The sequence below is a fragment of the Polypterus senegalus genome, chromosome 4, assembly GCF_016835505.1.
Source record: "Polypterus senegalus isolate Bchr_013 chromosome 4, ASM1683550v1, whole genome shotgun sequence".
Classification (NCBI taxonomy): domain Eukaryota; kingdom Metazoa; phylum Chordata; class Cladistia; order Polypteriformes; family Polypteridae; genus Polypterus; species Polypterus senegalus.
The window spans coordinates 136,736,857-136,790,041 of NC_053157.1; the positions used below are offsets into that span (position 1 = coordinate 136,736,857).

Genomic DNA, 53,185 nt, shown 5'->3' on the forward strand with positions numbered 1-53,185 from the left:
TGATCATCTTTACTGCATAACAATTCTGGAGTGCTAGGCTCAAATCTCAATCTCCTTTCCATCTGTCTGGAGTCTGCCAACTCTCCCTAATGTCTCCGATGGGCTTCCTTTGGGCGCACTCGCACTCCTCCACATCACAAAACATGAAGGTTAGGAGACTCTGAGTGGTGCCCCTGTGGGTAAATGTGGGAATGTGTGTTTCTGTGTACGTGTCTATGCATGTTCTGGAATAGAATGGTAAATCCTTGCCTTGCACCAAATGCTGCAGCCTTGGCTTCAGCAATCCTGACCAGGAGTATACGGGTTTGACAATGGATGGACAGATAAACTGGTCCCTTATGAATGAATATGGAATGGCAGATGGTGTTTTATAGTATGGGACTCCTTTATCTCCACAGCAATACATCTTTATAATGCATCACTGTGTCACCTCTTTTTATCTTCAGCCAAGTCAGAAATGTCATTTTTTTAAGTGACTCTGGTATGTATTTGAAGGGGGTTGTTGCTGTTCGTTACACTAAAGCTGCATTTCACTTTTTGGACATGTTTGCCCCATCTATGGGCGTGCAAGCCCAAGGCCTGCAAAGGACTGCAAGAAGATCCAACACAAGGTTATTTTCTTATTTGAGTCTAATACTACCTAAGTAACAGTATGGCTGCACAAACCTGATTTAAGAGGGATGAAAAACATTAATACATGAATATACATTTACCATCTGTATAACTAGCAAGTGAAATACCAACTGACCATTCTTGATCTCAAAATAATAATTTCATCTCCACTCCATATTGAACTTGCTGCCTGTCATGGGCAGTTTCCTACACTGGGCCAAAACTACCAGAATAACTACTAGCTTCTGGAAAAGCTGATCTAAATAAGCAAGTTACAAAGTGGTTGGATGGATTAACCTGACAGGTTTGCTTCAAAGGAAGTGACATATTTAGGGCATACCATTTTCAAACATAAACAAACCTTAGAGCCAGCATTTCCATTTGTACGTGTCTTCTTCTTTTCCTCATTTTCCTTTGATTTACCACTTGTTGCTGGTTCACTTGTGGATTTTTTTGGCTGCACCCCAAAGAATTTTCTTATGTCCTGCATGGAGAAATCATTATATACTTAACATAACAGAAAGAGCAGCAGTTTTCATTTGTACCTGGAGCCTATAAACTACATTATTATATCGATTTCTGAGAAAAACAGATAACCAGTACAGTCATTAGATGGCCTTCACGTTCGCTTTGTATCATAATAACATTCTACATCTAATAAAAATAAACAATAAAAAAAACTATGTTACAAAAACAAACTCCTGATAAAATGGTCTGACGCAGGAATTCTTGTGGCTTTATGTGTGATGAGGTGAACAGTACAGCACAAGTCTGCTGCAAGGGTGCAATGCGTGCGTCCGTGCGTTGCGCAACCAACACGCATGAGAAGGTAACTGTCAGTTCGGGCTCTCATCGCAACCTATCAACACCGAGAAACACACTCTCGTTTCCGTTCATATTCACCGCTTAAGTGTATTACAACTCGGTGTAAATAATTCTACTGTAAATATGAGGGCTGTGCACACAAGATAAAAGTGCAGAGATGCACATGGTATTACAAAACTGCAATACTTATTAGGTCCTATGTGCCACAGTCTAATTAACTATTCTGTATTGTATTTATAAAGCACTTCTGCGCATGCTGATGAAAAATACTAAATTATGGCGGCGTTGAAGAGTTTGCATAACAATCTGCGTATATAAGGAAGCATGTCTCCCCATCGGTTATATTAAACGCTATCACGCGTAAATGCCAGACAACTTTGGCAGTGCTGTAAACATGACTATTACTCACCATCGTTACTTTAGAACTCTTAAATTTTGCTCTCCAGCTTTCCCATATGAACTCGCCCCCTCTCTCTCTCTCTCTCTAGGTTGGCGCCAACCTTGTTTGGGCGCCTCTAAATGACGTCAAGACGCAGGCAGTTTCAGTAGAGGATGCGATGCTTGGTCAAGTTAAGGCTGAGGCTCTACAACTCCTCTTGGATTCCCTTTAAACACAGGCATTCCCGCGATGTTGCTGTGTGGGATGCGCTATATATATTCGAGCAGCACAAGACGTAATTGAACTGTGTGTGTATTTCCTATCAAGACGTTATTTTATTAATTATAAAGAATGCGCGCCTCTTATGGAATTCATCGACGGTGCACGCTCATTTATTTTATTTTTTTGTAATCATTTTTAGTGATGTCAAAAACAAATAAGGCAACAAAAAGGAAAGATATTTTCATGAAGTCTGGGAAATACGTCAGGGTCTGAGGCATATTTTCTCAATTATTTGCGATAAAATAGTTTTAACATTTTAAACATTCTTTTGTAATATAGCGGCCATTTTATCCTTCTGTCCATCTATTTTTTTAAACCCACCTATTAAAACTGGAGGTCACCACGTACGGCGGGTGCAAGGCAGTTCAATGTTGTTGCTGTAGGCGGATACGCAGTGGAGATGCGGGCTCCATGAAGACAATGACTGGGGTTTATTCTGAAGGGAGTACTTCAGCACTTTAGAATATGTGCCAAGAACGTTAATTTCATATTTAATTACAAAATAAATATTTGGGTAAATTTCAATTTAACTTATATATTGTGTTCTAAAGTTTTTAAATCGCCTATTATGTATTGAATAGATGCAGCATTATCGATGTGTAGTTTGCATATTCTTCACATTCTGTGTGGCCGTATTCTCTGAATTCACATAACGTGTCTTTTGAGCTCACTGGTGAATCTGAATTGATGCAGTCTATGTGAGTCTTTTGTGTGTGCCTCTGTGCTCCTGGATACACCCGCACCTCCCTTAGCATCGATTCCTGCCTTTCAGCCAGTTTTACTGGTAATTGTAAAAGTGGATTCAGTGGGTACAATAAGTGGACAAATAGATGGACTACTTGATCAATGATAACATGAATACTGTGTGCGCCTATCTGTCTATCTATACTGTATGTATATATATATATATATATATATTCACACACAAAGAGTAAAGAGGCAAATCCTTTCCCCATGAAGATATAATTGCTAATTGGAAAAGCTAGTTTGGGCAATAGATTTGGAGCATAGTTTCATATCATTAAAGGTGAAGAGTTGAGTTTTAAAAATATTAGGAAATGTACAGAAAGATAATATAGGTTAGCCAGACAAATGGAAAGCTGTTATGCCATCTGATATAGGACTATAGCTGCAACATTATGAACTGTAGGGAGTGCAATCCAACGTTTAACAGGGTTTGAATCCCATGCCCAGTCATTTTGTGCAATTTACACATTTTGCCTCTGTCTTTGATGTTTCTTTTCAACTGTATTACAGTTTTCCTCTCCTGCAATAAACTGGCTCCCAAACTTGCACTTATTCATGGCTGGCATCCAATATAACCTGGAAAGACTCCATTCCCCCCAACCCATGAATTTTGTTAATTAGAACATTAGAAAGATATAGAGGTCTGAGGAATGTATTTTATGTAATACCCTATCAAATGTATTAGTGACACTTTGTTGCATACAACTGCACCAAAATAAATACAAATCCTGAAAGCAAAAATGAATAGGTGTATTTCAAATTAATGACAACACATGATTGTATATTATTTAAGTGGATTTATGGCATTTATGTATACATATATATACAGTGTATATTTAATTTATGTGGCATGACTAAAAGGACAACGTGATTAACTGTGCTTAAATGGAGCTAAATGGAGCTAAAGTTCCAGTCTGGTCACTTTCTATGTGGAGCTTGCATGTTCTCCCTTTGGTATGTACATTTTACTCTGGATACTCCAGTTCTCCACCCACATTTCAAAAATATGCATATTATATTAATTTATGACTCCAAACTGGTCCTGTGTGAGTGAATGTGGGTATCAGTGTTCTTTGTGATAGATTTGTAACCCATCTGTGTTTAGTATCCTCATGATACTGAGTTGCATTAGGAAAGTTAAAAAGTAACTAGAGGGGTGGCATCTAGAAATATATTGTATTAATGTCTTTCTTTAAAGTACAAAGTGCAATATGTGACTAAGGAGAATTAGCCTATCTACTTACTGGACCTGCTAAATGTAAATGTTTAGAACCCACCACAGCAGAACCAGTTGCAAGGCAGAAACCAAAGCCAATAAGAACAAAGATACTGTTTGAAAATTATTTATGATTTTGCATTTTTAACATAATGTTTTAAATTTAATTCACACATACATATTTGAAATGTAGTATTTTAAAATCATACAGACTTAGCCTAGTTTGTTTTTTATAGCATAATTAACACTAGGCACCATTATTTATATTTGTTTCCACAAAAACTTGTAATCTGAATGAAATCATAATTAAATCAAGCATCTCTGTTGTTATATAGTAATAAAATTGCTTGTTGCAATATGTTTGATATCTTCTAAATTAGTAACTTGACAGTGTACCTTAAAGTTTACAATGAAAACACTCAGTGCACGCCTGAAATTGCTGTTTAAATTAATTAGTTTTTTTACATTAGGAAACAAAATCTAATGGTGTTCCTTTCTCATTATTGTCACAGAGTTAAACAGTCCACAGTAGGAAGGCGTGAATACAGATGCAAAGTTGCCTCCCCAGAGCGGTGCTCCCCTTGTGACCCGTGCCTGAGCTCACAGTTCAGGCTAATCATTGACAGGGAGCCTGTCTGGCTTTTCCCTAATGCAGTGACCAGGCAGTCCAGCCATTCATTGTACAGATGCAAGCCAGCCTACTGGTTGGGCACTGTAGCTCACCACTGAAACAGAATATAGGCAAGTGCTATATTTTTCTTAATTCCTCAGTATCCAAAATTTCTCTTAATGTATTGCATCATCTGTCATCATGCACCTGAGAAAATGTTTCTGTGTTATATTATTACTTTATGAAGGATTTGTAGCATGTGAAATAGGAGATGGAAGAAACGTTTGGAACAAATTTTCAGGATCCAGTCTTCCAAATGAAACGCAATATTTCCAGGCAAACCAATTCCCTAAATCTTTCCTCTGGGGTGTTGGTACAGCAGCTTTTCAGACAGAAGGAGCTTTGGACTGGAATGGTAAAGGACCTTCTATCTGGGACCATTTCATTCATTCTCCAGACTTCAGATATAATGATGCGAGTTCAAACAGTTATACATTGTGGGATAAGGACTTGGAAGCACTTAAGTACCTGGGAGTAAAATTCTATCACTTCTCCATTTCATGGCCAAGACTTTTTTCTGATGGAATAGCAAATGTTGTGAACGTAAAAGGTTTGACTTACTACAACCACCTGATTGACTCCTTGAGAGAGGAAAAGATTGAACCAGTTGTTACATTGTACCATTGGGACCTACCCTTAGCACTCCAGCTCAATTATGGGGGATGGAAAAATGAGTCCCTAATTGACATTTTTAATGACTATGCAGCCTTTTGTTTTCAGGCATTTGGGAATCGTGTCAAGTACTGGCTTACAATTCACAATCCCTATCTGATTGCATGGCATGGCTATGAAACAGGTATACATGCCCCTGGGGAGACTGCAGACTCTTCGGCTGTCTTCAAAGCAGCGCACAATCTAATCAAGGTGAGCCTATTGTCCTAATACTATATCACGGGATATGTTTGTGTTTGGTCTTGTAATAATTTCAAAATAACAACAGTAGCATTTATTTATATATCAGATTTTCATACAAGCAATGTAGGTAAAAATGCTTTACAAGGGAAAGTTACATAAAAAAAAAACAATTAATTAATATGTGTTGTAATCTGTTTAGAATATAACAAGTGAGTATTTACTGGTGCCAAATTATGCCCTGTTGAAAGGCAGCAAATGTGTTAATGTTCTTCTCTTTGTCTTATACAATTTTTATACATGTTTGTATTTTTTTACATGGCAGATTTCCCCCTGGGGACAAATACAGTTGTATCTATATATTTGTTTAATGTGACACAATTAGTTGAAGCAATAACTCATTTTTCATGAACAAGAAGTTTCAAAGCTTAATATACAGAATACAGACTGTACCTAGATTTGCAGAAGTCAGTTTCATTTCTTAGATTTTGAGGTATTTGTGTAATTTATGTTCTAGTCCATAGAAATCTGCTGATCTTTAACGTTGCTTCTCCTCATCAATAGACTAAACTTTTACAGCTGTATACACAGTTTGACGTGTAGAAATATGGTCATCTTTGTTTTAGTTGTTTTCACTCCAGCAAAATAAACATGATATTTCACTGAAAGCAGAAATCAACAATATTATCAGACAAATCAGCTTGTTTGCCTGTCTTAAGAAAGAAAAAGTCCAGTGTCATAAATATTGAAAGCAAAGTGTCCAGTCCATGTGTGAGATAGTTACAAACATAATCTAGAAGTCCAAATAATGCAAACAAATTAAATAACAACTTATATAAATGTATATAAAATACCATAATATTTTGAACTTTGAAAAAATACATACCAACAAACATTGTATTTTTTCTAGTGCAGTGGTATCATAAATATTCTTGCAGATGTTCAGTTTGGCCTGATTAATCCCAGCATTTGTGTTAATAAATATGAATAAATGTCAATTTTAATGAAGTGTTATCTATCTATTGTATTAGACATGATTTTCATATAAACAATGTGCTATACTGTATATATATATATATATATATATATATATATATATATACATATATTGTAAAGGACCGAGAGAGACAGTAGCAAGGGTTGGGGTTTTCCGGCCCGTATATTGTACAGATAAACAAAAACTGGTCAAAATCATAAACTAAACAGTTCATAATGCGCGCGCGACTCCTGGCGTCGCGCCATTATTGGGGAGGAGCGGAAGTGGAGGAATGTCGGGAAGGACCGCAAGGGAGGATGGGAAGGATGACGTCAGGGCAAGATGGCGGAGGAAGGGCGGAAGTATCGCACTGCGGTCATCCATGCCTATGGTGCAGGGCGGTCTTTTTTCCTATGAGGAAGCAGAGGGAGAAAGTTAATACCCCACCATTCCCTGGCGAGTGGTTTCCCAGGTGCTGTCGAATCAATCCGCGGCCTCCTACTCGGCGTGCGTGACACGATCCCCCTTAGCCCAGGACCGTCAGGTGGGCGGACCTAACCGAGAGGTCGTGAATACGAGAGAGGGCATCGGCATTGGCCTGAAGGGTGCCCGCCGATAAGTGACAGTGAACTTATACGGCTGTAAGTCCAGGAACCACCTGGTGACCCAGCGGATTCGACTCTTTGTGCAGGGACATCCACTGAAGTGCAGCGTGATCAGTCACCAGAGCGAACTTCGCGACCCAGCAGGTAGTACGGAGGTGGGTCACTGCCCACTTAATGGCCAAGGCCTCCCTCTCCACTGCCGCGTACCGGGTCTCCCGGTCCATCAGTTTCCGGCTAAGGTACATCACAGGGTGCTCGACACCATCGGCGCTTTGGCTCAGCACGGCACCCAGGCCTGTGTCCGGCGTCGGTCTGGAGAATAAGCGGAGCCCAAAATCGGGCGTCCGTAACACAGGTGCCGGCGTTAGGGCCTTCTTTAGGTCACTGAGCGCGTGTTCTGCTTTGTCGGTCCACACCACGCATATAGGGGAGCCCTTTTGTCAGGTCAGTCAAGGGTGCTGCTCTTTCGGAGAAGCGGGAACAAACCGGCGGTAGTAACCCGCAAGCCCCAAGAAAGCCTGCACCTGTTTCTTGGTACTCGGACGGGGCCATTCTAAGATGTCTTTCACTTTGGAGCTCTGTGGCCGCACCTGTCCTTGTCCCACGAGGTAGCCTAAATATTTGGCCTCCTTTAATCCAAAAACACTTCCGGGGTTTATGCGGAGGCGGCTTTAGCCAGTGTTAGGAGGACAGCTGCGACCTGCAGTAGATGCTCCTCCCAGGTGCGGAATAGATGACAACGTCATCCAGGTAAGCGGCACTATAGGACTGGTGGGCGTCAGCACTCTATCTACCAGGCGTTGGAAGTCGCGGGCCCGTGCAGCCCAAATGGGAGGACCTTGTACTGCCAGTGCCCGCTAGGGGTGCTAAAGGCCGTTTTCTCCTTTGCGGATGCCGTTAAAGGAATTTGCCAATACCCTTTTGTCATGTCAAGGGTAGTCAGATATCGAGCCGTACCCAGCCGCTCAAGGAGGTCGTCAATGCGGGGCATGGGGTAGGCATCGAACTTGGAGATCTGATTCAGGCGTCTAAAGTCATTACAGAACCTCCAGGAGCCGTCTGGCTTGGAGGCGAGGACAATAGGGCTGGACCAGGGACTATGGCTCTCTTCAATTATGTCCATGTCCAACATACGTTTCACCTCCAGTTCGACCTCTGCGCGTTTTGCCTCCGGGAGTCGGTAGGGCCTCTCCCGGACGATTACCCCGGGCTCCGTGACTATATCGTGCTCAATCAGCGCGGTCCGGCCGGGTGACTCGCTCACTACCTCGGGGATGGCTCGGAGTGTTTGGGCTAACTCCTGCCGCTGCTTGGGGGTCAGCTCTTCACGAGGTTAAGGGCAGTTGTGCTTGCGAAAGGGAGAGTGACCTACGGGAGCTGGGAGCTCCTCTCTATCTCCAGGGCTTTAACAGGTTGACATGATAGATCCTCTCACTTTCGGTCGACGTTGGGCTGTTTTACCAAATAGTCGGCGAGTCCTTTCTCTCCTTAACCTCGTAAGGCCCTTGCCAGTGGCGAGCAGCTTCGAGTGGGAGGTCGGGGCGAGCACCATAACTTCGGTCCCAGGCGGAACTCCCTGAGGGCGGAGTTGCGGTTGTAACACCGGGCCTGCGCTGCTTGCGCACGAGTCACGTGCTCTTTTAGGAGGGGCCTGATCTTTGTGAGTCGGTCGGCGCGGTTGCTCACGTACTCAAAATATTAGAGGAGGGAAGAGCCTCGGCCTCCCAGCCTTCTTTTAGGATGTCGAGGATTCCCGGGGTTGTCGCCCGTATAGTAATTCAAAGGGGAGAAGCCGTAGAGGCCTGGGGTACCTCCCGGTAGGCAAAAGCACGGCGGGAGGAGCTGGTCCCAGTTCCTGCCGTCCGCGCTGACTACCTTGCGGAGCATCTGCTTAAGCGTCTGGTTAAATCGCTCAACCAACCCGTCAGTTTGCGGGTGATAGACTGACGCTTTCAGGTGCTTTATCTGCAGTAATTTGGCCACCTCCTTGAGCGTATCCGAAGTGAAGGCGTACCCTGGTCCGTGAGGACCTCCTTGGGTATGCCCACGCGTGAAAACAAGTTAACCAGTTCCGTGCGATGCTTTTAGTATTAGCGGGCGCGGGGAACCGCCTCTGGGTACCGGGTGGCATAGTCCACCATGACTAGGATATACTTGTGGCCACGGGTTGAGGGCTCCAGGGTCCCACCAAATCGACCCCTATCCTTTCAAAGGGGATGTCCACGAGGGAATAGGGACTAGAGGAGCACGGTCCCTCCTAGGAATCTGGCGGGTCTGGCACTCCGGACAGGATTGACAGAACCGCCGGACCTCCTCATTGATCCCAGGCCAGTAAAAGCGGGCTTAATCCTCTCCAGTGTTTTTCGCCCGAGGTGGGCCTAGGAGGTGAGCATGTGCCAACTCGCATATCTCCGCCCGGAAGGTGCGCGGAATTAGCAACAACTTCCGCACCTCGCCCTCATGGGTAGCCACTCGGTACAACAGATCATTTCAAGGACAAAGAAGGGTTCCGCGGTGTGGATCCGTCCGCTGTCGAGCTGTTAGGCAGAACAATCGCGTTCCGGGCAAAGCGCAGGGAGTCATCATTCCACTGCTCCCTCTTAAAGGAGGCGGCGTGGACCGAAATTGATGGTCCAGGCGCGAGAGGGTCTTGGGGCCTGGGCCGGGAGAGTTCCTGGCTAGTCCCTTCTCCGGCGGAATCTTCGGGTCAAGGTCCGTAGCCACGGAAAGGTCCCCGAGACACCAGCGCCCATAGGGCCTGCCCTTGTGCGGCGTGGAGGCGCGGGAGGGTGCCTTTTCCCCTCATGACAAGATCCAACGAGGCCCGGGGGCGGCGAATGGCTTACCGCTGATTCTTTTAGACCAGTCTTGTCCCAGGATCACTGGGAAGGGGGTCAGGTAACACAGCGACCGTCATTTGGATTGGTTCCCCTTCCAGGTAAGATAGCAGTGGCGGAGCGATATGACCTAGTCCCCCATGTACACAGGTAACCAACAAATGTTGCTTTAACCACTGTTGCGGTAAGGCAAGCGGCGAGCAACAATGGTAATGTTGCTGCGGAATCAAACAAAGCCACCACGGCGTGCCCATTTAGCAACACCACTCCCGATCCGGACTCGCCAAGGGATGCGGCGGGTACAATACCTCTCCGTGATGTCCAGCTGCAGTCCATAGGCTCCGGGCGATGTGATGGGGCAGTTTGGCAGCAGGTGGCGGTCTCGCCACACTTGAAACAGCGGCGGACCCGGCCTCTCTTGGCTCTGGCTGGCGCTTCTGCAGCGTCGAGGGCTCGGGGTGGCCGCCCGTCCCTGCGGTTCCCGCGAGCAGGCTTTTCTGACCCCCAAGTCGGAGGACCGCCAACTGGCGCTCCAGGGCGTCGAGGAGGCCCGACATGTTTGATAGGCGTGCCCGGACCTGCTGGGCGAGGGAACTGGGCATTGCATTGACCAGGCCTTCACAGGCCACCCGCTCGACGACTTTCCGCCCGTCGGGGCTCTCTGGCGTAGCCAGCGGCCCATCTTGCCCCAGAACTTCGAGCGCCTGGGCGGCGGCTTTTCGGGTCAAAGACCCAGTTCCGCCATTCGACGCCTGCTGGCCGGGCTAATGCCGTAGCGGGCCAATATTTCGGGCTTGAGGAGGTCGTAATTAGCGGCCTCCTCCTCAGGGAGGTCATAATAGGCCGCAGCGAGTCCCTTTAGGTATGGCGCCAAGATGGCGCGCCACTCGGACCGCTGCCACTCGTTCGGGTGGCGTCCTCTCAAACATGCCCAGGTAGGCATCGGCGTCCTCGAAGGGCCCATCGGTACCATAGGAGGCGGCTGCCTGGCGGTCTGGTCTCGCCCGTTGGGCTTCCACTAACCTGGCCTCGTGGCCTCCAGCTCCCGGTTGGTAGCGGCTTGCGCTTGCTGCAGGGCCTGGAGCTGGGCGTTCATTCCTGCAGCACGGTGTTCAGGTCCTGTCCCTCCGTCATTCCGGGATCTCTATCCTGCCGCTCGCCACTTGTAAAGGACCGAGAGACAGTAGCAAGGGTTGGGGTTTTCCGGCCCGTATATTGTACAGATAAACAAAAACTGGTCAAAATCATAAACTAAACAGTTCATAATGCGCGCGCCGACTCCTGGCGTCGCCATTTTATTGGGGAGGAGCGGAAGTGGAGGAATGTCGGGAAGGACGCAAGGGAGGATGGGAAGGATGGCGTCAGGGCAAGATGGCGGAGGAAGGGCGGAAGTATCGCACTGCGGTCATCCATGCCTATGGTGCAGGGCGTCTTTTTCCTATGAGGAAGCAGAGGGAGAAAGTTAATACCCACCATTCCCTGGCGCGAGTGGTTTCCCAGGTGCTGTCGAATCAATCCATGACCTCCTACTCGGGCGTGCGTGACAATATATATATATATACACACTATAGTTTATAGTTCTAGTACCATGGTAGAACTGCAGTTCAGGCTACTGCCCCACCGTCCTGATATATGCATTCAAATCCTACCCAGGTGACTATCTGTTGTAGAGATAGTAAGTTCTGTGTGGGTTGCTCCTATGTACTTAATTTCCTCCCACAACCCAAAAATATAAATGTCTGGCTGACTATCAGCTCTATACGCCTGATGTGAGTGTGTGTCCTTGAGTGTGTTCAACAATGGACTTGCGTCATGTTATTGAGATAGCCTCAGGGTTCACATGACCTTTTAATGGAAAAGGTGATTCTAAAAAATCCATCTTTAAAAGTTATTTCATTTATTTCAATTAATGTTTTCCCCAAATATAATAAATGGCAGTGTGACATTATGGCTAAGGAATTAGGCCCTAAACCACAAGGTTGCCCTTTCAATTCCTTCCTCCCTTAACTCAGCTAATTTGCCTGTGGTATAAGTTATATATTTAAACAGTTGCACTATGCATTTATTTTTGTAAAGAGCCATAGAATGGCATTTGTAATAGAAAGACACTATATTAGGTCAACTTTATTTGCATTATACTTATAATTTAAAATATATATAATCACTTATTCTGGTAGAGTATATTTCTCTAATATGATATAGTACATTTTTGTATTGATTATGCAACATGTATGCCCAAAATATGTACTATCAAAGGAATAGTTTTCACAAAATATATACCACATTTATATTTAAATACTTGTGAATATACACTATAAAATAAATATACGAATGGAGTAGATGCAGTATTTCACACATGTATTTCTTCAGAAGTAAAATATGGAAAGAAAAATTGTTGCTACTAGGATCATGCTTTTTTTGCAATATGAATTTCTTCTCACAATGCCATAGAAACTAAACTGAAAGGGTCCTTTTCATTTAGTCAATAGGTACTGTAAGTTTTTTTGGAATTTGGCAGGCTTCCCAGTATGGGAGTATGTTAACTTGTAATTGTTGATTTCAGCTTACAATCTAAATTTATTTAAATAGCTGTAGCCAGTCATGTGCTACTTTGTTAATGACCATATTTGCTTAAGGTCACCTTAAAAAATTATGAGGCAAACTTTTTATGGAAAAGCAAGCAGTATACTTTTTAGTCCAGAGAATGGAGGTGGTCTGGTTAAACAAATGTTTAACATAATTGTTTATGGTACTGTCGATTAAAAAACCAATTAGTTAATTCTGCTCTATTACAGATTTTGTGAGTAAAACATAAAAGCAATGTAAGACTTCTGATGTTATCATACTAATCTATTTTATTTGATCATCTTTAATCAGCTGGTTATGATCATAGGCATCAGCTTCACCTGACCCTGAATTGGATAAGAGAGTTTGAAATTGGATGAATGGATATCAAAATTGTGATGATGCTTCATTTTTTCATATTCATTTGTACTGTGGCAGCATCAATGCTACACATTTGCTGCCATGCTTTTCCAAGTTATGTACAGTTGTCCTTTAGCTAACTTCTCATGAGGGCAAAGGCACAAATTGTAATCAAATTTAAGGAATATGCTAGTGTGGTATGAATACTTAACTTTCAGGTATAAACAAACACTACGCACCACAAAAACTTTTTATTTGTCACTAGTGTAAGATTTTTCTTTTGTTTTCTAAAAATTAGCCTGTGCTATATTCAATAAAACATGTATCTTCTAAGGGCTGCCTCGCAGTAAGGAGACCTGGGTTAAGCTTCCCGGGTCCATTCTGCATGGAGTTTGCATGTTCTCTCCATGTCTGCGTGTGTTTCCTCCCACAGTCGAAAGACGTGCAGGTTAGGTGCATTGACGATCCTAAGTTGTCCTTAGTGTGTGCTTGGTGTGTGTGTGTACACGCCCTGTGGTGGGCTGGCACACTGCCCAGGGATTTGTTCCTGCCTTTTGACCTGTGCTGACTGGGATTGGCTTCAGCAGACCCCTGTGTTAGGATATAGCGGTTTGGATAATCATTGACTGACTGTTTTCTATATTAGGATTCTGTAAAACACTAAAGCAAATTAACAGCATGACATCACTTTAGTGTTGTTTTTTGTGTGCTCCAAGATTCTTTACTTAAAAAAAAACCTGATCATACACTACTATTTCCAGTTACTTCAAAATAGTATCTGTTCATTTACTAATTTTTCTGAAACAACATTTTCTGTGTTATGTTGTGTGGAGCCAAACATATCATCCTGAATTATTCATGTAATGAGAAATTCAGTTTTAGAGGGTTTTCTCCAGGTACTCAAGTTCTATTACTGCATACTTGAAAACTGGTCATGTTCAGGTAACTGGTTACTCTAAAGCAGAAGTGTCTGTGGGTGTGTGAGTATGTCCTTTGATGGACTGGATAGCTTCCTGCCTTGCACACAGCGCTACCAAGGTATACTCCACCTCCTTATCACCTTGAAATAAAGTTGGTTTAGTAGTAAATGGATGAGCACTAAAAAGCATCATGTTTTCATGACATTTCAGAGTGAATAAATATATTTAAAGTAACACTCTATGGAGTTTTTATTGTTCAAGTGTTTAATCAAGGAAGAAAACAAACCTCTGATTTGCTTATAAGGAGTTTAAATATATGTGTAACTAAAGAATGGCAGTAGCCTAAAGTCAAACTATATGTAAATTTACAAGTTTTGTAAACTAAATGCCACTATTAACATATTAACACAAATGCATGTTAAATAACTGTTGTCTGTGATGTTGAAAGAGTTGAAAGAAATCCCCATGTAAGCCTTTTGCAGCTTTTATGGGTTTTCTTATTGATTGCCATTTCTGACCTACAACAAGCAGACTGTAGTGCTCTTTGAGTCAGAATTAAAGTTCAAAGGACTTCCATATCTACTTGTGCTGTTGTCAGGTACTTTCATGGTATTGAGAACTAAGCATAAATATTTCCTTTTCTTATGCTGAGAAATATAGAATGTTTAAATTGTGGTCTCTGGTAATTATTTGTATTCTAGACAGTGTATTGCATATGTCACAATGGGATTTTAAAAAATATTTTATAATATTGTTACATGTGTACATGTTGGAAATTACAATACTTATTTTATGAAGTCTGCCTGACACTCACTAAGAAAGGCAGAGTGCAAACAAATGAATGAATGTCTTAAAATGCTTTTAAGCAAAAACTTTTTAGTGGATATTAAAGCAGATAATTGAATTGATCATCCTTCAATTATCTTTATTTGCTTTGTGTCTCAGAGCACAAAGATCACAGGTCACAACAGTATCAGATGTTAATCGATCATAGGTTACTTTAACACACACACACACACACACACACACACAATGTGCCAATTTATATTTCCCTTTTACCTTACTACTTGTATTTTATGGAGGTGGTATGAAAAAGTCTCTGGATTGGAGTGCAGTCTTCTGGAGATGTAAGTGCGCCATGCATCAAATGTAAATATGAGTTGAATGCACACCTGTTCTTCATTTTTTGGTGACTATCCCTTAAACCACTGGTTCCCAAACTCGGTCCTGGGGACCCACTGTGGCTGCAGGTTTTTGTTTCCACCAGATTCATAATCAGTGATAATTATCGATTACAACTGATCTCATTTAATTAGCTGGTCTTTTTTATTCTTCTCTTATTCTGAATTCAGAAAAACACAACAGTATGGTTTTTACATTTATAAGACACTTTTGTTGAAGCACATTACCTGCATTTTGAGGGAGTGTCAGTTGTGGCACTATAGTACTTTTGTTGTTTTCCTATTTTTTTCCCCTTTTCCTGTGTAGTTTGCTCCTTTCTTTTAACCCTAATAGTGACAATTAACAACCAGCATAGCAGACACCTGGGATGATGAAAGCTGCAACGACCCACTAATTAGAAAATAATCAATTAAATAACCAGAGCACCTGGAAAAGCGGAATGAAAATTAGGTTGAAAATACTGTTAACAACTTTAAAAAATTACATATTCCCCATATAACTGCGTAGTCCATTTTAATAAAAAAAATCTACCAAGCTTAGTTTTGTAATCTCTACATTGATTCCAAAACACAGAAACTGGGAAATAACGACTCACTTAATTAGGCTAAGAGTCCAATTAAAACGGATGTTGGTTGGAACAAAAACCAGCAGCCACAGTGGGTCCCCAGGACCGAGTTTGGGAACCACTGCCTTAAACAATATGCAGACAAACTCTAGAAACAGTTCAAAGAATCTGAAATGCATCAGAATCATTAGTTCTTCATTCATTGATTGTATTTTAACACTAACAGGAATAGGTTTTAAAATAAAATGTTCACATGTTGTTGAAACTGACCTGATAACCTCATGATGTAAAGAAAGTGGATTCAAGATGGAAACCGGAAGCACTTCTTTACACCAAGGTTCATGACAACCTGAAACTACCTGACTGTTTTTTTTTTTAAAAAAAGGCGTGGATGAGACATTTGGAAAGATTATCAAACACAACAAACTTGATAGCCTGAATGGCTGCTGATTATTTAAACATTCCTACTTTCTAAGTTAATAATCCATCAGAAGGCAAACCTTATAGATCTCAGTATAAATAAATATAATGAGAAACCACATACTGCTTCAAAGTCTCAGACTCATGGTAAATTTGTAAAATGAGAGACCCCTGTTGAATGTTTTATGAGACAGGCATTGGGCAAGTGTTTACAGCTTTGGTTCTTTCTTTTTGTTGATAATAAAGGCTGTACATATTGATTCCAGTTTGAACTTTAAGTTTAAATGATATACTCAGAGACAATTCAAAGAGTACAATCTGACAACGCCCAAGACAAAACTACCCAACACTTACGCAATTCTTTGAACAACATGATCCTCATGTATTGACAAGTAATATGCAAAAAATATGTATCTGCTGATCTTCTTTGTTCTCTTTTATTTCCAGGCCCATGCAAAAGTATGGCACACTTACGATCGTCACTTTCGTCACACACAACATGGTTTTGTGTCTCTCACTTTAGGCTCACACTGGGCTGAGCCGAAGAAAGGAAATCTTAATGATTTCACTATTGAAAGCTGCCACCAGTCGGTGCAAGCAGTACTGGGATGGTTTGGAAAACCAGTCTTCGGGGATGGTGACTACCCTACTGTGATAAAACAGAAGATTAAGCATTGGATGCCATCCTTCACAGCAAGTGAGAAAAAATACATTAGGGGAACTGCTGACTTCTTTGCTTTTTCATTTGGACCTAACAACTTTCGTCCAGCAAGTACTTTTGTAAAATATGGTCAGCCAGATTCTCTAAGCATAAGGCAGGCTCTGAACTGGATAAAATTGGAATACAACAATCCCAGAATTCTTATTGCGGAAAATGGATGGTTTACAAACAGTAATATTAAGACCGAAGATACAAGCTCTATCTTTTTGATTAAATGGTTTCTTAATGAGATTTTGCAAGGTGAGTCAAGGAATTGCATGGTGAAGTCTATGCATGGTTCTTTTAGAAAATGATGAGGGTAAACAAGTAACTCCTGATTACTTTTCATTATAGTTCCTAAAGTCTTGTTTTTGCCTTTTGTCTTATGGTCATAGCATGCCTTCTGGCTGTTGTACCAAAGCTTACTATTTATTTACTTTATTGAATACTTTATATTTCTTACATTTGTTTCACATGCAGTGCCTATTCTCTCCCATTTTTACAAATATTTTGAAAGGAGGTATTGTTTCAAGAGTGAAAGCAAATATTTAAACTGATCTTGAGGTAACTGGTCTCATCAACAAAGTCAAGTGGCAAATATGTATTATAATTCATTGATGAGTTCTAGTTTAGCCTGTTGTTAGATTGACGTCCCATCCATAGTTAATATTGTGTTGTGTACTGCTATACGTTCTGGCTTTCCACACACACCACTCTGTTTTTGTAAGTGTCCCATTGTTTTATTTAACCTGTTGAGTTTTGTGGAGTTTTTGACCATTTGCAGCACCTGCAAATTACAAATGATTAAATGAACTCACCAGACACCATACTCTGACAAAATATTACCTACACATTGCTCTAAAATTTCCTAAAAATCAATAACATTCACACATAAGAGTTTCATACCAGAAAAGGGATAAAGATCCTGAAATGTTCCAAACAAAGTACCTTGACCACCAACTGCTTTATTTATTTGAATATTAGTTTGCACAACATACTCATATCAAAAAGAACACTCCAGGCCTGACTATATGATTTTTCATCCCTCTTTACCAAGTAAAGATGGTTTCTATGCCTGCCCACCGAACAAGTACTCTAAAGAATGCATTTTTTCACATTCTGCTTCTCTCATTTCATTGACACACCAGATGACCAGATGGGCTATTGCTCAAACTGTACTTCCAGTTCTAGTAACATAGGAACGTAGGCCATCAGGTAGTTTTAAATACCCTCTTAGGGTCACTTGCAGTCAATCACCTCCGGGGATGGGTTGTCCTAATACTAGTAAGTACAACAGAATAAGAGAATAAAATGACTCTTCGATTGCCCTTAAGAGTCAAGTTTCCAAGGTAATTTTTCAGCTGTTCATTATTTTAACTATGTTGTCTCCTAGCTAATGAGTGCAAGAGTAATGGCCTCCTATCAGTCCCCAGCAAGCTTGTTCTTAATTGGGCAACCCATCCTCAGCTTTACCAACTAGTAGCCACAGCCTCCCACCTGCTCTTCCTAGTAATTTCTAAGTCACCTGCATTTTAACATCACAGGGGAATATTGCATACTTCTGTCCTGACCAAATCTTGCTCTATCACATATTAGTGTACCAGCGTATTGCCACTACTGCTCAGCACACATTCAGATATACAAGCTCTTAGTACCTCTATATTCCCACACTGGCATTTGCAGGAACACTCCTGCTGCTATTGTGGCTCTATCTTGGAGGTTCAATGTGGAAATTTGGCTTCCCTGTATCATCCTGTAAACCTAACAATCTCTTGTCAGTTGGTTACCTACAGTATAGTGAAAAAATTATACAGTACCATCCAGTAGTATTAGCATGAAGGTGTCCTTATGCATACTTTATTGTGGCTAAATCAAAGGCTCCAGAAATATCTGCCCCAAAGTATTTGAAGCAGACAAACACCTCCACCAATTTTTCAACATTGACAGTCAAGCTACAGGTCTGGGCGGTTTCCATAACATAAAAAGACTTCCATGCTGGGCCACAAAGCACCCATCTTTCCTTATGTTTTTGCTTATTTTACTTCTTCCATCTATACAACAATGAAACAACACTAATCACAATATAGTAAACATTGTTGAGTTGAATGTACCTTTGGTCATTCAGTACAAAAAGTGAAACACAACGATTCAGGAAGCAATATACAAGATGTCTTCATGGATTAGTGCCACTTTGAAAGAAGCAGTAATTCAGCACTGGTGAGAACCACAAGACATTTTATTAAGTCATGTGCAGGTGTTTTAAATAATGATTACAGGTTATTATATTAACAGTATATAGCTTAATTAGACTTGAATGTGACCATTTTTATCAGGTATCATATTTTTCTATTTAAAAAATGGTGATTTTTTTTAGCATGATTGAGCTGTTTTTAATAAAAGAAAGAAAATGTATGCTTGTAAATGAGATGATGAAAGACACATAAAAAGTAAAGAGAGGGGCAAAGAGCAGCTGATACTTTGTAAAAACCGTGGCCTTTCTTAGATATGGCCATTGGCATCTATCATAGTAAGCACAAACACCTGGTGTTATGTAAGGTTAATTGTTTTGTTCTTCCAATGAGCTGATAGTGCACATTGTAAACGTTGTGCTTTGCTGCACTTTGTCATATTGTGCCACTTCTCAGCTTGTCTATTGCATATGTTTAAAGAAATATGATTTATCTTCCTGGTACTGATTACTTGCATAGAGAGTTGACTAGTGATGATCACTGAGGTGCAAGTAATCTGCTTTGACCTCAAACCTACTCAAACTGCTACACGTGCAATGATTTTAATAAGCAATGCAAATGACCTGAAAAATGAAATTTTCACAGCGAAAATATTATGAAGGAAGTTTATAATGAAGGTGGTTGAAATGATGTTGTCAGGCAACATAATTGTTAGGAATCTGGCTTGCTATTAGGAGCTTACAGTAAAATATATGACAACCCCATAAGCCTGAATTAAATCAAGCAGGTCAGAGAATGTTGTGTTATATACAGTCACTGAGCCAGTTACAGTATTAAGAACTCTACACTAATACCTGGTACGGATTTCTTTTGTTCTCAAAATAACCTTAGTTCTTTCTGCCATGGATTCCACAGTATATTGGAAACATTCTTGTGAGGTTCTGGTCCATTGCTGTGTTCACGTGGTCTTGGACTATTTGGAGCTCCGACTTGTGACATTTCACCTTCCCATTTCAGTGTATTCATGCTACTTGACTTTTTAGAGAAAAACAAGGTCACCGTTGATTTGTTATTTTGTCTTCAAAAAAAAACAATTAAAGATAAGTGGAATTTTTGTGAAAATAAATAGCAAAATAAATGTATTAAATGTATATCACTTCACTCCAAGCACAATTTGACCAAAAATTGCAATTCAGGCTGACCAGGTTATATATTTTATTTTAAACAAGAAAAGTCAGAATTACTTCCTAAGTTGGACGATTCAGATAGATTTATTTTGTCCGAATTGTCTGACTTTGTATTGTATTTCCAATATGGTAGGACATTCATGAAATTTCTGACTTAGCAACTTAATGCAATTTCTACAGATTTATTAGTTACACATGCATGCTGTTAATCTTCCGTTCTGTCACAACCCAAAGGTCTTCTACTGGATTCAGATCTGGTGACTGAGAAGGCCACAGAAGAACACTGAACTTGTTGTCATGTTCATTAAACTTGTTTGAGATCCCATTTGGTTTGTGACATGCAGGACGTATCCTTTAGAAGATGGATAAGTGGTGTCCGTGAAGGGATACACATAGTTGGCAACAATACTCAAAAAAGCTGTGGAATTAAAGCAATGATTGATTGGTATTAACAGGCCCATAGTGTCATGTCAGGTCAGGTTGGGGAGCATGCACTGGTACAGTGCGTTGCCACACCCACCACAGGACTAAACAGCTCAGGATCCCTATTGGCAATCCCCCAGGGAGACACACAATCTAGTCCTACCCTCTGGAAATTACCATCTATTTGCTACAGCCAGGTGTTACATGGGTGTGACCTTGCCCTGGTCCAGCCCCTTGAGTCCTCAGCAATGAGGATCCTGCAAGATAGATTACCCTCGGGGAATCGCGCCACATGGAGTGGTGACGTGACTGATGCTCCCTCACAATGCAGGTAATGTGCCTCAATCGGGACTCTATGAGCAGCCTCTCGTTTGACACAAAGCCAAATCAGCAATACCCAAGGACTCTAAGAAGAGACACAGCACCGAATGAGTCCAGTCTTTGTCTCAGATCACTGGATAGTGTTCATATCTTGCAACCATATAGCAAAACAGGAAACACCAGGACTCTAAAGACTTGAATCTTCGTCCTTTTGCAAAGATATCGGGAGCTCCACAAACCCCTTTCCGGCAACTTCTTGACCCCCATGTTCTCTCAATCCATCTACATACTTCGTAGTAAGAACCACCAGAGTCACCCATAGTGTACCAAGAAAAAACATTTGTATTATTTAAGAGCTCAGCAATCCCACTCATTTACTTTTCTCCCTTGTCTATTTTTGTAAACAATACGAGGAATACTAGCACTTGCATTATTAGATCAGGGACAATTGTTGTCCTCAGGGTCATAAGACTACTCATCAGCATTTTGGGCGAACATTATATGAGTGCACCTGATGTGTATTTTTTATAAATCTTATCTGGCTTTGTTTGGTGTTGTAGTAGTTGTTTGTTGTTGGTAATTTGCTACAGTAAATTAGTCTACGGGAGAGATGCAAGTAAGAACTGCATTCTATTATGCATAATACAGAAGACAATAAATGTAGACTTGAACTTGAATACCAGGACAGCTCTACTGTTTGAGCCACTGTGCAATCTCCATTAGTTATTAATATAGTATTTAAACATGGGTAATCAATGAGTTCATGTTGATTTTGACCTTGGTTGCTGCTGGTTTCATGAAATCAAAAATTTGTTTTTCTGAAAGATTTATATTCCCTTTCTTTTTTAATTATTCACAGCTATCATTCATGATGATGTGAAGGTGTTTGCCTATACTGCCTGGTCCTTGGTGGATGGCTATGAATGGTCATATGCTTACAGTATCAGAAGAGGACTATTTTACGTAGACCTCGACAGCAAGGAAAAAGTCAGAGTTCCCAAAACATCAGCAATATTTTACAAACACATAATCCAGCAGCATGGCCTCCCCAGCATGGAAGCAAGTTCCACAAGTCAGTTTTCCTGCGACTTTCAGTGGGGTGTCTCGGACTCTGTTATACAGGCAAGTAAACAAAATTAGATTAACTATTAAAATGAAACACTAAAAGTATGCTGTGAAAAGATAAAAGCCTGAAACTGGTTTAGCATAATGATTCTTCAGCAGTTTACTCCATCTATTTCTGCATTCTTAGACCTGTTTAATCTGTTTTACAGTTCTGAGAGCTTAAAGTCTGTCTTAGCAAGACAGGAACCAATCCTGTCAAAGAGCCATTTTTGGGATGTGGAAGGTATCTGGAAAAACCCATCTCAGGCATGGAGAGAATGTGAAAACTTTACATAGGTGGTGGGAGGACTAGGATTAGAACTTAGTTTCCATGAAGCAACAGGGGAAAACACAAAGCCACCACGAGTATTTTTTTCAAATTAAGTTGTTAAGGGGTGGCAGGATGGTTTGGTGATTAGGGCTGCTGACTCATATTTCTGGAGTTTATTCTCAACACAGTCACTTTGTTGAGGTTACAGGCTCTCTCTATGCCTTGGTATTTTTGGCATTCTCCACCTTCATACCATCATCTCAAAGCATACAGTTTAAGGTAATTAATGTCCCTAAAACTGACCCAGAATAAGTGAGTGTGGGTGCATGTGTTAAAGATGAACTAATCTGTCATTCAGTAGTCCTTTACCTGCAAGACCTCAACATCTTCCCCCTCAGAAATGGACAGAAGAGGAATAAAGGCATGGATAAAGTGACCAGTTAGTCATTTTTCTAATCTCTTTATTCCAGTACATGATTACAGGGATTAGAGCCTATCTTGGAAGCATTGTACAAGAGGCAGGAATCTAGGCAAGCCGTTACAGAGCACAGTTTTACACTGAGAAATACCAAGCAGTACAGATTAACCAATTGATAAACTGTGCACATTTTATGGACATGGGAAGAATCCGGAAAGAGACGCAGGAGAACAAATAAAATCCACATGGACATTCACTGAGTTGCAAATTAATCTCTGGTCCTTGTAGCTATAAGAAAACAGCACTAAGCAAAATGCCTTTGTGCCATCCTGGATTTTTTTATTGTTCTCAGCAGAGCTGTATTTTCATTTTTATAGACAAAAGATTGTCTGTCATTTGTCATGCATTTTAAATACAGTGATGTGATAAAGTAGACACTCTTTCAATTTTACATATCAGGACATAACTAACATTCATGTAGTCTTACCATGCCCTAAAACTACAAAAGAATCTATCTTCAAGTGATAAGAATATGTACCAGATTTTACTTTAAAATAAAACTTAAAGTAAATTTACCTTGTCAATCATCTTATGTTGGAATAATTATTTCTGTATTACTTTATCAGTTGTATTGGAGAAATTGTGGCCCAGCTCTGTTAATGTATGGCTACCAACATACAATCGGCATTTCAAAAATGATGCAATTTGGGCATGGATGATGTGCTAAATAAATTATATATTATTATTATTATTATTATGTAGTTAGGATATAGCGGGTTGGATAATGGATGGATGGATGGATGGATTAAGAATACTGACTCTGTTCTGGATAAGTGGGTTTGGAAGATGAATGGGGGGGATGGATAAGAACAGCACATTATCTTCCTAAAAATAAGGGAGTACCGGTTAATTACTCCATGGAGCAGAACGTGGCACAGTGGTTACCACTGCTCCCTCACAGATCCAGTGTCCTGGATTTTAATCCCATGCCTGCCATTTCTCTGTGAGGAGTTTGCACATTCTCTTTGTGCTACAGTAGATATGTCTTCCACATGCCAAACTGGCTTGATAGGTTAATTGTTGATTCCAAACTGGTTGTGTGTGTGTGTGGTAGAAAGTCCATGACTGGTTCCTGCTATCTGTGCTGTAGGGAAAAGCGTCAGTGACCTGTGATTCTGTATTGGATTAAGTCACTTTATGTTATGTTATTATCAGCTTATGCACAGTGATCCTCAGTATATAGAAGTAGATGGTTTGAGGAAATATATGTTGCTAAAACAGACCTGGATATGCCGACTATCATTACAACCTGCTCTGGCACCCGTCACATTACTATCACCATGTTATACACCTGCTCGGACACTACTGTTTTTTGCATGCATTAGCATGTTTTTCTTCAGAATCTGTGTCATGCTGCAGTTTTTGTTTTTCTTATCTTCACTGCCACTCATGCCTTTGACTTGTGATATATATTTATATCTTTCTGTTTGCACTGGAAACCCTAAACAGTTCCACCATGGACAGTTTAAATTTGTGACTGAGTGAGGGAGTCCGGTCATTTATTGGCTTCGGTGATGCAGCAGTATTCTCACAAGTTCACACAGCAGTAGTCAATGAATATTTGGTTTTTGTATTATTAAATAATTGATCAATCTTCATATTACATTGAGAACATTATACAGCTTATTACAGGTTAATACATTTGGGTTAAGGAGCTTTAGTCACTAATACACTAAATCAGAAATGGCATTTGAATCTGTAAATTTGTTTTTTTCACTACCTTGAGCAAAGTGAGCAGTGCTGTTTCAACGTTTTTAGCTGGATTAGGCTGCTTATCACAGACCGCTAGCCTAGTTCTGGAGTTTTGTTTTTTTTCATTATGAGTAGCCCTCTAGAGGCTGTATTTTGAACTTCAGATAAATATAATTTGCTGTCTCAGCCCACTTCTTATACCATTTATAATAAGATGCACCAGTGGAGGTCTGCATTGGGCCCACTGAGGCCTGCACTGGCCCCATGTTTTTAGTATAACCACAAAGATGTGGGCCAATAGAACAAATTATTGCAATATAGTGTTGCTTTTCTTTCACATTTAGTGAATACAAGTAATAATATAATTGAATCTTACATTGCTTGTCCTTGTGGAAGAAAACTAAGCCATATTAATAAATAGTCAAATAGGATGGATTCAATTCTTATTTAAGACCTAAATAGCCTTCTGTGCTTTGAGATATCATATTTAAAGGTTCTTATAAATCATTCATAAATTTGTTAACTAGTTAGCTCTGTAGAAACAAAAAAAACATCATCTTTGGTTTGTTAATTAGAAAACTGATTAATTAGTTCTTATAAGACATTAGCAGAACTCCTGTCTCACCTCCATATCCAGAGCCTCAGGGTTTGAAGTCCTAGTTCCAAAGCCCGACCCACCACACTACATTGTCTGCCAATAACATTAGTCCTTGCTAAAAAGCCTACAAATAATGTATACAGAAAAGTACTTAGTTAGTTACATAATACTGTACTTATACACCCGATAACCCCTAATGGCACTGTCTTTCAAAATTTCCTGGGTAACACAGTCAGCATTTCTATAAACTTATCAATTTTGTTGTTGAAAAAGGCTATTATTTCTGTAGATTATGATCATTAATGTCAGTAAATGGTGAAGGTCATTCTCATCTCAATTTGCAATGGACCTGTGAGCCATCTAGATTACATTCCTACCTCGAGTCTCCTGTTCTGCAGATAGATTTCACTGATATATATTATACCTGCAAAATTGCCCAGTAATAAAAAGTAATTACAGATTATATATTACCAAACTTTTTTTTTTTTTATGATCAAACATTGTTTATTTGAGTCATGTCCTCCTGATTACAACCTTGGCTTGTAAGTAATATCACAATCCATTTTCTGATTCCATCTTAGTTTAAACTGCTGCAGTGCAACAAGTTTCAAATATATCATCTCCAAAATGTCCTAAATCTTACTGTTAAATTCCTTTATGTCTGAAAACCCCATTGACAGTGATATTGATATGCCCATTATTTTTAGAGGCCAATGAGAAGGCTGTAAAGATATAAAACAAAGTCCAGATCATGACATAAAAAGTTCAGGACTTGAAGCAAAATTGTAGATCAAGACACACAGCAAGAGAGTCAATAACCAGAAAATGTGAAGTCGCTCAAGCTAAAACACAAGAGGTAAATCAAAGTCAATAAACAGGAAAGAGTTTGTAACCAAAGATATATCTTTAACAATAACAGCCCTAGGGTTATTCTTTTATTTATTCTGTAAATAAAACACACAAGAAATTCTGGGGTACCTGAAGGTGATATAATTGATTAAAAAAATTCTCTGTAACAAGAATGTCAATGCAATGAGCATCATCTCCGATATGAGTCCTCTCGACTGCCATAATACCAAACTGGTGGTGGCTTTAAGCCGCTCCAGGCAGAAGAGGCATGTTCAGGGTGCTTGGGCCAGAAGTGACATCGATCTTCTGGTCTGATGGTGAAAGAAGAGTAATGAGGTGACAATACCAACACTCAGCCCAAAGTGGAATTATATTTAGGCACGGCCTGAAGCAGTTTCCAAAACACACAGTGTGGCAATTCCACAAAATTGGACAGCTCTGAACTAGATACTATTGCATTTATGACATCACACATCGGATGCTCCCAGTCGTCCTGGTAAACAATGGCCTAACAAAATGGTGCAGCATGAAGATGTATTTCAAAAATAATGTCTTCAAAAACATCCTAAATCAAAAAAAAAAAATCAATCTGAGCATTAAATTCGTTGACATCAAAAACCCTCCAAATGATAGTCCCTTTGTTTTTAGAGACCAAGATCATAACTAGAGTCTCCTGCTTTTAATGGCCAAAAAAACATCAGTATGGTAGAGCCAGCAAAGTGAAGAGAGCAAGCCACTGTAGTGATTGCTTGAGGGGTCCTTTCATCGGATTGGCTGGCCCAGCACTGTTTCAGCCATGGAATGGCCAAATGGGGGAGGCAGCTTGATGGATGAGATCTCCAGGACTCTAAAAATATCCAAATCTTATTATGTGATATCATCCACTGTTAAATTCTGCTCCATACTTCTAAAATTTTTATTTTTATACTGTATTGAGGATTTGTTCTATTCTGTGTATTGTATTGATCCCCTTCTTTTGACACCCACTGCATGCCCAATCTACCTGGAAAGGGGTCTCTCTTTGAACTCCCTTTCCCAAGGTTTCTTCCATTTTTCCCTACAAGGTTTTTTTTGGGATTTTTTCCTTGTCTTCTTAGAGAGTCAAGGCTGGGGGGCTGTCAAGAGGCAGGGTCTGTTAAAGCCCATTGCGGTACTTCCTGTGTGATTTTGGGCTATGCAAAAATAAATTGTATTGTATTGCTTGACCATCTTTAGGTCAGATCCAGGTATCACCCGCTCATTTCTAAAAAAATATATATAATTCCTGTTGGTGATGATGATCACCTTCATAAATCACGTTTACAGGATCTTCTTAAACAACACCTCTTAATCATGAATCCAGATGGCTTTCACTCATTATAGCCCAAACTTTAGGCAGGTTATAAAGAGATTTGAGGAACATATTACCTGGAAATCTGACATGTATCCATTCATTATACACAAATCCACATTTACTCTATTTTCAGAATGTTTTCAAAAATTCAATTTTCAGTTCATTATTCTGTAATGAATAATTCTAGTCCATCATTTTGCGCTCATTGCATTTGCTGTTTTGTGTATTTTTGTTGATATTTTATTTATCAACAACAACATTTATGTATATAGAACATTTTCATACAAATAATGTAGCTCAAAGAGCTTTACATGATAAAATCATGTAAATGCATTGCTTCAGAACTATTTCAACTGAAATGCCATCTATTACTCTGCATTGTATTTTTAGATCACTTTTACAGTCTAGTAAGGCTGGATCACAAGTGAGTGTGATTATGCCTAATGATAGACTGGTGAGTCTACCACATATTAGGTTGCCAGCTTTGCAACCAATGCTGCCAAGATAACATCATTTGGGACGGAGTGGTGGCTGGTAACCTGAAGGTTGCCAGTTTGAATCCCCTTCACTGCCAAAAAAGATCCTACTCTGCTGGGCCCTTGAGCAAGGCCCTTAACCTTCAATTGCTCCAGGGGCACTGTACAATGGCTGACCCTGCGCTCTGACCCCAAGGAGTATGCGAAAACTAACAAATTCCTAATACGAGAAAGAACAAAAAAAAAAATTCTCAAATACACTTAAACCAGTTCAGAATCAAGGGGGGAGCTGGTGCCAATCCTCACAGCACTAGGTGTAAGATACAAAACAGCACTGAATAGGGTATAATAAACATACCATAATATTTTATTACATGCTTAATTCAATTCAGTGGCATGGGGTAGGCTAAGGACTATCTTGACAGCATCAGGTACAAGAAAGGAACCAACTCTGGGCAGGGTAGCAGTTTATCACAGGACCCACTCACAAACGCCAATACAAGGCCAATTTGGAATTTCCAGTGAACTTAAAACACTTGGATTTTGGATTTGAGGGGAATATTAAAGTCTTTGGAGAAAAATCCATTCTTGGTCTTTAGCATTACTGCTGCCCTAGACAAAAAGGAAAATATTGTGCCCAAGCCACACACTGTCTAATGGAAGAGCAGGGTGTCTGGAGCCCCACTTGGGGTTTCACAATTACAGTATGTGAATATTTGACAAAATACCGGCCCCCAACAGCTTTGCCATTCTGTAGGACAACCTATTTCGCCTGTATGGTAAAGCCAGAATAATATGTAATCCCCACATAGACAATATCTGGGCACTGGATTTGAACCTATGATACCGTATCAGTGAAGTATCACTGCTAACTACTACTTATTGATAAACACAATCTGTCTAAATTTTATATCCCAAAATGGTAAGTTTTTCAATAATCCTAAGCATTAATGATATTTTCTATGTTACAATGTTCAAGTACGAATCAAGTTGCAACAATCAAACCAGTATACTTCTACTTTCTTGAACCTCTGTTTTAGACAGATCCAGATCTGAAAGGGTACTCTTTTGTTTCATATTGCAGGTTCAGCTAACACCATCATCACCTCAGTTCACTGATCCCAACTTGTACCTCTGGAATGCCCCTAGAGATGGAGGTCTGCGGAAGGTGAATGGAGTCAAGTTGCACACCAGGGCATCCCAATGCACAGATTTTAATGCAGTCAGGAATCGCATACAAATGTTGAGCAGGCTTAGTGTGAACCACTATAAGTTTGCTCTAAGCTGGTCACTAATTCTACCCAATGGTGATCTCTCAGTTATCAACAAGGAAGCTGTATATTTTTACCAGTGCCTGATTAAAGAGATGATAAAACGCAGAATCAAGCCATTGGTGACACTGTATCATCCAACTGATCATCACACTAATATGCCAGCTCCTCTCTATCAAGAGGGAGGTTGGCTTAACCGGTCTACTGTTCATGCTTTCAGGGACTATGCTAATTTGTGCTTTAAAGAGTTTGGAGAACACGTTGGGATGTGGATTACTGTGAATGAGCCAAACAAATTAAGCCAGACTTATAAAATCAATAGCAATGACACCTACATAGCTGCTCATAACCTGATTTTGGCACATATGATGGCCTGGCACTTATATGACAAACATTACAGAGCTTATCAGAATGGGTTGGTCTCCTTTGCCTTGCATGCAGATTGGGCTGAGCCTGCAAACCCATACCTGACCTCTCATGTGCTTGCTGCAGAGCGAGTCCTTTTGTTTGAACTGGCCTGGTTTATGGATCCATTTTTCAAGACAGGAGATTATCCAGAGAGAATGCTAGACTACCTCAGGTTAAAAAACAAGCAAGGCCTTTCCCAGTCGGCTGTTCCTAGCTTCACTGCAGATGAAAATAAAGCGGTGAAGTTTGCAGCTGATTTTGTAGCACTAAACCACTTCACAACCCACCTGGTTATTCACCAGCGGCAGAATGGCAGCAGTTATGAATATGACCGTGACAGCATCCTCAGGCCCGATGTCACCTGGCCTAGGTCACCTAAGGGCCTGTCTGTGGTGCCATGGGGTATCAGGAAGCTCCTTAACTGGATCAAGACTCGTTATGGAAATGTGCCCATATACATCACAGCCAATGGAGTGGATGACAAGACCTCTCATAATGATGAACTGCGCAAATTTTACATAAAAAATTATATCAAGGAGATTTTGGTGGGTAAGTTTCAATGTGATTTAGTTTTTACAGCCTGGATTTCTTTCTTGATTCCTTCTCTCTCATGCATTTACATGCTTTTCCATAAAAGTGATGTCAAAGCCCTTTTTCAAATTATAATTTTAAATATCATTCATTGGTGACAATCATCTCAGTTAAATGCTATTTACTGTATATACTCGCATTTAAGTTCTCCAGCGGATAATCGGGGCTTGACTTCATGGTATAATTTCTGGTATTTTATGATGTAGGTCATATAAGTCGAATGCGGAAAACTCATACTATTGGTCTAGAAGATTATGATATGCTAACGCCCACCTGAGAGAGTAACCACAGAGTACAGAGTTTTTTTTTTCAATGTATTGTGCCTATGTGACCACAAGGTAATACCCTGAATTATTCTGAAGCAACGTTTATCATACACCTTTATCATAAGAGCATCCCTTATCTACGATGAAGCGTTCGATCAGAAGAAAATATGAAGCTGGTTTTAAAGTAAAAGTCGTTGATGTGCCGAAAGAAATTTATAACTAAGCTGGTGAAACAAAATTCGACGTGTCTGAGAAACTGTTGTGAGATTGGAGGAGGCAAGAAGATGTAAAAAAAAAAAAAAATTTAAGTGTTGTATTTTTAAATGTGCATACAAGTCAGGGTCTGATTATATGATCGATTTTTCGGGTTTCAAGACCTGACTTATACACTACTATGTACGATAATCGTTTAACTACATCTAATGCTTAATTACCTCAAATCCTGGTTCATTTCCTGCCTGTGTGGATTGTTCTCCAGCTTTCGATAATCCAAGTGAGTCCTGAGTTAATGAGTGACTCAGTTAGACCAATTATGAGTTAATGTGGCTGTGGTCTCCTTCACTGTTAGCTTTCTATGAATCAATATGACTATGGAGTGTCACTCATTGTTGGCTTGTCAAAAACAAAGCTAAAGACAAAAATACTAGGAGATCAGAAAAAAGTCAGAGACATAACCAAATATTACATGATAATCTTTTGCCCTCAATATTTCTCTTGTAAATGAACTCTAAAATCGTTGTGTCTGATTTTACTTTAGGAATCCAGGAGCACGTCTTTGCTTTGTATACTTACTAAGCAATGATGTAATCATGTGCAGCTTACAGGCATCATGTGATGCCAACAGAAAATGTTGCTATCAAAAAGATGGTTGTCAAACCCAAAACAATACATCAAAATGGCAGCTGTAAAGAGACAAGCAAGAAAAGCTTGCACAACCAGAGGATGGAACATCATCAAAAGCCAAACCAAGATTCTTTAACCAAAAGTCGACCCAGTCTGTTGCCTAAACTGACAATCGTTACTTCAATCAAAGTCAAAGAACAAAGCAAGGATTCTATTGAACCACAAAATTAAACACAAATGTGCACATTAACAGGGAAAGGTTTGTTATACAATTTTTGGTAACTGACATTTATAGAACTGACACATACTGAGCTGCGTTACCCAAAGCAATACAATAGCAACTGCTACAACAAAACTGCACAAATGAGAAAACAAAATGGCATCAAGTGAAGGTTCAAAATACTTTTAGGACCATTAAAACAGCAGAATCCCAAAACACTAACAGCAGAAATGGACTCAATATATAACAAAATCTGCATGCATCATCATGAGTCTGGTCAGTATTCACCACTACCACATTTTGAAAGCCAAATCTGTAGGAAATGAGCGAAGTCTCAGTATTGTTATAATTAACATTCTTTAGTCGTTTTTTGTAGCCTATCCTGGACAGATTTTCAATAAGAATGCATCTAATTTGGGATTCTAAATATTACATCGAATTTTAATTTTAAAACTAAAAAAGTTAAAAATATTTATTTTAGTTTTTTATGAGTTTGGGAATGATTGCGTGAGTTATTGTCATAGCAATCTATCCCAGAACCACCCTGGAAAATGCAATGCATGCCGTCACAGGAAAGAAACACATAAAAAGCGACAATTGCTTCCTATTTGTATCCGAATATTGGTTAAAAACAGTATTAATCCTTAATAAAAGACTTCCTGGACTAAGAATTAGTTTTTATTTTGACATTTTGAATTTGCCTTAATGATGGTAATGATCCTGGCACGAACTCCCAACTACATTCCTGTCTCCTGATAACCTTCATAAAAAATTGTTCTGAGTCAGTATAAGCATGTCTGAGCTCCTTGTAAAATACTCGTTCATATTTGTGTTGTGTGAAGCAGAATTTAACAAGTCAAAAAGAACTGGAGGCTTCCAAAAGATGCTACACAAGCAGGCCAGGGACTTCACTGGCTAGCCCAAAAAAGGCTCACACATTCCAGTTAATCCAAGAAAACTGCCTACCAGGTTCGATCTAGAGAGGCCAAAATGGGTGAAACTGATTAAACAGTTTAAAATATAAAGAAATGTACCAAATTATATCAAAATGCCCTACTGGAGGGGATAACCGCAGACCCCTGGCTTGTAGATAAAAGGGCAATGAATAATCTTTACAAGTAAAGAATAGTTATTAACAAAATAGAAAAATGTAATAAAAATGCTCATAAGGCCATAAAGGAATTCTCTAAAAGGCAATCCAGTGCACACAAGTTCCAAACAAACATTCTCAAGTAAAATCTACTAATGGAAGTGACAAAGTCCATCAATGAGAAATCACAACTGAAACAATCCTCATATAAAGACTCCTAATAATTGCAGTGAACCACTGGGTGGCTCAGTCCCTCTGATCCCCAGATAAAGGCAGTAGAAAGATCCATCCATGGTTATGTCATGGTGACTCCACCCACAAAATCCATGGAATGGAGGCACATTTAAAAGGACAGTACACACAAAGATAACAAAATACATCGAAATAAGACAAAATAATTTTTCAAAAATAGCAAACACCTATTGTAATTCAAATTAATACATGACAGTTTGGAAATCCCATGATGACCAAAAGGAATGAAATATAGATTTTAAATAGGTTCCTTTCACAGCAGAACATATAGATACCTCCCCATCATTAATTGGTATATTGAATAGCTTACCAGTGCACGGAGCCTGGAGTCAGACTGGGGTACAAAGTAATAATTAGTTTTGGGCAAAACACTTGTATCACTATTAGAATATTCAAATGGATATTTGGTTAAAAAGTTTTAGTTTATCAATAACTAGCCGACCGCCGCATAATTATTTATTGATGGGTGAACACTTCCTGAAAGACACAGTTGTCCAAATGGGGTGGCTTTGAGAATACGACTGTGAGTGAATGAAAAGATGGAACTCTGGAGAGAGCAGCATACAATTGTCCGTGACTGAAAACTGGTTTTGGCAGATACAGGCATATCTTTTTGAAAGTTTGGCCCTGTGCCTTATTAATTCTCATTGCAAAGCTTAATCTAACAGGAAATTGTCTGCGTGTAAAAGGCAAATTTGAATCTGATGGGGTCAGGGAAATCCGGGGAATAAGGACAGTTTGTGAGGTAGCAGCTCCGACAGTTTTACACTCCAGTACATTGTGGTGAATGCTGGTAACAGTTAGTCTAGTGCCATTACAGAGACCTCTTGCTGGCATGAGGTTTCTGAGAAGCATGATGACTGAACCAATGTTAATTTTGAGTTTATGCGGAGGCATGCCAGTGGGAGTAAGACTGTTAAGAAACTCTTCGGGGAATGAAAGTTGATCTGCAGGATCATCTGTGGTGATGGAGTCAACGCTGGTGAAAGTTACTTCATCGGTAGGGATACGTTTCAGTACTTGGTCATTAAGGTGTAGCGAGTCTCTGTTGGTGACGCTTAATATAGCTTGCATACTGAGTTGTTCCAGAGTGACAGTTGAGAAGTTGATGCCTCGGGAGAGTGGACGCGGGAGGAGGATTAGAGTTGGTGGGCGGGACTCTGTCATGCGTACCCCATGACGAGGGAGGAGGGTTAGAGTTGGTGGATGGGGCTCTGTCGTGCGTACCCCATGGTCAGGTGACTTGGTCGATTTATATATAGAAAAGCAGCCGGAAGCGAAAAGAACAATGAAAAGTCAACGTGGCTCAGAGGTGCATGTGGACTGTAGCAGAGACGAAAGCAACTGAGGCTGCGTTTGGTGAGGTGTTGCGTGTGAGCACATGAGCAGGCAGTGTGCATGCCTCAAGAGTGAGGGTGAGGAGGGTTAGAGTTAGCAGGCGTGGCTCTGTGAGTTGGCGGACGTGGCTTTGTTGTGCGTACCTCATGGTTGGGCGACTTAGTCAATTATATATATAGATAGTTGTGCCTCAAAAGAAAATAGCAGATTCACTCACAGCAATACAATTTTAACAGCTTTACTTGGGGAAATAAGGAGTGTTGTATGGCTTTGTCATTTTGTACTGACTGACCGCCCATTTCCTTCATAATATTTCTGCTGATACCTAAACTACTTTGTGCTGTGCTATTGACTAAGAAGTACAAGTTAATACAAAATAAAGCCTCACAGAAAAAGAATAATTTGGACCAGATTAAGAAAGAAGAGTCTGAAAAAGCTTAATATGTATCTTTTTTCTCTTCTAGCTAATCAACATGATCAAGTGAATGTAAGAGGTTACTACGGCTGGAAACTGCAGGACAGACAATATTCTCACTTTGGATTTTTCAACTCACCCTTCTTTGAGTCCAGAGCAAAGATGTCTGCCCTCTTTTACAGTGAACTGATCACCAACCGAGGAGTTTCCTCTGAAGCAACAGCCACCACATCCTGCAAGGAGCAGGAGGGACAGGAGCTCACAGGCTGTGAAGCATGCACTTTCATCATCAAGTGGAAGGCTTTTCTCTTCTTCGGCATTTGCCTGCTTATCACCACCACACTTCTCATCACTGTGCTTTTCACATATGTCAGGAAAAGAAGGAAGCCACATTAAAGGATCTGCTATCTTTTACTCTGGGCCAACCCCATCTCTCAGAAAGAAAAGCACCTCCAGTTTACCTCGTGTGAATATAAATTATAAGAAGTATTTGTACCTTCCGAGTGAAAAACAAAGAGGTTTGTTAATTTAACTTTAAACGAAAGGATACTTAGAGAGAGAGAAAGAGAGAGTAACAGGGAAAACAATATACCTCAAGAAGGAGGAGGCAGGAAATAATGTAAAATCATAAAAAGACATCAAAGGTTTTCATTACCTGCAAACTGATTATCAAGTGGGGTGGACAGTTCAGGACTGTGAGGGCTGCAGGCAGGCTTTCATTCCAACCATTATTCCAGGACAAAGAGCTCTTTGTTTAAGCAAGACGGCTTGCTTAGCTGTCTGTCTGCAGTTACACAACTACTAATGAATCGGCTTTTACTTCCTAGTAAAATTCAGGAGGATGATTACTACTGCTATAGCCTTTCCTGCACGCCAAGCTGGTATTGTTTGCTTCAGTTTAATCCCTTAACAGCTAATGAACTGTTGTCTTAATTAGGTAACTTATTTTAAGAATGTATTTTTAAAGCAAAATAAAGAAATGCTGAGAGGATCCATCCATCCATCCATTATCCAACCCGCTACATCCTAACTACAGGGTCATGGGGGTCTGCTGGAGCCAATCCCAGCCAACACAGGGCGCAATGCAGGAAACAAACCCCGGGCAAGGCGCCAGCCCACCACAGTGCTGAGAGGATGACATTTTATAATTCTCCATGTTCATTTTAAGGAAAAAATTGGGTATCAAAACATTTCTAACACTGTAGACAGATTTGTGAAATGGCTGGTTCTATAAAATAAAATTTCTGATTATGACAAGGGTAGGAACAAAACCCTGCTGGTGCTTCCACCCAGAACCAGAACTAAACTGCCCTGTTCTACACAGGAGTGAGCACTATAATTGCTATAATAAAAAAATGTATATACAGTATATACTAAATGCTACAGCATGTAGTATATGCTGTCTGTTTGTGTACAGAAAAAGTAACACATACATGCCCACACAATTATTATTTCATTGTTGCTATGTTTTTCTATCCCTCCTTCTGCCTCTTATATAGAGGAGGCTATATATATATATATATATATATATATATATATATATATATATATATATAGAGAGAGAGAGAGAGAGAGAGAGGGGGGCCTTTAGGGGGTGTCTGATATCCCCAAACCCAATACATAGCTACACTAGCCAGTCTCACGTTCAAATAAGCCTTTATTCTCCTTTTTCCTTCATTTAAGCAGGCCACATGCCATAATATAATAAGATTTAACTCACTACCTTTTTCTTTCCTTGCTTTCCTTACTTCACCTCTACGCTTGTGCTTACTCCGCTCCTGACTCTGACTCACCTGGCTGAGAATGATGATCATCTTTAAAAGCAGGACCCAGAAGTATTTTCTGGTACATCACCAGTATACATTGGGAGCACTTCTGGTTCATACAGATGAGAGCAGAGCAGAGATTTTTCTTCCATTCAGTTTCTTATCTGGAAGTCAGTAATTGCTGCCAATGTAATTAATATTAATTTGCTTGTCCTTGATTCTTTATCTCTTAAACAGTTACACTCACTCCTTTTATTTGCTTCTCATTTTTCTAAGCAGCTATCAATTGATAATGAGACAGCACTACAAATTTCTCGCCACTTAACTTGATCCTATTGACACCCACATGGATTCATTTAAATTTATCTTTTTCATTACAATATTTGGAAAAAAAGCAAGAAAGGTATGTGACAGACCAAGCAGTGCTAATCTAAGTAACAGAATTAAACAACAGACTAATTAACAGCAAATAAATTAAGCTACAGCAAAACTGCAAAGTCCCTGTGGCCCTCTAAGGCGGAGTTTCAGTTGCGTTTCTTGCAGAAAATAAATCTATGTTATCTTTTTTAAATACTTTTACATTTTTGGACAGAATGGGGTTGTGGAGCCCCTTAGCCAAAGCACTTCCATGAACAGTGAATAGTAAAATGAACCAATTTTTTGTTCTTAATACAAACATCTGTCCTAGCCACCGAAGACCACAGTATGCTGGTACCCCTCAGGACTTGATATGCCTTTCCCTTCAGCTATAAGCCTAGTTTCCTGGTCTGTAACAATCATTCATTCATTTATAAATGTACTTCTTCTAATCAGAGTTATAGTGAGGCAAAGCCTAATCCAGCAGCAAGAGGAATCATGGGAAGTTATGGAGTTGTGGAAGGTACACACTTGCTTTTTTTCAGTGACACTGTTGGGTTTTTAATTTTAAGATACATTACTACCAGTTTTTAGGTGATGTTCTTTGACGGAAATATTCAAGAAGTATTTAATGTTTTGGTCCTTCACCTACAAGTGTGTAATATAATTAGCTTTACGTACATGGAATTAAAAAAGCAGGTATAAAATATGTACCAATGTCAGCATTTGATTTTATGTGCTGCAGTTCTTTTTCTGGACATCATCTTCAGTGTGTGTTTTTGTTGTTTTTTTGCAGGCAGTTGTCATATTTGGTGCATATGTGTCTTTTAAATGTACATATTGTATATGTCCAAATTAATTTATTATACTAAAAAACATCAAGATAATGCCTTTTATTTCTTTTTATGCTAACTCTCCCAAAGCCTGATTAAAAATGTGTTTGATATGTTAGATGAATATGCCTATCTTTAAGAGTTTTGTTTGATTTTATTTTTATTAAAAACTGCTTTGAAACACAAAATGGAACTTCTTGATCAAAGTGTGAAAACCAACACACATTAATGTGCTCCATTTTAAAATGTTTTCAAGGCACCAGTTGTGAGGCCAGACAGTGTTCAGAAGCCATTAAGAAGGCTAACAGAATGTTAGGTTATATAGCACGATGTGTGGAGTACAAGTCCAAGGAGGTTATGATCAACCTTTATAATGCACTGGTGAGGCCTCATCTGGAGTACTGTGTGCAGTTTTGGTCTCCGGGCTACAAAAAGGACATCGCAACTCTAGAAAAGGTCCAGAGAAGAGCGACTAGGCTGATTCCAGGGCTACAGGGGTTGAATTATGAGGAAAAATTTAAAGAGCTGAGCTTTTTTCAGTTTAAGCAAAAGAAAATTAAGGGGTGACGTGATTGAAGTGTTTAAAATTATGAAGGGAATTAGTACAGTGAATCAAGACTGTTATTTTAAAATGAGCTCATCAAGAACACGGGGACACAGTTGGAAACTTGTAAAGAGTAAGCTTGACACAAACATTAGGAAGTTTTCCTTTACACAGAGAACCACAGACACTTGGAATAAGCTACCAAATAGCGTGATTGACAGTAAGACTTTAAAGACTTTCAAAACTCGACTTGATGTTTTGTTAGAAGAATTAGGACTGATGAACTTTGTTAGGCTGAATGGCCTGTTCTCCTCTAGATTGGTCTAATGTTTTACTGTTGTCCTAATGCACACTAAATTTAGAACCTTTACAGCTCATGGTATACTTCGAGGTAGAAGGAAACTGGAGCACAGCTATGCACAAAGTAAAATGCCCAAAAACAAAAGAAATTCCAATAACACTTAAATACACAAAAAGAGGTGTTGATCAACAATTTCTATATATTGTGGCAAGCGGCTGGGGGTGGTATCCAGCTGAGATGTCTGAAAGGACCAGAGGAGGGATTACGCCTCCTCCAGACCACGAGGAGGCAACCGCCCTGGTGGCTTTGGGGACCACGGGAACTTAGCTTGGAAGATCAACCTTATAGGTGCCTGTGGTTACCGCCAGGGGACGACCCGATACCTCAGGAGCCCTGGTCCTCAGCACTTCTGCCACACCCGGAAGTGCTGGGGGGAAGAAGACCAGGGACAAACCAGAGTGCTTTCGGGTGCACAGCCGGCACTTCCTTCACACCAGGGAGTGCCGGCAGGAGTTCGTTGGGAGGCACCTGGAGCACATCCAGGTGTGTATAAAAGGGGCCGCTCCCTCCATTCGATGGCTGGAGTCGGGAGGAAGAGAGGCAGAGCTCGGGAGGAGAGGAGTGGAGATGGACCTGAAGAGAGGCATTGGAAAAGGCCTGGACTTTGGGGGTGAAAGTGGGTTGGGTGCGGTCACTTGTATAAATATGTACAATAAACGTGTGTTGGGTGTTAATCCTACGGTGTCTGCCTGTCTGTGTCCGGACCGGCGTCCACAATATATAAAAACCAATGTCTGTCTGTCTGTCTGTTTTTTACGAGAGAACTACTTAATGGATTTAGATTGTTTTTTTTTCTATTATTTGCTTGAACATTCCGGTTGATTTTGCGACCTCTCTCATCACGCCAAGTATCATAGTTCAATTGCGGTACCGATTTATTTGCGCGAATCCAAGAGAAACGCAGCGGGCTGAGGAGAGGGGAGCAGGGTCCTTCTCACTCACGCACCAGCCTCAGGTGCATTTTATATCTGCTTAGCTAGTGAACAAGGGAACTACTTAATGGATTTAGATTGGGCCTTGTTCTAGAATTTGCTTGAACATTCTGGTTGATTTTGTGACTTCTCCCATCACGCTAAGAATCATAGGTTGCTTGCAGGAGCGATATATTCGCGCTAATCTGAGACAGAGGCTGCAGGCCAAGGGAAGGGGTAACAGTGACGTCAAGAGTAGAGAACTGGGCAGGGCCTTCCTCGCTGTCCTGTTTTAACGTCTACGTGGGTGAAGCTGCAGGGGACAGCTAGTTTACAATATAATCAAGGACATTTAGTAGAAAGCGTAAAGAACGTCTGTGCCTGGTTTGATACTGATAATTAATACTGCCCCCAAGATCAGCCCCATCTCTGGGATCAGTTCTGTTTGAGACTGGCTCGGTGTAGGTTCCAGCCAAGAGGAATTTACAGTTCTTACTTCAGCAGAATTCATGCCTTGGCACACAAAATACATTTCAAGGTCAGTATTGGACCAACATCTCAGCCAATATGAGGTAGCAGGGTCATCACATACGCCATAGCATTCTCTGAAATATAGCACACCAAGTGGGCTCTTTATAAGGCACATCAGTAAGCCTAATGTGACCATAGAACAGCCTGTGCTAGTCAGGATAGACCCGGCAAAATGTCAACATCACACCTAAAGGGGGAATACGAAGGCCCTGAGAAGCAGTTTCTCATCAGCCTGAGCTAAAACCGGTTTCCGCCTTTGTCCGAGCAGATGGTCCTTCTGAACACCATGTGTGGAGTGCGTCCTTGGGACGTGAACTGAGCTCCGTCTATCTCAATTGACCCCACATTTTACAAAGAATAATTAGAATGTTTGGAATTTTGCAACAACATCTTTATTATATATTTAAAAAAAAAACATTGTTGAGTGCATGTCAGTATTATTTGGGAGTTTTGCACTTAAAGGGCCCTCCATCAAAAGCATCATACAAAATACCTCCTACCTTTCAACTTATGCCACAAGGTAGGACATACACTGGAACTGGGGGTCTAACCCAAGCCATGAGATCCAGGCCCAGACCATTACACTTCAGAGCTGGCATTACGTTTTGAGGTAGGTTGTGTTCCCCGTTCAACCCGCCAGCCTGTGACATGAGACTCATCACTCCAGAGGGTGACTTTCTACTGCTCCAGTATCTAATGGTGGTAGGCTCGACACCACACTAACTGATGCTTGGCAGCTGCACATGCCGATCAGATAAGTGACTTCTCAGCTAAAATGTTATTTAGCCCCCAATGAACAATTCTTGTGCTGATTCCAGAGGCCATTTGGACTCAGTAGGACCATTTTAACCAAGGCCAGATCATTTTTATACATTATGTGGATGCACTTTTGTAGGTCCTGGACATTCTCACTTCTCACAGTAATATCACTTAAACTTGATCTGGGCAGCTGAAGCAGAGGAGAAGTCAAACAGACACATGAGAATAGTGGCACACAGTAGTATGGGAGCACCACATTGAAGGCCATGGGGCTGTTCAGAATATTCATGTCTGCTGCTGATGTGTTTCTATGCAGACGAGATAGCGAAGAATGAGGTTGACTTATATAGCCAAATTCACTTTCTAGAGGACGTGTCATGTAGTGGAACTTTAACACTTACAATTGATGCAAGTTCCCTGCAACATGGAGACAGCAACAGGTTAAGTCTTAAAGAATGACTTTTTTTTGCTCCAGTTTTCATTCACTGCAATAAATAAAACAAAATTCAGTCAGAAATATACTGAGTACAGCATTCCAAGTATTCATGTTTATCATTATATCACAACAAGTCATACTCAACACCACCCTCCACGCAGTTGAATACAGGGTTATGCAAACAAAGAGCCATTATAAAGATTGTGGTCCAGTATACTGAGACATCAAAACAAAACAAAATTAAACAGGAGGCCGGGGGCTTGTTATAGAATAACACCAATGAATTCTTTTCAGATTCTGAAAACACAAGATCCTTGTAAGGACAATTTGACTATTTAATTTTTAGAGAATAAGATATACAGTACCCTCCATAATGTTTGGGACAAATACACATTTTTTTCCTTCATTTTCCCCTCAGCTCCACAGTTTAAATTTACAAATCAAACAATTAAGATGTGATTGAAGTGCACATTGCAGACTTTCATTAAGGGTGTTTGTAGACATTTTGCTCTCAACTTGTTGAAATGACACTTTTTCTATATGCCCCCCCGATTCAGGACACCATAATGTTTGGGACAATTGGCATCACAGGGGTTTGTGATTTCTCAGGTGCTTTATGAGATACCTCGGTTTACTTCTACCCTTTGGAGTCTTTAGGTGCCATTGTTCAATGTTTCAATGAAAGTTCAACAAACAACTTCAACAAAACCTTAGAATTACCTAAATCAATTATCTGGAATATCACTAAGAAGGAAGAGTGCAATGGTGAGCTTAGTAATTACAAAAGGAGTGGTAGGCCAAGGAAGACCTCCACTGCTGATGACAGGAGAATCCTCACTATAGTAAAGAAAAATCCCAAACACCTGTCTGACAGATCAGAAACAGTCTTCAGGGGGCAGACCACGTCAGAGACCACTATCTGTAGAAGACTTCATGAACAGAAAAGGCCACACTGCAAGCTGCAGACCACTACTTAACCACAAAAACAGAATGGCCAGATTACAGTTTGAGAAAAATAGCTTGCAGAATTGTGGAACAAGGTCTTATGGTCAGACTAGACAATTGTGAACCTGTATCAGAGTGATGACAAGATCAAAGTGTGAAGATGAAAAGGAACTGCCCAAGATCCAAAGCATGGTGGTTGGGAGTATTAGGGCTTGGTCATCTACAGCTGCCACAAGTACTGGCACACTTCCCTTCATTGATGATGCAACTGCTAACTTTATTGGCACAATGAATTTTGAGGTGAACATAAAGATCTCATCTGCTCAAGTTCCAATAAATGCCTCCAAATTCATTGGACGGTGCTTCGTCCTACAACAAAACAATGATGCCACAGATATTGCTGAGGCAATATGGACATCTTTCAAAGATATAAATGGAAAAATCTTGAATTGTCATGTCAGTCACACGATTTAAATCCAATCCAACTGGGCATTCCTTCCACATGCTGAAGAGAAAACTTAAGGGGACAAGTCCCCAAAACAAGCAGGAGTTGAAGATGGTTGCATTACAAGCTTGGCAGAGCATCACCAGAGAAGCTCAGCACCTGATGTCTACTGTATGAATCATAGACTTCAAGAAGTTATTGCATGCAAAGGATATGCAACAAAGTGCTATGTCAAGTCAAGGGTGGGAGCATGCGCTGGATACAGCATGTTGCTGCACCCAGCACACAATGAACCACCCTGATTGGGACCCAAGTGCAGTCACATTTAAATGGTTTGATTTGTAATTTTGAACAGTGGAGAAGAGGAAATATGTTAATGTCCTAAACATTACAGAGGGCGCTGTATTTTTTTTTTACTTTTTAGAGATCTGCCAGTATATAAAAAAAACAAATCTAAATGTCCTTTTTCTGATGGACTACCTTAGTCAAAATGCTATTCTCTCATCTATCCAAATGGCTTTTTCATTTAAATGCTGTTGTATTGAGATCTCCAATTGGGGGTTGAACATCTTAACATATCCAGTTTGAGGAGAATTAAAAGATTTCTCCAGTGCTTGGCAATTATTAAAATGGGCATCACTCATTATTTCAGTGCAAAACCCTTAAATTTCAGGCTGAGATTTTATCAATAATCTCTCACTTCCTTTGGAACTCAAAAACAATTTCTCCCACCTTGATCATTACAACCCCTGAGCTTTCACACTATGGCGATTATGCAGATGGGCTTACCACCTTTTTACCCAAAAAAATCCTGGTATCCTTTCAAGCATGATCTTGTTGGTTTTCGCACCCCATTTCCTTTTTATTTCTCTCCCCTCTCCAATTCCCAGAAATGATCCACCATGGGACAAACATCTGCTGCATCAATGCTAACATTCCCATTCCCTTGCACAGATTTTGCAGCTACCTTCATCACTCTTCTTTTCATACACTTATCTCCAACTCACCAAGTTTGTTATGGCACAATCCCCTCCTACCTCTCTCTCTGCAGTCAATCACTAGTCACGGTACAATTCAGTTCTTGTGGAATTCCATTCATCTCAGATTAGTGGGGCATGTTGTACTACTACGGACAATCGGTCAGGAGCCGCTCACTTGGTAGGAAACTGGAAAAACTTAATCAGTGAGCCCAATTACTCATGATGCAGTGTACACTAAATAAACATATTCTTCCAAGATATTCTGATGGCAAAATTTAGACCAATTAAGTAAAACTCCACATTTTCCACTAACAAAGTAAACAATGACATCTATTTCAAGGACATACTGCACCCTAGACCTAAACATCATCAACACTACTCAGTTGCTGCAGGCCTCTTAAGAGTGCCCATTAAGACATGAGTGTAAACAAGAGACCAATGTGAACTAGAAACAGCTCTGGGTATTGCAACAATGAACCAAGAGTATGGAAGTGAACAGCAAACCAATGAGCCAACCAAGACAAAATATTCTGTACTGAATGTTCATCGTCTGATCCTGTTGCAGGAATGCTTTAACTGGAATGAAATATTCTTCCAAGTTTTGTCCATGTTAACTCTTTATAAGAAATAATTTTAAAGCCAATCCTATCACAAAACAGTCGTTCAATATAAGTTAAACCAAAACAAAAACACAGAAAAATTTTTAACTGTCAAAACTTTATTTTACTCAGCAAGAGAGACAAGTAAAATTAATCAGTCTGCTCCTCAACCACAGTGCTCTTTTCACTGACATAGATGCCATCCAAGAATTTGCGGATGTCTTTCTTCTTTACAGTTGTTGCTTGCTGAATCAAAGCAGCTGAAAATAAATTGACCAAGAAAAAAGAAAATGTTACAGGAGCAACAATGACAAAATTAGCATTCTTCATATTTTTCTCCACCACTCTGAACATAATTTACAAATACTTCAGAAAGTGCCTACATTTTAATCAAGTAATGGTATAATTCTAAGATAGTCAAATAAACAGTGACAGCAGTACAATACACTGGATAAACAAAGTTTGATGTCCTCTATTAGTACTCAACAGTAATATTGAACAGTGTCTGTTCATTAACTGCAGGAATAATAAACTCAAAATCTGTAATTTGCTGCATATATGGGCAACTCTGCATTGAGATAAAAAGGAAAAAAAAAACAAAAAACTACAGAATGTCACTTTATACTATCAAGTCTTTTTTTTCTTGCGTCAAGTATTTCCTTTTATTTTCTAGAATACAGTTGAGCCTCCATGGAAGAATGGCTTACTTGAATAGTAACTGCTTGGCAGATGAAGTGACATACTTTGGATTAAATTTTCAACTTGCAATCACCAGTACAGAAATATTCATTCTTATGTGTTTTTCTCCCACAGCTCCAATGATGTTCAGGTCAGGTGAACTGGAGATTGCAAATTAGCAAATGTGTGTATGCCTGGAGAATCTGTAGGCTCCAGGTGTAGCCAATGAATACAATGGGGGACACTTAGCAGTGAAACACCTTAATATTCAAGGGAAAGATGGATACAGAAAAGCAAAGAAATTATGCTCTTCTGTACTTTCCTGTAGGCTTTATCTCAAGTCCAAACCAGTTACATACATTTAAGCTTAAAATGGCTTTTTATTGGTTCCATTTCTTAAGGCACTGAAAACTTGCCAAACTCTTCTGCTCGAATGAGTCTTGAAATGTTACATTTTCTAAAGTAAATATTTTTATTTAGATGTTATATAGTTAGTGTAGTCTCCACTAGAGAAATAGTTGTCAAAAAATGTGCATCTTACATTTGAACAACAACAAATAAAGATAATGTTTGAATGATGCAGGACTATCCGCAAAAACCTAAAAGAAATACTGCACAACAGAATATTAAAATATGGATCAATCACAGACCTATTAAAATAAATCAAAAGATATTATGTTGTATTTGGCACATATGAAAAAGATGAATTTCAACCAAGATGACCTGTGAATAAAAATAAGTTAATTTTGGGTAGCAGACGAAGAATGGTCCATGAATTCTACACAATTCCGCATTTATTTTGGAGGACGAGGGTTAACCACTTGATGGTCAAGACACATTATTCTAACCTTGAACTGTTTATTGATCTTGCTCCACTACAGCTCCCTTCTCAGAGATGTAAATGCCATCCAAGAATTTTCTGATATCCTTATTTTTCACTGAAGTTGACTGCTGGATCAGTGCAGCTAAGAAATAAAAACTAAAGTAAATTATACAAAAGAAAGCAGCATGCAAAAATAAAAAGGCAAAGCAAAAGGTGTGAAGTGAGTGAAAAAGGAAAAAAAAATGAACAAAAACAAAATAAATTGCTCAGACAGAAGGATTTGCTTTTGATAACTGAAATGTTTATATAAAAATGCATTTCTTTAAGAGTTGAGGTCCAATTTGACTCTTAAATATTTCCTTCTGCAAAGCATTTTTTTGACTTAAGCCATTATGTGCTCACTTTCTACATGAACCAATTACCTACGTACAAATAAACAAAAGAATAAAGAAATGAATAATCAAAACAAAACAGGATACCAAATTATAGATTTAACAAGAATCTGTCCACAGGCAGATCACCCTACAAAAAAAGATGATTTTTATTTCATCTGTATATGCGTTGCTCTGTTGACAAAGCTGTTTAAATATTAAAGATTAAGTGGATTAAATATTAAAAATTAGCACCATCTGCTCTTTGTTGAAGATTTCCATTTTGCATCAGCCTGAGCATGCTGCATGAGGTGTAAAAATGCTAGACATACTGAATTCTGAATAAATGTACGTAAATTGTCAATTTTTAAGTAAACACTAAATAGAGGCCGTAACTATGAAGCCAAAAAAGTATACGTATACCCAGAAAAGGCATCACATTCAAAATCATTCGGCACTTTATTGCATTGTCAAGCAACTGTTTAATTTATAAACTTGGACACTGACCTGAATTTGACACCAGCTCAATGTCATTACCCTCAAGAACCAGTTCATCTTTCTGAGCCTGAGACAAAGCACAGTTTACACCTATTAAAAAAGACAAAACACAAGGATGGTCAAACAGTGTTAAGGCAACTCATCGACTGAAAAATTCTAAAATGAAGACTTGTAAATTCAAATTTAATTCTAACTTAAACACCACTTCCAGGGCTCCCCAAAATCTGCAAAAGAAAACAGTTCTTAATAAAATGTATGACTACCCTGGGGAAGTTCATTGGATATAGCCTATGGTTCCTCAATTTTTTCAGCGGGCAGCAAATCAGTGGGATTAGTCAAAAACATATCTACACAAATGACACGTTTTAACTTTCCTATTTTCTTATTAGAATACCCTGCACTGTGAGACAATCTTCAAGTACAACATGAGAAAATGCAGTCAAGAACAACTTTTTTGCAGTGGCAATCAAAGATTTACATCTTTTAAGACTGTGCAATTTAATTATAAGCTTTGTTAAACTCCAAAACAAACTCTTCTAAGGATACAGTCAATGGATTTGGTGAACACTGGGAAGAAGTAAGGAGGGTAACTGATCAGCTAGGTGAATGAGGAATGGTGTAAAAGGGAGCATATTATAGTTAAAACTACAGATTGTAATCCATACTTTGAAAAACTGGTTGTCGGAATTCATCCACATTATTTGCCCCAGAAATAAAGCTACATTATCCTTGTTAACGTTGCTGGACTCCTGCAATCCAAGGGACTAGGGGATATAGAAAAAGGCAACACGCGGATCATATACTTTTTTTTTTTAATCAATTTCCCCTTCCACTGACACTTTGTTACAATGATCAGTCCCCCTCACCACCAACTCATAATGCTTCAATTGGAATTGCCAGTGACCAGTCCACCTCTGTTCATAAGTATGAGTTGTCCATAACTGAAGACCAAAAGGCAACAATTAAGCATGCTACACTCAGGAAAAGCTGCAGGAACAGATGAAGTCAGTCCTTGAATTCTTAAAGCTCAGGGTGACCAACTTTGTGGTATCCTGGGTCATCTACTATTCAGTCCTTAAGGCTTCAGAAAGTGCCACTGCTATAGAAAACATCCTGCATTGTTCCTGTCCCAATGAAGGCAAGCACCTCTTCACCTACAGGTTACATAGTCCAGTGGTACATACAACTGACATTATGATTATTGAGAAGCTGGCTCCTGAATGAGTCCTCTTGTGGTAGACAACATGTACCCAACGCAGTATTCCTAACAAACAAAGACTACAACGAAGGATGGAATTATCCATCTCCAATGCAAAGCTTGTTCTCACCTGGACAAAGCTGGCCACCCTGTGAAGATTATTTTTGATTTCTCTAGTGCCTTCAACACTATCCAGACACCTCTGTTAAGAAGTAAGCTTAGAGATATACACATGGATGTGCCTGTGGTGTCTTAAGACAATGGACAGTCTGGCAGGCTGAAATTTGTGAGACTCGAGGACTGTGTCTTTGATAAGGATGTGAGCACCAGTGAAGTACCACAAGGAACAGTCTCGTTTCCTTTTCTCTTCAATCTGCGCACGTGATATTAATAAAAGACTAGGTCAAGTTACTTGCCAAAAATCTCAGACAATTGTGCACTTATAGGGGGTGTCAATAAGGGGGATGGGAAGGAGTTTAGGAGTCAGGTGGAGAACTTTGTTTCTTAATGCAGAAAGAATGGTCTGTAACCTAAAATCAAAAACACCTAGGAACTGGTTATTGACTTTCGCCACATGAAACACCTTTCAAGATTGGTCACTGTACAGTGAGAGGATTTAGAGGTGGTCAGCATCAAAGATAGGCCGGACTGGTCTCATAATGCAGAGGAACTATATAAGGACAGAGCACTCTTTTCTCTTAGGAGAATGCATTCCTTTATTGTGGGAAATGACATTTGTCCCATCTTCTACAATTCTGTAAAGGCCAGCACGACTTTCTAAGCTGTACTGGCCCCACCAATTCAACAAACTAATTAAAATTGCAGATCCAGTTATGGGATGCACTCTGGTCCTACTGTAAGTAGTATCAAAGGAGAGAATGAAAGCAAAACTGAGTGCCATTATGAACAATGCCACTCATCCTCTCTCTGACATGCTAACATTCAACTACTCACCTAACAATGATGAATATAAAACAAGCATCTTTAATAAATTATATAATGTTTAGAAATCCACTGGCCTATGACTGACAAAATCATTAGTCGGATTAGGAGATTACCACTAATTTCAGGCCCTGAAAGCACATTTGAAAGAGTGGCACAGAGATCATGGCTTTAAAGCCCAAAGTATGAATCCTGAACCAAGTGAAGTGGATCTCGGCAGAATTTGTACATTCTACTGGTAGCAGCATGGAATATCCTCCACCATCCCAACTTCAGGCATGGTAGGAACCTAGCCCACTGTGACTCTACACTAGATAAGCAGGTTAGATAATGGACAGGCAGGCAAAGAAACATCATTTATCACAACCTCTTGGTTGTGATAAATGATGCACGTGGAAGTGCTATTTTTATTATGTTAAATTCTTTCCAGATCAACTTACTTTAACACACCTTTAACTTCAACGCAACTCAACTCATAAGCCCAGTTGTGCTAAAATATTTTATGGAAAGAAATTTACACAGATAACCAGCATTGAAATAAACCACTCAAAAGATCAGAATGTACAGTATATACAAGAATTACTGCTGACATTTTCATGGAAATGAGCATGTACTTGTTTTAATCAAAATAACCTCTTGAAGTTTGCTGGTTTAACTGTGGAAGTATCTCTGCTGTAAACAGCATCTAGGTCTGGAATGGTCAAATTCAGGTTTTGCTATTAGATTTTCTAATACTTGCGTTAGGTGAAGGTAAACTCACATTTAGTTGTATCACAAATCAAACTAATTGTTACCCCAAGACCCACTGTGGACATGGAGAAAAACACTTAAAAGTGTTGAAATACTTGAATTGTTAATGACCCTGTACAACTATTAGAGAACAGCTTGCTTCTGAAGGCACTGTGTGGACATACACATTCTACCAACAGTATGATATTTACAAACTATGTATTACACAAACATTTTCACAATAAACCAACACCCCCCCCCCAATACTAATAATAAAAAAAAAAAAACCAAACAAACAAAAACTTGGCTAAAAAGATCACACAATTGAGGCATTATTCAGGCATATTGACAATGATATAAGGGAGCACCAACAGAGTTTCTTGACACACTTCTAACTGAAAGTAATTCACTAGCCAGAAGTATTTGATGTGTGTCAGACTTATTGACATGGACCACCAAGTACTTCTAGCAGGTTCATTTCCCATTTATAAATTTATGGCCAAAATCAGTTAATAAGCTTGACTGATACATAACTATTTCTCCTGCCTAAAGGCATTTTGCAAATGTACACCTGTGAAATTTTAATTATATCTGTAATTACTATCGTGAAATTTGCTTAACCAAGATCAGAGTCTTGGAGCAGCATTAAGTCACAGATGTGAAGGTGACAATCTTGCAGAACTTCTGCAATCAAGCAGACTGAACTGACTCGTGTGCTTCCTTGTGTTATACTTAACTAAAAAAAATATATAAAAACTGTGACAAATCAGTTTAAGGCCAAAACCATAATATCCATACATATTTTCAACAGCCAGCAACTTTGAGATAGCAAAGAAACATGAAACACAGAAAAACACCAACAAAACAGTAGTGTGCTTTACAGCATCATATGTTAAGAACAAAAGACTGAGACAGAAATTGAGGAGGTTAAAGCAATTTAAAACTTGGTAAATATTAATTTAGGCAACTAAGCCAAAAAATATCTTGGAAAACGATGCCTAGAAAGAAAGGAGTCCAACACAATTATGAACCAAAACTGATAACATCTAATGAGAAAAACTCTGATGAAACGGAGTGTAATGAAAGAGTCAAGCATCAAACAAAACAACATTGGCAAGGCTAAAAACAAGGATATATAAATATGTAGAAATAAAACTAAAAAAGGACTACCACACAAAAACTTTGCTTACAACAAAATAAAAACACTATCACCAACAGATACGCATTCGCTTTCTGAATACTTTCAATCCTATATAGGCAACACCATGTACAAGGCAGGAAAGGAACCTGGACAGTCCTTTGGAGGACAGGACACACGCTTAATCATGCTTGGTAAATTCTGAAGTTGACATTTAGCCTAACCTGACAAAACCCAAATGTACAAATAGATAGCATTCAAATACATTCCAAAACTTTATTACACAAAATGTATTCACTTGTTTTTTGGCGACGGTCAAATTGCAGCATTTTAAGCAAAAAGCTATACTACCAAATCAAGAGATTTTATCCTTTTAGAAATGGCATGTCAATGCAGTCAACAAACATACTCACCTTGTCTCATTCTGACCCTTCTAATGTACTTCTCTCCCAGAAAATTTCTGATTTCAACAAGTCCACCATTCTCTTGGATGACCACGTTGATGGGGAAATGAGCATACACAGACCTCATCTTGTAACGAAAGCCCTAAAGATAAGAAAAATTACAGAATACTATTAAAAATGCATGTTAGAAAAACTGTGTTTGCAGCTAGATCATCAATTCAAGAAACTGCTAAAAATCCAAAGTAGAATCCATAATGTTAAACTTGATCTCACACCGGGTATTACTTTTTGTCCAAGTAGTACCTACTTAGGTCAAAAAAGGCTTTATGATCAATGAAATCTCCTTCCAAAAAAGAAAAACAAGGATGATCCTGTTTACCAACACCATATCTCAATGAAATCTAAGTCATTTCATGAAAACTGCTGCCATTGGTAACCAGAATAGTTTCAACTACTGTATTTCAGTATCCTATCATATTTTTCTATTATGACTTTATTTAAGTACATTTGGGGTTTTGGTACTTGTTCCATACTCTAATAGTGAGCTTTCAGTGAACAGTGGGTACCCTATAAAGTAAGCCAATGACTGTCTGTATATAAAAATGGAAAACTACCACAGGCTCCTAATACATACCAAAGTCACTCCTTTGATCATATTCTGAACATGACTGCAGATGGTTCTTACTGTAGCAAGCTCCTTTCTGTTTCCCCACCATTTGTCAACACGAAGCTACGAAGAAAAGACAATTCATTTTAAGAAGATAACCCCTCATTCTAATGTCTGTCAGTAGTGCTTTTTTGCCATTCACTCCCGATACCCCGGCTTTTATTAATCGATTACTACTGTACTGCTCACTTTGTAGATTAACAATGCACTGAAATTACTGTTGACCCTTTAAAGCACCTTATAAAGGTGCATGTTGATGGCACTATATAAAAAAGACCATATTGCCATGACTCTAACTTGTTTCACCACAGGACAAAAAAAAAAAAACTAATGGGGTAGAAAAGTTTAGTACCTTCTCTCATACCAAAAAAACGTTTTAAAGGTGCAAGACTGTTAAAGCACTTGCACGTTTCCGTCAGTGAACCGTGGGTACATACAAACACAATCTCTACATTAGGCAATACACTTACCCTTCTTCGCTTTTTACCCAGGAGACTGAGCTCCAAATTAATGTGATTGAACTCTCTGCGAAGAACACCTCGAGGTCCCTTGACGATCACAGTTCGCCCATCAAGTTTCACCTCGACTGGGAGAAGAAAAAAGCAAGTCAGCTCGATCTCGTTAGACTTCCAGTTACCAAGCCACTCTCACTTTAGTTGTGTCTTTGCTTACCATTGTCGGGGATGTCGACGGTCTGGTTGCTGAGAATGGTCTTCATCCTATAATTGAAGCATACACACTGCCATTAACAATGTGGACTTTTCATGCGGACGACACACAAACCTAATTGGACATACATCAGACATCACAACAGCCCATACTAAAGACACCGCGCTACCAGATGGCTACAATACTAAACTACAATATATACTGCACGACGCTTTAATAATGCCCCTTGACAAGCACAAATCATCCGGTGACATAAACGACACGTACGTTTATGTCTAACTATGAAGCAGGCGACAGGCCTGCGCGTCGCGCCTTCAGATACAAAACATTTTAAAGGTATCTCAAGCTTATGGCTTTCCAAAAATATTATATCTATAATGTTGGACATAATGTGCTTGGTTACTTCACTTGATGATTTTGGCTGAAACAACGTATTTCCAAAGGATTAAACCGGATTTTCAGTAACTCTGCATAACGCCATCTTACTCTTACCTCGCCTGTGATAGGGAAAAGGGAGAGGAACCGACGTCAGGACGCAATTGTACATAAGCGACGTGTTACGTCAACAAGTCGTCCGTACAGACAGAACTAGCCGATGCCAGAAGTCATTCGAAAGCTAGCAGTTAACACTAAACGAGCTGTAAAGAAGAAGGTGTGTGTCTGTCACTCCTTTTTTCAAAAGTAATATATCTGTATTACTTTCTAGAATTGCCAAATTGTTTGTTTAAATGTTCTTTTTTTCTGTTTATAAATCTGAAGATAAAAAATAGTAAATGTCCATTTCATATTGTCATGTATGTAAGTATAAAACGGTTAGACCTTCTATTGCATTATTCTGTATGGACATTGACATGTTAGAAATAGCATTAAGAAAAACTAGCAAAACACAAAGGCAATAAAAATGAGAAAGATTATCAGTTCTTAACAGTTTGTAAAGTTAATCTCTGAATCCCTCTTGTACCTAATAATTTAGCTACTGGGACTCTTTTATATAATTTATTCTTTATTTTTATATTTTCGTAGACATTAATTGATAAATTGTATTACAAATGTATTTTAATATTGATACAATAAAAAAGTGAAATTTTTTGTAAAGTTGACTTTAAAAGATTAATTACAGATTACAGATTAAGAACAGGATTAAGCGCGTTAGAAAATGGATAGAAGAATTACTAAAGGTAGTGGTAATTTATATGACGGTGCAATTTCCAATAAATTCTGGTGAGATCTATTCTGTCAATGCATATTGTAAAGTTGCCCTTGAAAGGTCAAT

General features: G+C 39.5%; 2 protein-coding genes and 1 long non-coding RNA gene across 4 annotated transcripts; 1 reads left to right on the forward strand and 2 right to left on the reverse strand.

Annotated features, from left to right (window-relative positions):
• Positions 1 to 971: 971 nt before the first annotated feature.
• On the reverse strand, positions 972 to 2,189 carry LOC120528609. Its single transcript, XR_005633564.1, has 2 exons — positions 1,847 to 2,189; positions 972 to 1,096 (listed from the first exon to the last, which is right to left on the reverse strand). It is a non-coding gene; the product is annotated as an uncharacterized LOC120528609 (long non-coding RNA).
• Positions 2,190 to 4,872: 2,683 nt separating this feature from the next.
• On the forward strand, positions 4,873 to 34,734 carry LOC120528751 (beta-klotho-like). Its single transcript, XM_039752894.1, has 5 exons — positions 4,873 to 5,595; positions 16,461 to 16,974; positions 21,693 to 21,955; positions 28,719 to 29,862; positions 34,378 to 34,734. The coding sequence occupies exons 1-5, from the start codon at positions 4,873 to 4,875 to the stop codon at positions 34,722 to 34,724; spliced, it is 2,991 nt and encodes a 996-aa protein (XP_039608828.1). The 3' UTR covers positions 34,725 to 34,734.
• Positions 34,735 to 43,894: 9,160 nt separating this feature from the next.
• Positions 43,895 to 52,026, reverse strand: rpl9 (ribosomal protein L9). 2 transcript variants are annotated; one of them, XM_039751309.1, is made up of 7 exons: positions 51,916 to 52,025; positions 51,714 to 51,829; positions 51,211 to 51,306; positions 50,586 to 50,718; positions 46,175 to 46,255; positions 45,322 to 45,438; positions 43,982 to 44,055 (listed from the first exon to the last, which is right to left on the reverse strand). In XM_039751309.1, exons 1-6 carry the CDS (start codon positions 51,959 to 51,961, stop codon positions 45,332 to 45,334), a joined length of 579 nt encoding a protein of 192 aa, XP_039607243.1. In that variant the 5' UTR covers positions 51,962 to 52,025; the 3' UTR covers positions 43,982 to 44,055; positions 45,322 to 45,331. The 2 variants fall into 2 exon arrangements, with proteins under 2 accessions (XP_039607242.1, XP_039607243.1); XM_039751308.1 differs by lacking the exon at positions 45,322 to 45,438 and having other exon boundaries at positions 43,895 to 44,055; positions 51,916 to 52,026.
• Between the last annotated feature and the right edge of the window lie 1,159 nt (positions 52,027 to 53,185).

What these genes read in the sequence shown, in the direction of transcription:
- LOC120528751 (XM_039752894.1), top strand. Translation starts at nt 4,873, where the DNA reads ATGCACCTGAGAAAATGTTTCTGTGTTATATTATTACTTTATGAAGGA. An exon ending in CAGCGCACAATCTAATCAAG is followed by an intron (nt 5,596 to 16,460) that starts GTGAGCCTATTG and finishes TTTTATTTCCAG; the next exon opens with GCCCATGCAAAAGTATGGCA. An exon ending in TATCAAGGAGATTTTGGTGG is followed by an intron (nt 29,863 to 34,377) that starts GTAAGTTTCAAT and finishes TTTCTCTTCTAG; the next exon opens with CTAATCAACATGATCAAGTG.
- rpl9 (XM_039751308.1), bottom strand. Translation starts at nt 51,961, where the DNA reads ATGAAGACCATTCTCAGCAACCAGACCGTCGACATCCCCGACAATG. An exon ending in CGTCGACATCCCCGACAATG is followed by an intron (nt 51,830 to 51,915) that starts GTAAGCAAAGAC and finishes TTCTTCTCCCAG; the next exon opens with TCGAGGTGAAACTTGATGGG. An exon ending in TGGGTAAAAAGCGAAGAAGG is followed by an intron (nt 51,307 to 51,713) that starts GTAAGTGTATTG and finishes TTTTCTTCGTAG; the next exon opens with CTTCGTGTTGACAAATGGTG.